Raw genomic sequence first — 63,548 nt, 5'->3', positions numbered from 1 at the left:
CCATTTGCTAAATGAAGAGCAGCTAAACGTTTTGTTTGACAGAGTGAAGCAAAGCTGAGTAGAAAAACAGCAGATAACAGAGCCAACGCTCAGCAGAGAATATGGAAGAATAGCGTTACCTTTATAATAATAGCTGGCATTTAAAACCCTAAATCCTTACCTTAGTTTGCAAGGCTCTAAGCATCTGGCCCCTAACCACTTCTGCCACTTCATTCCTTGCTACTGTATCCCTGGCTCCTTTCATCCCTGCCCTACTGGCCTTTATTCTCTTCCTATGCAGGCAAGTTCCCCTCCCAGAGCCTTTGCATTTGTTTCCTCTGCCTGGAATGCTGTGCCCCGTTGATATTCTCCTGGCTTGCTCTTCCTCTAAGTGCTCAAATACCATCTCTTTAGAGAAACTTATCCTGATTGATCCATTTCAAACCCACACAGCCACTGTTTCCTTATCCTAATTTTCCTTTCCTTCAGAGAATTTATCACTAATTGACATTTGATATCTGTTTGTTTGTTGTCTGTCCCCACATACACACACACTAGAATAGAGTTTCCATGAGGGCAGAGACTTTGCCTGTTCTGTTCCCTAGTGCTTAAAATCTTCCCAGCATGTAGTAAGCCCTCAATGAATGTTTGATAAATAAACAATTGAATACGTGCATGCTCCCTGTTACCGGCTCTGTGCATTACAGCTTCAAAATTAGCAATTCCATATGTGAATTTCATCACCATCCTTGTTTTGTGACAGATCTCAAGCTGGTTCCATCTAGCCCCATCTTGGTCAAGTTTGAGGATTTTGCCATCATACCCCCAACCACCTTTTGGGTAGGGTGATAAATTTATCTGGGTTTGCCCAGGATTGTCCTGATTTTAAAACTGAAGTCTCAGGAATCTCTTCAATTCCAAGCAAATTAGGAAGGTTGGTCACCCTGCTTTGAGGTATCTAGGCTCCATCTTCCTCGTCTTGTTTTATTGTTGTGAGTGTGTGGAATGAGGGGGTGGGGGGTGGGGGGTGGCGGTGACTTAAGAGTGTTCTGGGCCATCTGGAGAGGAAATTGGCTATATGTAGTGGGTAGAATGGGAGGGCTGGATGGCCAGTAGTGAGGCTGTGGTCAGCTGATGGGCCTTACCAAACAGCAACAAAAAAGAGGTGAAAGAACAACATAGAAGATGCTGTTCTGGCTTCCAGAGCCCTCTGGCACAGGCAATGGTTGGTACATTCTCTAGAGAAAGTTCCTGGCTTCTAAGTCTCAGGCTCTGCTGTTGACATGGCCTCACCCACTCCATGTCACTTTCAAAAAGTAGCCTATCATGCATTTATTAACTCAGTTGTCACAAGAACCCCATGAGTTAGGTATTGTTATTATCCCCATTTTACAGATGAAGAAACTGAGGCTCAGAAAAGTAGAATAAGTTGTGCAAATTCAAATAGTTTAAATAGTGAAGTCAGGATTTGAACCTCAGTATTCTGACTCTCAAAGTCCACTCTTAGTCACTACATTATCATGCAGCTCTTAACAATGTAAATATGCATTTGGGCTATGCCTAGCCAAGGGCATAAAATCTTTTTTTTTTTTTTTAGGCTATGTTGTTTCATACCCCAACAGTTGAAATTAAAAGTAATTGATCACGCGTTTCTTAGTTCTAATGAGGCTTTAAGCACTGAAGAAACCAAAATAACGAACAAAAAAAATACAACTACTAGACAAAAAAGGGCAAATGACATGGACCCTAAGTCTCACAGGCATCAGTCAAGATTATGAGGCCAGATAAGAAAGTCTCCAGTTTACTGGACAGACCTATCTGGTAGAATTTCTTCTCTGAACACAATGTTCCCAGGCCATGCACACACTCTCTCCATGATATTTTCAGAGAAGGATGCCTCGTTTGCGTGTAATTCTGAGAAGCATGTATAATTCTGAGAGCGTTAGTGTCTTAACAGGATCTTGCAAAGCCAGAAACAGCTGTCTTGTAGTGAAAACACAAACTGGACTTGGATTCAAACCAGACTTGTTCTAGCTCCCATTCTGCCACTTACTAGCTGTATGACTAGTCACTTAATCTTGCCAAGCCTCAGTTTTCCAACCTGTAAAACTGATAAATCTATGTCCTCACTGATTGAAGGAAAATCAGTTTAAATATTTCTCTGGATAATCCCCCATCAACTTTTTGCTTTGCAAAATTGTAGTGTAGAAATGCCAGCAGTATGGAAGTTTATGTATTGCACTTGAAAGAGTTCTGAACTAGCGCTCTTGGATCTGAGAGTAGAATGGGAAGGGGGTCTGTCTAATTAATTAGCATTAATTAGGTAACCTGTCCAGAACCTCAGTTTCTGATTCTGTAACATCAGGGTTAGATTAGGTAATATTCAAGGTTCCCCTCTAGTTCTGGATCTAATATTCTCACTCAATATTTTTAATTAGGCGATTCAATATAAATTTGTATCATTCACTAATATACCTGTCCTGTGACTTTTGCCCAGAAATTTCTCTTTCTGGCTGGGGAACTTCTTGCTGCTTTTGGAAATTTCATCTATTACATAGCTCTTAGATAGTCGTAACGGGTAAGGGATGATCCTCCTATCAGCACAATTAACTGCCCTTTCTTCTCAAGTAGCCCTCTGCGGAATGAACTTGATTACATTTGTTTCCTGGGCCTCTCTATTTGGCCCTGCTGCTGCTTTCTCCATCCAAATCTGCATTTCCTCTGAATGCGCCTTATATAGTGATTGGTGGAGAGATTTGCTCCCAGGGAAATCAGGAAAACTTTTTCCTCCTCCTTAACACCTGCTCACTCCTTAATCCTTGCCTTCAAAGCTTCCACCCCCACCATCCTGCTGACATTAATGTCAGGATCACCTCTCTGACTGACCCAATGCCCTTTTCATGGTCCTCCTTTTCTCCATCTTCCCTGTAGAGCTTTTTACTATATCCTCTCTCTTGAAAATACCACCCTCTCGAAAATACCACCTCCCTTGACTTCTTCTGACACTAATAATGAAGTTCCCATCACTTTGGAGTTGACAAAATGATTTTGTAACAAGACTGGAGAAAACCCTCATCGACAGAACTCCTCTCAGGGTTGGGAGAGATGGAATGATGGTGTGGGGTGTGAGCTGGGGACTACAGGGCATAGTGGTGGGATAAAGATGAAGCTCCCAAGGGGAATATGTGAGTAAAAATAGGTGATCACCAAACTTGCTAAGGATAAAAGTGGTGTTCTTTACTTGAGGACTTTTATTTTGTTGAGTAACCAGATGAGTAGGCATGCAGGTCAATGGCAGAACTAAAGGGCCCCATGTAACAGAGGAAAAACTGAGTACCCGTAGGGGTCAGGCAGACACCTCAGGGGAAGAAAGGAAATCAACCACCTGCATCAGTGTGATGGAAAATGGACTTCGTGGAAGTCATTGCTGATGGAAACTGAATCCTTTAGGGGATGTAATATAATCCTCTTCTAGTCTGCTCTACAAAATCTTCAGTAAAGCCTGCATTGCTCACTTATGTTTTTTGTGCTAGTGGATTATTTGCCACGGTCTGTGTCAAGGTTGATACAGATTGAAGCATAGTGTTTGGCACTGGCTGGAAAGAGACTGCCTGCGGAGACAGCCACATCTTGACAGTATCTCATTTGATCCCCACGCTATACCCATGACTTGGGCAGAAATAGAATTATGTTTCTGATTTTGCAGCGGAAGGAGAAAACATCACAGCTGCGAAGAGAGGTGATGGGACTTGCCATTTCTGGCAGTAAATGACAGAAGTAAAATATGGATCCACTTGGCTCTTTTGACTCCAGCAAGATCTCACTCAGGTATTTGTTTACCTGAAGAATAACCTTTTTTTTTTCCACTCTTTTTGTCTTCATTTCCGCCTCTCACCTCCTCAACATGCAGCCTTTCTCTGAGAACCCAGCTTCCTTAATAAGTTCAACTATCAACTGCATACAGGTGACACCCTCATACTCACAGGCCTACATCTTCAGTATTAATGTCTCCTGTATGTAAACTTTGAATCCTTATCTCTACCTACTTAGCTGGATATCACCATCATCTCAATCTCAATCTGTCCAAAATCTAAATTGCTATTTCCCCCCCTTCACTCTTCCTCCTGGGCAGGTATCATGCCCCTAGATTTCTAGGCTGCAATGAGGGCTGGATGAAAGGTAGGATCCTCTGATTCCTTTTTCCTCCTCAAACACGGCATCATTAAAGTCTTGTGGATCCTGCCTTCAGGGTATCCCTTGGGTTTTCTCTTTCCTTTTACATCTCATTTCTGTACTGCTTAATCAAGGCCCTCTTCATTTTACACCATGATTATTTTTATATTCAATGCAAATAGATATTACTTGCATGTTTAATATTATGTTGAGAGGATTGTAATATATTAATGTGGGATAGGGCCTCGAAAAATACGTCTAGAGGACTTCCCAGTGGTCCAGTGGGTAAGACTCCGTGCTTCCAATGCAGGGGGCCCGGGTTCGATCCCTGGTCGGGGAGCTAGATCCCACGTGCATGCCACAAAGAGGATCTCACATGCCGCAACTAAGACCTGGAGCAGCCTAAATAAATAAATAAATGTTAAAAATAATAATAATAAGTCTAGAGCTCAGAGAGGTCTTAAATGAGAGAAACATATTCCTTTCACCTCCTGGGGTTCTCTTTTTGCCAGGCCTAAATGGGACAGTGAGGCAGACAACTTCAAGCCCACACAATACTCTTCTTGAACCTACGGGATGGACCCGGAGATACCAGAGGACAATCACTGGGAAAGCCAGCCCTCTGGTGCTATGGAGAATTTTAACACACATCTGAATTTATAGGGTCATCCAGGGGTTAATTCTAACTGCCCACCTACTCCCATAAATCATATCAGAGCCTGTATAATCATCTTGGCAAGTTGTACACCAAGATTTTCTAAATAGTTGCTAAGTGGTTCTAGGACCTCAGGTTCTCCCTCTCCATTATATCCTACCATCAATTCTATACTAATCTTCAGATATATGTGTGTGTCTACACACACACACACACACACACGTTCACTTTTCTGCTTAAAACCTTGAAAGGTTCCCCAGTGATCTCAGAATAATGTCCTGACTCCTTCCATGGGCATTGGGAGCCTATCACAGACAAGCCCAGCCCACTTCTCCAGCCTCATCTCCGTGTTACCCCCAACCCTTCCACCCAGGCTTGCCCATTCCACCTTCCTGAAACACACCCTGGGAAGTCTTGTTTCTAACCACAATCCCTACCTTCCCTAAGCCTGGAACCTCCTCCCTGTACTCTTAAAATCTGCCTCCTTTAAGAGAGAGTAGAGGATAGAGGAAAAGGCGAGGCTTTGGAATCAGCAACCTGGGATTCCAATTCTGGCTCCATTGCCTACTAGCTGTGGGGCCTTTTGGTCAATCCCTTAACTCCCTTAGGCCTCAGTTCCCCATATGGACAATGGGAATAATAAGAATATAAACAGTATAACCCCCTAAGGCTTGCAGAGAAAAATAAACATAATAAAATATACAAACGTGCTATGTAAACTGGAAAGAACTACAAAAAGCATTATTATTATTTATTATTATTATTATTATTATCTCCACAGTCACCATCCCCTTCAGATCTCTCCTCCAAAGCAGTATCATAATCATTAATAACAATTCGAGAATATTTTACATACACAACATACCTTACGGGTTTTAAATACCTTGTCCATACATCTAGTCCACTGTGCATCTCACTCATCTTGGCACTTAACCTTGCAAAACTAATTTATCTTTTCGTGTCTATGTACTCTCTTCCCATGTCCATTATCACCTCCTTTGGAGCAATGTCCCTATTTCATATCTCCTTTCCCCATTGCCAGCACTCAAAAGTGATGAGCTTGCAAAAGTGAAAGTTTATAGGCATTGGCTCTAGAGCCAGAGAGGATTTGAATCCCATTTCTGCCACTTACTAGTTGTGTGGCCTTAGGCAGTTTATTTAAACTCTCAGTGGCCCAAATTTCTTCAGCCATAAAATGGGAATGATGTTAGCACCTACCCCACAAAATTATTATGATGCTTAAGTGAGCCGATATGGATAAAGCCTGGCACGTAGTGAGTTCTTAATAAATATAAACTATTACTATTAAGTGAGACTGAGTCTGATTCCATTCCTTTCTGCCTTATCACTTCAGCCCTCTTTCAACACAGATTCCCCATGAATCGTCCTTATTCATTTATACACAGGAACAAAATCTACTGAGCATCTGTTACATACAAAAGACTGTCCCTTGGATAAAAGCAGCTGTGTTTATGCCTGATCACTCTCTGTTGCTTTCTCCTGGGCCAAATGGTACTAAGAATGAGACGAGTTCTCTGTGGATTGCAGCCTTCAGCCTTCTCCTCTTGTTTTCTCAAGCAGGGAGTAAGATGGTGTTCCAACATCAGATCACCAGGTACAAAAAAGTTCTTCATATTTTTTTACTGAAAGGCTTCTCAGGCCCCTTAACATGCTAGTATTTATGGTGAATCTCCAGCAACAGGGAATAGAGTTGGCCACATTTCCTGAACTCATTTAGCCACGGGACCTTTTATTTCACAGTTTCTCTCAGAATCAGCATTCTGTCAAATCTACTTTGGAAAATGCTACGTGGAAGTCCTATTCCTATCTGTTTCTCCTTTGTCCACAATTTCATTTTGACTAATGCAAACTGTCCTTGGAAATGCCTCACCTATATGAGACTACCCACTGGAAGACTAGAGAATCTTTTCTTCTTTTTAATTGAAGTATAGTTGATTTACAATATTGTGTTAGTTTCAGGTGTACGGAAAAGTGACTCAGTTTTATTGTTTTCAGATTATATTCCATTATAGGTTATTACAAAATATTGAGTATAATTCAGTACACATTGATCATATACAACATAAACAAGTCAGGCTGTATTGCTGTAAATGGCTCCAACTTCTAAAATGTATGGTAATTCCTACATAGTCAAACATTACTTATGTTTCAGCCAAAAAACAACCCCGAGCAACCATAAGAGTTGTCACAAAGACCATGTATTTCCATTAGGACTTCTACAACTTCCCATGGAACTTATGACTCCTTTTTTTTGTTTGTTTTTTCCTTTAGCTTGCTCATCTGTTTCCCATTCTATAGCAGATTAGAAAAAGGAAGATTGGGCTCACAGAGGCAAACACACTAACCACAGACAGAATACAGCTGAGTACCTTGCCGTGAAGGTGTAGATATAAAAACTAGAAAGGTGACACAAAAATTCATTGCAACCTAGGAACAATTAGTGCAGGGTAAAATCCGCGAAGAAACTATAATATCCCTGACGACTTTATTACATCACCTCCCAGGCCCCTGAGTGATCAAGGAAAAGTTGAAGTCTATTCAAGATACTAGATTAAATAAATCAAGATAATATATAATACATTTTAGAAAGTTTTCCATCTACAATGGATTTTTTAACAAAATAAATTATTGGCTAAGAGTAGATGGGTTAGATGGACCTAGAGATTATCACACTAAGTGAAGTAAGCCAGACAAAGACAAATATACGATATTGCTTATATGTGGAATCTAAAAAAAAAAAAAATGATAGAAATGAACTTATTTACAAAACAGAAGTAGACCTACACATATAGAAAACAAATTTATGGTTACCTAATGGGAAAGGGAGGTGGGGGATAAATTAGGAGTTTGGGATTAACACATACACACTACTATATATAAAATAGAAAAACAACAAGGACCTACTGTATAGCACAGGGAACTATACTCAGTATTTTGTAATAAGCTATAAGGGAAATGAATCTGAAAAAGAATATATAGATATATATGTGTGTGTGTGTGTGCGGGTGTGTGTGTGTGTGTGTGTGTATATATATATATATATATATATATATATATATACATACATACACATACAAGAATCTCTTTGCTGTACACCTGAAACTAACACAACATTGTAAATCAAATATACTTCAATTAAAAAATAATGTTTAAAAAAATAGAATGGTTGTGTTAAATGGCCAATCTTATGTTTTCCGGAGATTTCTGAGAAGAGGCGCACACCACCTCATGTTTACGATGCTGGGTAAAGGAGACGTACTTAGTATCCATGCTATTGATCATCCATCACTTGACAATTCACCCTGTGGCTCTGCCCTTCACTGACCTTCTTGGCACACTCTGCCCCAGTTCTGCTCGGCCTCTAGGACTCTCTAAGTCTCAAAGATCTGTGTCCAACGTCAAAATCCCTACGCAGCTGACTTGGCATTATACAGCCTCCGCTGGTCATTTATCCAAGGAACTTAAAAAGAGTGAAAGATCAGGGCTACGATGCATTTACATCTAAGGAGTAAATGGTGATCCCCCAATACAGCCACGTTAGAGTGCTGGGCTTGCGCATTTGGGAGTATAAAGGGAGCTGGGGGGCCACACTTTCGAAACTGCTTCGACCACAGCATCGCAAGGTAAGTGCTCACAAGTGCCCGCTTTTTTGCTCCATGTAGCTGTGATTATACCTGATCAGGTTACCTGGAGAGGAGAGAAGGCAACACAGCAGCCTTTGCTGAGGGCCTACTAAGCGTAAGGAACTGTGTTAAGGGCAATATGGTAGACAAGATGGCGAGGCCTTTCAAGAAGCTTCTACAAAGAGTAAAAAGACAAGAATATAAGCAATTATGACACCAAAAAAAAAAAAAAACTAACCTGCAGGATATAAAGCTGAATATAATACGTACTTACCCCTCTAATTGTTTAGGTCAGTATTATAAATGCAGTTAGCAAATAAACATGCTAATTTGTGATATCTCTTCTGTGATTGCCTTGAAGTATTATTTCAAATTTTTGTGGTTGGTTATGTAAATTTTTTTCTTATGTCAGGATTTCTGGGAGATGATTGCGGGAAGAAATTCTCCCATGCATTTGATCCATCTCAGAATGCATCCTAGTTTGCTTATTAATGACCAGTGTCCAGACTGCTCATTCATGGCATGCCTGGTGGACTTCGGGCTGGGCCGTGTCTGACTCTGCAGGAGCGTCCCTCAGAGGGATTCTGTAGCTCTAGGAGCTTGCGATGCTTCGATTTCTGGCCACCATCTTCACCAGAATACCTTCTGTCAGACATTCACAGGGTTAAGAGAAACCTTGGGGATTTTCTGGTCCATCTGTCTCATTTACAGAAGGAAACCAAAGCTCAAGGAAATTACAACAGCTACTTTACAAAGCTGGCATTAGAAAACCGAGGTTCTGCCTCCAAGTGTGATTTCGTTTGAACCAAGGATTCAGAATATGATACTTAATCATTTAATCTTTTCCTGAGAAAGTTGTGAGAATTTTAGGATATAGCTGGAGATTATTAGAGACTCATAAAAGGTAGAGACCAAGAGTACGCGACCAAAGTAGGAAAGCAAGCGTTGAAATGTCTCTTCCTGCCTAAATGGTATTTCACGACATGTTCCCCAGGTTCCATAAAAGTACTGTGTGGTAAATGGGAAGTTTAAGTTAAATTTGATATTGAAAATTATTCAGACTCTTATGGTATCCTGAGATCTTCATGTAGGTTATCAACTTCTGGACTGAGATTCCTTAGTCCCAAATAAGTTATCAGCTACCCTACCTTCATCTTCTCCAAGAGAATATAGGATATTTAAGAGAGTGCCCTTCCTAGACCTCTTAAAGAAGTCTTGCCCATAATTCACAACTTTTCTCTCATTGACAAAGAATTCAACTTCTGGTCTAAAAGCATCCAAGTTACAATCCGGATCATTCCCCTCCCTCCCTCCTTTCTTTTTTGACCCCTCACGGCCCCCTGCCCTCAGCCGGAAGCATCATCTCTCTAAGTCCCCATAACACTTCATTTAGTGCTTACAGAATTTGTATTATTCTTCCTTGTTCAAAGATTTATTTGAGCATTTCTCTTAACTGTTCCTAAATTTTGCATTCCTTTAGGGTAGAGACTGTCTTTATCCTTTTTTATACCCCCTTAAGGAGCTGACATGGTACTTTGCACACACAGAAGATACTCAAAAAAAATGTTAATCAGTGCTGTAATTACCCAATTATTTAAAGAACGATGACTTAACCGAAGGGAAAAATGGAAAATGTATTTCCATCCCACACCATCCACTGTGTACTATTTAAATGTAGCTAAACTTAGAAAAGTACAATTTCTAGATTTATTTAAACTCTTCATAGTTCATTTGTTCTTTGTTTTGTTTAGTTTTGATTTCTGGAATCACTCTCTCAGAAGCCACTTCATTCCTGAAGGACACTAACCATTGCTTTGGAAACCAAGAAGGTAAGAGTCACTGTCATCTTGATTGGGAATACAATAATTGAAATTAGCAAACAGTGTTTTACACATTCTCATTCTTGCCACACTCATAGGAATCTGAAACTGATGACATTAAAATCCATTACTTAAGTATTTCTAAAGGCAGATTACAAAATATGCAGCTAAGGAAGCAGGGCTTCCCAAATTTGCTCATCACACTAACGGGAATAAAACACACTGCAGAACTTTGACACACAAGCTCCAGGTCAATATACTTAGGTTGGCCCCAAACATGATGTTCGTAGGCTCAAGATTCAGTCTTCACACAAGTCTAACTTTGCTGTTTTTTGAGCAGAGGCTGCACCCATGAATCCCCTCAGCTGTGTCTTTACTCACAAATGATGCTGAGAGAATAAGGAGAAATGGATTCAAACCTATGTCCACTGTAGTAATAAAAAAAAAATTACTCCCCCACCTCAAGATTTGTGTTTATTGGAAGTAATTCTAGATGAATTAGGACCAAGGAAACCAAAGTATAATTAAGTCATGACCACACCATTGCTGACAAGATGCAGTAGCTGAGAAGTTCCCAGGAGAGGGCTGAAAGTTGAGAGCAGTGTCATAGCGCACTGACAGCAGTAAGAGGGGTTGGGGAGCACTCAGAAGGTGGTGCTGGAGGTCAGGGAGACTGGGATGGCCATCCCCATTGGAAGACCCCTAAAGACAGGAACAGTGGGGGATGGTTGGTGGGACACAGCTGTGTAGGGCTGGAAGCAGGTCAAGCTCTCAAAACCAAGAAGCAGATAATTAGGGGACTTTCTGGGGGTAGAGTTTCCAGGGACACCATGAGTCATGCCAAGAGAGTTGGATGAGACCTAACAAGGGAAAGTTTTATCAGCCAAGAATACATGGTTTTAGCCCTGGGTCCCAGAGTACAGTTGTATAAATATGGGGACAAGATCTGACTTAGCAACCGGACGCACACAGCGTGCGTTGAGGGGCTTTGCTTGACAGTGAGTGGTGAGCCATCGGTGTGAGGAGGCTGCCAGAGGGCAGTTACCACCTCGGGCATGACACCTAGGTCAGGAGAGGTGAGGGCACATGCTGATGGAGGACAACATGTGGTCTGGATGTCACACTTAAGAGATTAACAGGAGTGAGCTCACTGTGATGGTAAAGGAGATGCAGAAGCACATCACGGAAGAAACAGATGAAGACAGCACTGGGGCCACTTAGCCTGGAAAAGAAAAAGTTAAGGAGGGACTTCCCTGGAGGTCCAGTGGTTAAGACTTCGCCTTCCAGGCTCAATCCCTGGTCGGGGAGCTAAGATCCTACATGCCTTGCAGCCAAAAAACCAAAACATAAAACAGAAGCAATACTGTAACAAATTCAATAAAGACTTGAAAAATGGTCCACATTAAAAAAAAAAAAAAAAAAAAAGCTCAGGAGAACCCAGAGCAGCCATCAAACGGGTGAAGAGTTGTCTTGTGGGGAGAAGGTTTGAACTCTTTCTGTTGTTACCAAGAGCCAAAAGGAGGATCAGACATCCTGAAGTCACAGAGAGCCAGATTTCAGTTTAAAGCAAGAAGTATCTTTGGCCTGCAGAAACTACCCCAAATGATTTTCCAAAATTTTCAAAAGGGAAAAAAGTCATCTTGAAGGCATTTGAGTAGGCTGGACAACACATTTGCAAGAATATCGCTGAGACAACTCATGCATCATCTAGGCAGTAAAAGTAGGAGATACTGGATTCTGAGTCATGGTTAGAGCTGTGGGTGGAAGAAGAAAAATCTTCCCCTCAACACACGCAGTGACTTGAATCCCAGACGGAAAGTCTTGTTTTTCTAAGAGACCTAAAGGTATAGTTTGACCATGAGTCATTGTAGTCTTTCCCCAACTTCAGACTTCATTCTTATACTACTATCACAAATTTTGCAATACCCATTTAAGACCAGTACTGCTAATTCACTTAATATTTTGATTTACCTTGATTCCTTTTTCTTCTTAGATGTGTTTTTCAAAGTTACCCTATATGCTTGCTATGAAAGTCTGGACCGTCTATCTCAGCATCAGCTGAGACATTTAGATATTCAAAATCTCAAACTCTACTCCAGATCTGCTGAATCAGAATATCTATTTCAACAAGATTCCCAGTTGGATTCCTATGCCCACCAAAGTTTGAGAAACACTGCTTTATATCACTACTATAAACAGATATTTCACTGTCTCTAAGTCGTTAGCACATATTATTCTATTTTATTCTAACTTTCTTCACATTTTCACAAAATATTATCTCTAAACTTGGGATGCATCTTATAATCAATGAAAGGAGTACTGTAATTAGCAGGGTGTTTTCCTTTATTAGTGGGACACAAAATAGGTTATCTTACAATCGATGGCATCTTACATTTTGCTAAAATAAGGTAATAGACTTTAATATAACTATTAAAATTAAGAAATAGTTGCCTAAAATCATTTTGTATTGGACCATTGGGACTATGCCATGGTTTTGGAAAGAGTGGCTTTATAAAAGCAAAATAATGCTCCCAAACATCACTGTGTTTGAGGCCCTTGAGAACAATTCAGTTTCCTCAGTCCCAACCACAGAGATTCTGTTGCAGATGATTTTGATGTGGATCAACTTTCAACACTTTGGGTAGCAGGCTGAACACTAAGTCAAGCTAAATGACATCAGATCATACACTTGCAGCCTGATGAGATTCCCTCACACTATAGTGCAACCATTCTCAAACTGTGTCCCATGGATCCTTGGAGATTCCTAAGAACTTTTCAAGAGGTACATGAGGTCAAAACAATTTTCATAATACCCAGATGCCATGTGCTTTCTTCACTGTGTTGACTTAATGATGCAAAAGCAAGGATGGGTCGACGATCTGACACTTTATTACAAATCAACACATGGCACCAAGCTGTACTAATAGTCATAGTATTCTTCACAGCCATACACTGACAGTGAAAAAGAATTTTTTTTAATTTAAAAAGCCACATTCAAGACTTCCCTGGTGGCACAGTGGCTAAGAATCCGCCTGCCAATGCAGGGGACACGGGTTCGAGCCCTGGTCTGGGAAGATCCCACATGCTGCGGAGCAACTAAGCCCGTGAGCCACAACCACTGAGCCCGTGTGCCACAACTACCGAAGCCCACACGCCTAGAGCCCGTGCTCCGCAACAAGAGAAGCCACCGCAATTAGAAGCCCGCACACCGCAACGAAGAGTAGCGCTCGCCGCAACTAGAGAAAGCCTGCACGCAGAAGAAAAGACCCAACGCAGCCAAAAATAAATATAAATAAATAAATAATTTTTTAAAAAAGCCAGCTTCATTGAAAAATAACCTAAAATTTGCAGCAGTGGAGAGTATTAATTTGATTACATCTCAATTTTATCCACATCTTTATAATATTCTACATGATCAAACAGGAAGTCCATGAAAAGCACTCCTTTTGCACACTGGACTTTGACATTTGTCTCAAGGAAAAACACATGTGCAGTTGTCTGAGTTGCAAGATGAACCAGCCACTTGATTCATGAAGCACCATTTTTACTTGAAAGAATGACTAGAGGACAAACTATTGTTTCTCAGACTTGTATATCTGGCACACAGTTTCTCAGAAAACAGTGAAGTGTGTTTATTCTTTCAAGGAAAACTACTGACAGTAATTTTTACTAATGATATAGTTGAGTTTTCAAGCAAAAATTAAAACTTTGGAAGACTTGTATCTACTATCATTAGCTTGACAACGTCCTAATATTTGAATTTTCTAAGGAGATCAGTACTGATATTAATGATTGTGATTTTTTATACTGTATAATGAAACGTGCCAATATTTGGAAGTTCTGTATAATTCAGTGAACAATATTTTCCAAATGATCAATGTATGATGTTTACACATGGGTAAAAGTTTCATTCAAAGTTCAACACAGACCAACAGATCATAATGTTTGTTGATATGGTTTCAGATTCCACATTGCAACTAGCCTTTGAGGAACTACCACAGAAACTACCACGTGTCAAGTTTTGGTATAGTATCTAAAAAGAATATCCGCAATTATTTGAAAGGGTAATTAAAATACTCTTTCCTTTTCCAAATTATATATCTGTGAAAGATTTTCTATATCTACTTTAACCAATAAACAAACAAACAAACAAAAAAACAAAAAACCATACAGCAACAGACAGAATACAGAAGCAGGCATGAAAATCCATCCATATTCTACTCAGCAGACATTAAAGTGAGTTGCAAAAATGAAAAACAATGGTACTCTTGCCACTAATTTTTTTTGTTTTGGAAAATATAGTCATTTTCATAAAAATATGTCATTAATGTTAACATGCAATGAATTTGATAGGAACTTTAAATGAATTAGATTTTCTCAATTTTGACTTCTAATACCATAAATATTGGTAGATATGACCTGCATAAACCAAACTCACTGGGTTCTCAATGGTTTTTAAGAGTGTGAAGGGGTTCTGAGAAAACAAAGCTTGAGAACTGCTGCTGTTGTAAAACTCACTTAAGCCACAAAAGTAGGGACTATCTTCACAGATGAGGAAACAATATGGATGAATTCTTCCTCTCCACCAGGCAGTAACTGAGAACATTTAAACCGCATGAAGCCTGCAAGCCAGAGGTCCTCTTTGTGGTGCTATATTGAGTTCCAATCTCTTAACTATGAAAACTTAACCACGAGCACACAGATGGTTCAGCAGAGCCGCTGGCCAAAGTAAAATCGAAATGCAACTTATCCTGAATAAGATCCAGAGGGAAGCAGTTGCTCCTCTTTCTGTAGGACTAGATCCCCCCAGAATCTCAAGGAGGGATATTGAAACAACAGTCAGTTACCAATGAAGAGTAATTTCATAAAGTGTAAGATTGAGGGCAGGGGAAGTTCCAAGAGAGAACCATAAAATGTTCAATTTTCCCACTTTTAATAGGAAACATAAAAGGCTTTATTCAAAACATATGACCTATTTCTTAAGAGAGATATGGGGATACATGTGTGTAATTGAACTCCATTTTATGGTCACTTACAGAAGAATGTATGGAAAAGAAAAAGCAGAGAAAGAAAGGGAGAAGGGGAAGAGTTGTGGGGAAAAGAATAGAGGGTCAGGAAGGATACGGAAAGAGGTCCAGAGGGAACAGGAAAAGCAAATGCAGATGAGGAAAAGGAACCAGAAAAGTCACACAACCTGCAGGGGCCTTAGAAATGAGCTAGGCTTGCTTCTTCATTTTAAGTGAAATTAGTGGCCCAAAGAAGTTAAGTGGTTTGACCAAGTTCAGTGCCGGGACTTTAAGACAAATTTTCTAGCTTCTAAGCAAGGAAAACACATAAAGAGAATGTCTGTGAAAGGGGATGGTTTGGAAAGAAGTGACGGGGGGGGGATGAGCGGGAGGGTGGACAGAGAGAGAGAGGCAGAAAGATACATAAACACACCATACACGCACATGCACACACACACACACGCTAAGCAGTCAGTTCTAAAGCATTTATTTAATTAAACACTGTTTGTCACACCCCGACACTGCTACACATAACTAAAGTTTGGAGACCCCTGCCTTAAGCCCAGTACTTCTCAACTCTACTATGCCTAGAAATCACCTGGAGATCTTGTTAAAGTGCAGATTCTGGTTTTGTGATGCGGGGTGGTTCTGAGATTCTGAATGTCTAACAACTCCTCGGTGATGCTGATGCAATGTGTTCAAGGACCACTCTTGGAGTCAGAAGGCCCTACACCAGCAGTTCTCAGAGTGTGGTCCCTGGACCACAATGATGAATTCACCATCAGCTGATGAATGCACCACGAGCATTGCCTAAGAACTTTCTAGAAATGCATATTCTCAGGCCCCATCCCATACCTACTGAATCAGAAGCTCTGGGGGTGAGGCCCAGAAATCTGTGTTTTAACAAGCTCTCCAGGTAATTCTGCTGCATATTAAAGTTTGGAACCATTGCACTAGGCCATAATGTCTCCTATCACCTTGTTGCCTGTAATTGACTAAACAAGTGTGGCAGTACTTTATGTTCAAGTCATTACTTTTCACTGGGCTATCTGAACTTTCTACTAGGAATTATCAACACTCACCAAGAGGAACATCTCAATCTTGCCAACTATTCAGTTGGATTTCATGTCTGATGTCTAAAGGAAAAGATTCTCCTTGGATACAGAGAGTCTAAATTTTACTCCCAGTTAAATGCCACCCATATCCCACCCCACTCCGTTCCCACAATGATAAAAATCAGTGTTCCCAAATCTGAGTAGTTTAGAGGAATTTTAAGAATCAGGATACGGAAATGAACAAACCAAAAAACCTCAGCTCTCCTATGTCAAAAGAAAACCAAACTTTCACTTCAGGGTTTGGAGGAAGCGGTTTAGAAAGGCCACCACTGACAAAACGGTGCACTGTTAGTGGAGATGTAAATTTGTGCAGCCACTACAGAAAACAGTATAGAGATTCCTTTAAAAATTAAAAATAGAACTACCATATGATCCAGCAATTCCACTTCTGGGTATATACCCAAAGGAAATGAAATTACTATCCCAAAGAGATACTCCCACGTTCATTGTGGCATTATTTAGAATAGCCAAGACATGGAAACGATCTAAGTGTCCACTGATGGATAACTGGATAAAGAAAAGGTCATATATAATGGAATATTATTCAGCCATAGAAAAGAATGAAATCTTGCCTTTGGCAACAGTGGACCTTGAGGGCGTTATGCTATGTGAAATAAGTCAGACACAGAAAGACAAATCCTGTATAATCTTACGTATATGTGGAATCTTAAAAAAACCAAACTCATAGCAACAGAGATCAGATCTGTGGTTGCCAGAGGTGGCGGGTGAGAGGTGGAAGAACTGGGTGAAAGGGGTTAAAAGGTACAAACTTCCAATTATGACATAAATAAGTTCCGTGGTTGTTAAGTACAGCATGGTAACTGTAGTTAATTACACTGTGTTGTATATTTGAAAGTTGCTAAGAGAGTAGAGCTTAAAAGCTCTCATCACAAGGGCTTCCCTGGTGGAGCAGTGGTTGAGAGTCTGCCTGCCAATGCAGGGGACACGGGTTCGAGCCCTGGTCTGGGAGGATCCCACATGCCGCGGAGCAACTGGGCCCGTGAGCCACAACTCCTGAGCCTGCGCGTCTGGAGCCTGTGCTCCACAACAAGAGAGGCCGCGATAATGAGAGGCCCGCGTGCCGCGATGAAGAGTGGCCCCCACTTGCCGCAACTAGAGAAAGCCCTCGCACAGAAACGAAGACCCAACACAGCCATAAAAAAAAAAAATCTCATCACAAGAAAAAGAAACTGTAAGTGAAGGGATAGATGTTAAGTAGACCTAATACTGTGATCATTTTGCAATATATACATATATCAAATCATTATGTTGTACACCTTAAACATATACAGTGTTATATGTCAGTTACATCTCAATAAAACTGGTGGGGCAGGTGGGTAGGAAAGGCCACCACTGTGTCCTCAGGACTCACTGGACACATCCTCTTGTGTCTGTCTCCAGGCGACGCCGGGGTGAGCAAGAAGGGCGGGAAGAAGAAGGGCTCCTCTTTCCAGACCGTGTCCACTGTGTTCAGGGTTTGTTTTTTGGCAGTTTCCACATTCGGTTGTATTTCTGCCCAGTGCAACGGCATTTGCTAGGGTTAATGTGCTTCTTCTGGTTTGTGTCTCAGGAAAATTTAAACAAATTGATGGCCAATTTAAGGAGCACTCATCCTCACTTTGTGCGATGTCTGATTCCCAATGAGACCAAGACTCCTGGTGAGTAAGAATCCATCAGAACAGGACTCCCTGAAACGTATGCAAAATTCTGTGGGTGTGGGTGTGGGTGCACACGTGAGTATGTACATGTGTCTGTGTGCACGTGCATGTGTGTTTCCCTGAGGACAGGCTCATGAGAGCCTTTATCACTTCTCAGTCTATGAAATAGGGCTGCCAGATTTGGCAAATTAAAACCATGAGACGCCCCATTAAATTCGAATTTCAGATGAGACAATGAAAAATTTCTTAGTATAAATATGACCCATGCAATATTTGGGATATACTTATACTAAAAAAAAAAAAAGGATTTACTGTTTCTCTGAAATTCAAATTCAACTGGGCATCCTGGGCATATTTTATCTGGCATCCCTACTATGAAATTATATCCAAATTATTATGTACATATATAGGTACATTAAATCCATACCTTTCATAAAATTCTTAAAAACCTTTCCCCCCAAAGTGAAGAGCCACTATATTTGGCAAATAATCAGCTTAGGTGTTCCATAATAAAAACAGCATCAATAACAACTGTTTTCTGAGCCTAATGCAGTCCCATTATTATGTTATCTCTACTGTTTACAACACTTCACTGCAAGATAAGCATAATCATCTCCATTTTATAAATGAGAAAACTGAGAGTCAGAGACCAGGTATATAGACATAGAACACCATGTGGTACAGTAGATGTTTAACCATCACCAATCCTGGATTCACAAATATGGCTGAGTTTCAGGGCCATTTGTCACAAAGGAAAGAACAAACCATCACACAGACTGTGGCTATGAGGCAGCTCTCTCACCAGCCAAGCTGTTGAATCCCAAAGGCTGGACTTCTGGCATCAAGGTCCTGCTTCAGCAATGTTACAGGAGAGCAGAGGAATTAGATGATCAAGGAAAAGATCCCAGCTCCACCTATTACTGCCCAAGGGACCGCAGCTGAGTCCTTTAGCTTTCTGGTCTATAAAAGGAGGATTAAAATGGCATTTTCTTTATGCATTCACTTAGTTATTAATTCATTTATTTATTGAGTGAGCGCTTATAAAGTGTTGACTCATTTTGTAAATATTAACTCATTTAACCCGCCTTAGAGGGCTGTTGTGAGAATTAAATAAGCCAGTACACGTAAAGCATTTGAAACAGGTCCCATCACAAGAACAAAACAATTGTAACTATGTATGTTGACGGAGGTTAACCAGACTTATTCTGGTGATCATCTCAAAATATATACAAATATCGAATCAATATGTTGTACACCTGAAACTAGTAAAATGTTATATGCCAATTACACCTCAGTTTTTTTTTCACACACACACACTGTATTTTATTTTTACAAGAGATAAATACACTGACACCAAGCATCGTACATGAATGACCACAACAAAAGCAACAATGATTGCAATTACCAAACATGAAACACACTCATACTATGTCGTAATATTGACATTCAGTCCAGTAATCCTCCACTGTAACAGCTCCTTTACTTTGCAGTGAAAATTGATTTGTATATTCTTTGCCTCTGAGTCCTTGTGGGATTTTTTTTAATTTCAGACAGAAAGTCACAAAAATTATACTCATCCTCATCTGTTCACTCAGCCCCATGTAATTAATTTTTTTGTTCATCTTGATCTTTTGTTAGCACTTTTATGAGTTCATCAGTTTTTCATTAGAGTTCTGAAAATGCTTATTCATTCAGTTCAGCTGTACAGTCAGTTACCAGAAACCTGTACTTGTCAGAGTCTTTTCCATGAATATCTTGAAGATGAAACCCTTTTATAGGAACATATTTGCAAAAGCATCAGAGTACACCCAGAACTGTCTGTAAATGACAAAAGACTTAAAAATGACCACAGTTAAAGATCTGATGAAAGTTCATAATAATGCAGTTGACAAGAAAATTAGTTATTTCTGAGATATACATTTTAAAGTAATAACTAGGATTATGACTTATAACATTATACCAGAACATATAAGATTTTTAGAAATTTCATGTGATGTCTGAAACATTTATATTAACATATTGCCATACAAATAACCCAATGAAAGTTTAGTATTAGTTGTTTTGTTTGTTTGTTTGTTTATACCGCAGGTTCTTATTAGGCATCAATTTTATACACATCAGTGTATACATGTCAATCCCAATCGCCCAATTCAGCACACCACCATCCCCACCCCACCGCAGTTTTCCCTCCTTGGTGTCCATATGTCCGTTCTCTACATCTGTGTCTCAAATTCTGCCCTGCAAACCGGCTCATCTGTACCATTTTTCTAGGTTCCACATACATGCGTTAATATACGATATTTGTTTTTCTCTTTCTGACTTACTTCACTCTGTACGACAGTCTCTAGATCCATCCACGTCTCAACAAATGACTCAATTTCGGTCCTTTTTATGGCTGAGTAATATTCCATTGTATATATGTACCACACTTCTTTATCCATTCGTCTGTTGATGGGCATTTAGGTTGCTTCCATGACCTGGCTATTGTAAATAGTGCTGCAGTGAACATTCGGGTGCATGTGTCTTTTTGAATTACGGTTTTCTCTGGGTATATGCCCAGTAGTGGGATTGCTGGGTCATATGGTAATTCTAATTTTAGTTTTTTAAGGAACCTCCATATTGTTCTCCATAGTGGCTGTATCAATTTACATTCCCACCAACAGTGCAAGAGGGTTCCCTTTTCTCCACACCCTCTCCAGCATTTGTTGTTTGTAGATTTTCTGATGATGCCCATTCTAACTGGTGTGAGGTGATACCTCATTGTAGTTTTGATTTGCATTTCTCTAATAATTAGTGATGTTGAGCATCTTTTCATGTGCTTCGTGGCCGTCTGTATGACTTCTTTGGAGAAATGTCTATTTAGGTCTTCTGCCCATTTTTGGATTGGGGTGTTTGTTTCTTTAATATTGAGCTGAATGAGCTGTTTATATATTTTGGAGATTAATCCTTTGTCCGTTGATTCGTTTGCAAATATTTTCTCCCATTCTGGGGGTTGTCTTTTCATCTTGTTTATGGTTTCCTTTGCTGTGCAAAAGCTTTGAAGTTTCATTAGGTCCCCTTTGTTTATTTTTGTTTTTATTTCCATTACTCTAGGAGGTGGATCAAAAAAGATCTTGCTGTGATTTATGTCAAAGAGTGTTCTTCCTATGTTTTCCTCTAAAAGTTTTATAGTGTCCATTCTCACATTTAGGTCTCTAATCCATTTTGAGTTTACTTTTGTGTATGGTGTTAGAGAGTATTCTAATTTCATTCTTTTACATGTAGCTTTCCAGTTTTCCCAGCACCACTTATTGAAGAGACTGTCTTTTCTCCATTGTATATCATTGCCTCCTTTTTCATAGATTACTTGACCATAGGTGCGTGGGTTTATCTCTGGGCTTTCTATCTTATTCCATTGATCTATGTTTCTGTTTTTGTACCAGTACCATATTGTCTTGCTTACTGTAGCTTTGTAGTATAGTCTGAAGTCAGGGAGTCTGATTCCTCCAGCTCCGTTTTTTCCCCTCAAGACTGCTTTGGCTATTACAGGTATGTGACATTCCCCATCACTCCCCCCATCACAGGTGAGTGAGAGCCCCCAGCTCTCTCCCAATCACAGGTATGGGACAGCCCCCAGCTGTCTTCGCATCACAGGTGCCCGACAGCCCCCAACTCTCTCCCCATCACAGGTATGAGACAGCCCCCGGCTGTCTCCGCATCACAGGTATGTGACAGCCAGCAGCTGTCTGCGCAGCACAGGAATGTGACAGCCACCAGTACTTTCCGCATCAAAGGTATGTGACAGACCAGCTCTCTCCCCATCACAGGTGTTTGACGGTCCCCATTTGGCTCCCCATCAGAGGTGTGTGACAGCCGCCAGCTCTCTCCCCATGACAGGTGAGTGAGAGCCCACAGCTCTCTACACATCACAGGTGTCTGAAGCCCCCAGCTCTCTCCCTATCACAGGTGAGTGATAGCCCCCAGCTCTCTCCCCATCTGAGGTATGTGACAGCCCCCAGCTGTCTCTGCATCACAGGTGAATGAAAGCCCCCAACACTCTCCACATCACAGGTATGTGACAGCCTCCAGCTGTCTCCACATTACAGGTATGTGAAAGTCCCCATCTCTACCCCCATCACATGTGTGTGAGAGCCCCCAGATCTCTTCCCATCACAGGGGAGTGACAGGCCACATCTCTCTCCCCATCTCAGTTATGTGACAGCCTACAGCTCACTCCCCATCACAGGTGCCCGACGGCCCCCAACTCTCTCCACATCACACGTATGTGACAGCCTCCAGCTGTCTCCACATCACAGGTATGTGACAGCCAGCAGCTGTCTCCTCATCACAGGTGCCTAATAGCCCCCAACTCTCTCTCCATCACAGGTAAGTGACAGCCCCCAGGTCTCCACCCATCACAGGGGTTTGACAGTCCCCATCTCTTTCCCATTTACAGTTGTGGGACACCCCCAGCTCTCTCCCCATTACTGGTGAGTGACAGCCCCCTCTCTCTCCCCATCACAGGTTTGTTACAGTCCCCAGCTCTCTCCCTATCACAGGGGAGTGACAGCCCCCAGCACTCTCACCATCACAGGTATGTGACAACCCCAAGCTCTCTCCCCATCACAGGTGTGTGACAGCTCCCAGCTTTCTCTACATCACAGGTATGTAACAGCCACTAGCTGTCTCCGCATCACAGGTATGTCACAGCCCCTAGCTCACCCCCCATAACAGGTGTGTGACAGACTCCAGGTCTCTCCCCATCACTGGTTCGTGACAGCCCCCGATTCTCCCCCCATCACAAGTATGTGACAGCCCCCAGCTGTCTCAACAACACAGGTATGTGAGAGACCCCTGCTCTCTCCCCATTGCAAGTATATGATAGCCCCAAGCTTTCTCCACATCACAGGTATGTGACAACGCCAAGCTCTCTCCCCATAAGAGGTGTGTGACTGTCACCATCTGTCTTCATATCACAGGCGTCTGACAGCCCCCAGCTCTCACCCCTTCACAGGTGGTGACAAACCCCAGGTCTCTCCCCATCATAGGTGATTGACAGCCCCCATCTCTTTCCCCATCACAAGTGAGTGGCAGCCCCCAGCTCTCTCCCCATCACTGGCATGTGACAGCACACAGCTATCTCACATCACAGGTATGTGACAGTTCCCATCTCTCTGCCCATTACATGTTTGTGACAACCCCCAGCTGTCTCCGCATCATAGTTGCCTGACAGCCCCCAACTCTCTCCCCATCACAGGTGTGTGACACCCCCAGCTCTCTCCACATCACAGGTGCCTGAGAGCCCCCAATCTGTCCCCATCATGGCTATGTCACAGCCCCCAGCTGTCTGCACATAACACGTATGTGACAGACACGCGCTGTCTCCGCATCACAGGTATGTGACAGCCCCCAGCTCTCTCCCCGTCACAGGTGTTTGACAGTCCACATCTCTCTCCCCATCACAGGTTTGTGACAGCCCCCAGCTCTCTCCCCATCGCAGGTGAGTGACAGGCCCAAGTTCTCTCCACATCACTTTTGTGTGACAGCCCCCAGCTCTCTCCCCATCACAAGTGTGTGAATGTACCCAGCTCTCTCCCCATCACAGGTATGTAACAGCCCCCATCTCTCGCCCCATCACAGGTGAGTCACCGCCCCCAGCTCTCTACCCGTCACAGGTGAGTGACAGCCCCTAGCTCTCTCCCCATCACTGGTATGTGACAGCCTCTAGCTGTGTCCGCATCACAGGTGCGTGACAGCCCCGAGCTCTCTCCCCATCACTGGTATGTGACAGCCCCCTGCTGTCTCAACATCACAGGAATGTGACAGCCCCCAGCTCTCTCCACATCACAGGTATGTGACAACCCCATGCTCTCTCCCCATCACACGTGTGTGAATGTCCCCAGCTGTCTCCATATCACAGGTGCGTGAAAGGGCCCAGCTCTCTCCCCTTCACAGGTGGGTGACAGCCCCCAGCTCTCTCCCCATCACAGGTGAGGGACAGCCCCCATCTCTCTCACCATGACAGTTGAGTGACAGCCCCCAGCTCTCTCCCCATCACAGGTGAGTGACAGCCCCCAACTCTCTCCCCATCACAGGTGATTGACAGCCCCCAGCTCTTTCCCCATCACAGGTGAGTGACAGCCCCCAGTTGTCTCCGCATCACAGTTGCCCGACAGCCCCCAACTCTCTCCCTATCACAGGAATGTGACAGCCCCCAGCTTTCTCCGCATCACAGATGCGTGATAGCCCCCAACTCTCTCCCCATTAAAGGGAAGTAACAGCCACTGGCTGTCTCCGCATCACAGGTATGTGACAATCCCCAGCTCTCACCCCATCACAGGTGTGTTACAGCCCCCGGCTTTCTCCCCATCACAGGTATGTGACAGCCCCGAGCTATCTCCCCATCACACGTGTGTGACCGCCCCAGCTGCCTCCATATCACAGGTGCGTGACAGCACCCAGGTCTCTTCCCTTCACAGTTGGGTGACAGCCCCCTGCTCTTTCCCCATCACAGGTGTGTGACAGCCCACAGCCCTCCCCCCATTACAGGTGAGTGAGAGCCCCCAACACTCTCCCCATCACAGGTATGTGACAGCCACCAGCTGTCTGCGGATCACAGGTGCCTGACAACCCCCAACTCTCTCCACATCACAGGTATGTGACAGCCCACAGCTCTCCCCCTATCACAGGTGAGTGACAGCCCCCAGCACTCTCCCAATCACAGGTGACAGCCCCCAGCTGTCTCCACATCACAGGTATGTGAAAGACCCCAGCTCTCTCCCCATCGCAGGTATGTGACAGCCCACAGCTCTCTCCCCATTACAGGTATATCATAGCCCCCAGCTTTCTCCACATCACAGGTATGTGACAACCCCAATCTCTCTCCCCATCACAGGTGTGTGACCGTCCCCGGCTGTCTTCATATCATAGGTGCGTGAAAGCCCCCAGCTCTCTCCACATCACTTTTGTGTGACCGCCCCCAGCACTCTCGCCATAACAGGTATGTGACAGCACCCAGCTCTATCCCTATAACAGGTATGTGAGAGCCCCCAGCTGTCTCCACATTATAGGTGGCTGACAGCCCCCAACTCTCTCCCCATCCCCGGTGAGTGACAGCCCCCAGCTCTCTCCCAATCACAGCAGTGTGACAGCCCCCAGCTCTCTTAGAATTACAAGTAAGTGACAATCCCCATCTCTCTCCCCATCACAGGTGTGTGACAACCCCAAGCTCTCTCCCCATCACAGGTGTGTGACATCCCCCATCTCTCTCCCCATCACCAGTGAGTTACATCCCCCAGCTCTCTCCCCATCACTGGTATGTGACAGCCCCCAGCTGTCCCTGCATCAGAGGTGCCTGACAAACCCCAAGTCTCTCCCCATCAAGGTATGTGAGAACCCCCAGCTGTCGCCACATCATAGGTATGTGACAACGCCAAGCTCTCTCATCACAGGTGTGTGACCATCCCCAGCTGTCTCCATATCACAGGTGCGTGAAAGCCCCCAGCTCTTTCCCCTTCACAGGTGGGTGACAGCCCCCATCTCTCTCCCCATCACAAGTGAGTGACAGCCACCAGCTCTCTCCCCATCACAGTTGTGTGACTGTCCCCAGCTGTCTCTATATCACAGGTGCGTGACAGCCTCCTACTCTCTCCACATCACAGGTATGTCACAGCCCCCAGCTGTCTCCCCATTATAGGTATGTGATAGACCACAGCTGTCTCTATATCACAGGTCTGTGACAAACCCAAGCTCTCTCCCCATCATAAGTGTTTGACCGTCCCCAGCTCTCTCCATAAAACAGGTGAGTGACAACGCCCAGCTCCCTCCCCTTCACAGGTGGGTGACAGCCCCCAGCTCTCTCCCCATGACAGGTGAGTGCCGGCCCCCAGCTCTACCCGTCACAGTTATGTGACAGCCCCCAGCTGTCTCAGCGTCACAGGTATGTGACAGTCCCCATCTCTCTCCCCATCAAAGCTGTGTGATAGCCCCCAGCTCTCTCCACATCATAGGTGAGTGACAGACCCCAGCTTTCTCCCAATCACAGGTATGTGACAACTCACAGCTGTCTCCACATCACAGATGCCTGACAGCACCCAACTTTCTCCCCATCACAGGTATGTGTTAGCCCTTAGCTGTCTCCACATCACAGGTATGTGAAAGACACCAGCTGTCTCTGCATCACAGGTATGTGACAGCCCCCAGCTCTCTCCCCATCACAGGTACGTGACAGCCCCCAGCTGTCTCAGCATAACAGGTATGTGACAGTCCCCATCTCTCTCCCCATCACCGGTGAGTGACAGCCCCCAGCTCTACCCCCATCACCGGTGTGTGACAGCCCCCAGCTGTCTGAGCATTACAAGTATGTGACAATCCCCAACTCTCTCCCCATCACAGGTGTGTGACAGCCACCAACTCTCTCCCCATCACAGGTATGTGACAGCCACCAGCAGTCTCCGCATCACAGGTGAGTGACAGCCCCCAGCTCTCTCCCCATCATAGGTGTTTGACAGTCCGCAGGTCTCTCCCCATCACAGGTATGTGACAGCCCCCAGCTGTCTCCACATCACAGGTGCCTGACAGGCCCCAACTCTCTCCCCATCAGAGCTATTTGACAACCCCCAGCTGTTTCCGCCTCACAGGTATGTGACAGCCCACAGCTCTCTCCCAATCACAGGTATTTGACAACCACCAGCTGTCTCCACATCACAGGTATGTGACAGCCACCAGCTCTCTCTGCATCACAAGTATGTGACAGCCCCCAACTCTCTCCTCATCACAAGTATTTGACAGGCCCCAGCTGTCTCCACATCACAGGTATGTGACTGCCCCCAGCTGTCTCCCCATTTATGTATGTGACAGCCCCCAGCTGTCTCCACATCACAGGTATGGGGCAACCCCAAGCTCTCTCCCCATCAGAGGTGTTTGAGAGTCCCCAGCTGTCTCAGCATTACAAGTATGTGACAATCCCCAACTCTCTACCCATCACAGGTGTGTGACAGCCCCCAGCTCTTTCCCCATCACAGGTGAGTGATAGCCCCCAGCACTCTCCCCATCACAGGTATGTGTGAGAGCCCCCAGCTGTCTCCACATCACAGGTGTGTGACAGCCCCCAGCTCTCTCCGCATCACAGGTGCCTGACAAGACCCAACTCTCTCCCCATCACAGGTGTGTGACAGCCCCCAGCACTCTCTCCATCACAGGTGAGTGACGGCCCCTGGCTGTCTCCCCATCACAAGTATGTGAGAGCTCCCAGCTGTCTCCGCATCAAAGGTGCCTGACAGCTCCCAACTCTCTCCCCATCACAGGTATGTTACAGCCGCAAGCTGTCTCCACATCACAGGTATGGGCCAGCCACCAGCTCTATCTGCACCACAGGTATGAGACAGCCCCCAGTTCTCTCCCCATCCCTGGTGAGTGACAGCCCCCAGCTCTCTCCCAATCACAGCAGTGTGACAGCCCCCAGCTCTCTTAGAATTACAAGTAAGTGACAATCCCCATCTCTCGCCCCATCACAGGTGTGCGACAGACCCCAGCTCTCTCCCCATCACAGGTGAGTGATAGACCCCAGCTTTCTCTCCATCACAGGTATGTGACTGCGCCCAGCTGATTCCACATCACAGGAGCCTGACAGCCCCCAACTTTCTCCCCTTCACAGGTATGTGTCAATCCCCAGCTGTCTCCACATCACAGGTATGTGAAACACACCAGCTGTCTCCGCATCACAGGTATCTTACAGCCCCCAGGTCTCTCCCCATCACAGGTGTTTGACAGTCCCCATCTCTTTCCCCATCACAGGTGTGTGACAGACTCCAGCTCTCTCCCCATTTCAGGTGAACAAGAGATCCCAGCTCTCTCCGCATCACAGGTATATGAGAGACCCCATCTTTCTCCACATCACAGGACCCTAACAGCCCCCAACTCTCTCCCCATCACAGGTATGTCACAACCCCCATTGTCTCCACATCACAGGGATGTGACAACCACTAGCTGTCTCTGCATCATAGGTATGTGTGAGCACCCAGCTCTCTCCCCATCCCCGGTGAGTGACAGGCCCCAGCTCTCCCCCAATCACAGCAGTGAGACAGCCCCCATCTGTCTTAGCATTACAAGTAAGTGACAATCCCCATCTCTCTCCCCATCACATGTGTGTGACAACCCCAAGCTCTCTCCCCATCACAGGTGTGTGACATCCCACAGCTCTCTCCCCATCACCGGTGAGTTACAGCCCCCAGCTCTCTCCCCATCACAGGTATGTGACAGCCCCCAGCTGTCTCCGCATCACAGGTGCATGACAAACCCCAAGTCTCGCCCCATCACAGGTATGTGACAGCTCCCAGCTGTCTCCACATCACAGGTATGTGACAACGCCAAGCTCTCTCCTCGTCACAGGTGTGTGACCATCCCCAGGTGTCTCCATATCACAGGTGCGAGAAAGCCCCAGCTCTTTCCCCTTCACAGGTGGATGACAGCCCCCAGCTCTCGCCCCATTACAGTTGATTGACAGCCCCCATCTCTCTCTCTACCCATCACAAGTGAGTGACAGCCACCAGCTCTCTCCCCATCACAGTTGTGTGACCGTCCCCAGCTGTCTCTATATCACAGGTGCGTGACAGCCTCCTACTCTCTCCACATCACAGGTATGTCACAGCCCCCAGCTGTCTCCCCATTATAGGTATGTGATAGACCACAGCTGTCTCTATATCACAGGTATGTGACAAACCCAAACTCTCTCCCCATCATAGGTGTTTGACCGTCCCCAGCTCTCTCCATATCACAGGTGAGTGACAAGGCTCAGCTCTCTCCCCTTCACAGGTGGATGACAGCCCCCAGCTCTCTCCCCATCACAGGTGAGAGACAGCCCCCATCTCTATCCTGATTACAGGTGAGCGACAGCCCCCAGCTCTCTCCCCATCACAGGTGTTTGACAGTCCGCAGCTCTCTCCCCATCACAGGTATGTGACAGCCCAGAGCTGTCTCCACATCACAGGTGCCTGACAGTCCCCAACTCTCTTCCCATCAGAGCTATTTGACAACCCCCAGCTGTTTCCGCCTCACAGGTATGTGACAGCCCACAGCTCTCTCCCAATCACAGGCGAGTGACAGACCCCAGCTCTCTCCCCATCACAGGTATGTGACAACGACCAGTTTTCTCCACATCACAGGTATGTGACTGCCCCCAGCTGTCTCCCCATTTATGTATGTGACAGCCCCCAGCTGTCTCCACATTTATGTATGTGACAGCCCCCATCTGTCTCCACATCACAGGTATGGGGCAACCCCAAGCTCTCTCCCCATCAGAGGTGTTTGAGAGTCCCCAGCTGTCTCAGCATTACAAGTATGTGACAATCCCCAACTCTCTACCCATCACAGGTGTGTGACAGCCCCCAGCTCTTTCCCCATCACAGGTGAGTCATAGCCCCCAGCACTCTCCCCATCACAGGTATGTGAGAGCCCCCAGCTGTATCCACATCACAGGTGAGTGATAGCCCCCAGCACTCTCCCCATCACAGGTATGTGACAGCCCCCAGCTGTCTCCGCATCACAGGTGCCTGACAGGACCCAACTCTCTCCCCATCACAGGTGTGTGACAGCCCCCAGCACTCTCCCCATCACAGGTGAGTGACGGCCCCCAGTTCTCTCCCCATCATAGGTGCTTGACAGTGCCCAGCTCTCTCCGCATCACAGGTGTGTGACAGACCCCAGCTCTCTCCCCATCACAGGTATGTGACAGCCCCCAGCTGTCTCCACATCACAAGTATGTGACAACAACTACCTTACTCCGCATCACAGGTATGTGACTGGCCCCAGCACTCTCCCCATCAGAAGTGTTTGACAGTCCCCATCTCGTTCCCCTTCACAAGTGAGTGAGAGGCCCAAGCTCCCTTCCCATCACAGGTGTGTGACATCCCCCAGCTCTCTCCCCATCCCCGTTGAGTGACAGCGCCCATCTCTCTCCCCATCACAGGTGTGTGACCGTCCCCAGGTGTCTCCAAATCACAGGTGAGTGACAATGCCCAGCTCTCTCAGATTCACAGGTGTGTGACAGCCCCCAGCTCTCTCCCCATCACAGGTGAGTGACAGCCCCCAGCTCTCTCCCCATCACAGGTATCTGAGAGCCCCCAGCTGTCTCCGCATCACAGGAGCCTAACAGCCCCCAACTCTCTCACCATCACAGGTATGTCACAACGCCCATTGTCTCCACATCACAGGTATGTGACAACCACCTAGGTGTCTACGCATCACAGGTATGGGTGAGCCCCAGCTCTCTCCCAATCACAGGTGTGCGACAGACACCAGCTCTCTCCCCATCACAGGTGAGTGATAGACCCCAGCTTTTTCCCCATCACAGGTATGTGACAGCGCCCAGCTGATTCCGCATCACAGGAGCCTGACAGCCCCCAACTTTTTCCCCGTCACAGGTATGTGTCAGCCCCCAGCTGTCTCCACATCACAGGTATGTGAAACACACCAGCTGTCTCCGCATCACAGGTATCTGACAGCCCCCAGGTCTCTCCCCATCACAGGTATTTGACAGTCCCCATCTCTTTCCCCATCACAGGTGTGTGAAAGACCCCAGCTCTCTCCCCATTTCAGGTGAGCAAGAGATCCCAGCTCTCTCCCCATCACAGGTATATGAGAGCCCCCAATTTTCTCCGCATCACAGGACCATAACAGCCCCCAACTCTCTCCCCATCACATGTATATCACAACCCCCATTGTCTCCACATCACAGGGATATGACAACCACTAGCTGTCTCTGCATCATAGGTATGTGTGAGCCCCCGGCTCTCTCCCCATCCCTGGGGAGTGACAGCCCCCAGCTGTCTCCCAATCACAGCAGTGTGACAGCCTACAGCTGTCTTAGCATTACAAGTAAGGGACAATCCCCATCTCTCTCCCCATAACAGTGTGTGACAACCCCAAGCTCTCTCCCCATCACAGGTGTGTGACATTCCACAGCTCTCTCCCCATCACTGGTTAGTTACAGCCCCCAGCTCTCTCCCCATCACAGGTATGTGACAGCCCCCAGCTGTCTCCGCATCACAGGTGCCTGACAAACCCCAAGTCTCTCCTCATCACAGGTATGTGACAGCCCCCAGCTCTCTCCCCATCACAGGTGAGAGACAGCCCCCATCTCTCTCCTCATTACAGGTGAGTGACAGCCCCCAGCTCTCTCCCCATGACAGGTGAGTGGCGGTCCTTGCTCTACCCGTCACAGTTACGTGACAGCCCCCAGCTGTCTCAGCGTCACAGGTATGTGACAGTCCCCATCTCTCTCCCCATCAAAGCTGTGTGATAGCCCCCAGCTCTCTCCTCATCATAGGTGAGTGACAGACCGCAGCTTTCTCCCAATCACAGGTATGTGACAACTCCCATCTGTCTCCACATCACAGATGTCTGAGAGCACCCAACTTTCTCCCCATCACAGGTATGTGTTAGCCCTTAGCTGTCTCCACATCACAGGTATGTGAAAGACACCAGCTGTCTCCGCATCACAGGTATGTGACAGCCCCCAGGTCTCTCCCCATCACAGGTGTTTGACAGTCCACATGTATTTCCCCATCACAGGTATGTGACAGCCCCCAGCTGTCTCCACATCACAGGTATGTGACAACGCCAAGCTCTCTCCTCGTCACAGGTGTGTGACCATACCCAGCTGTCTCTATATCACAGGTGCGAGAAAGCCCCAGCTCTCTCCCCATCACAGGTATGTGACGGCCCCCAGCTGTCTCCCCATCACAGGTGCCTGGCAGCCCCCAACTATCTCCCCATCACAGGTGTGAGAAAGCCACCATCTATCTCCACATCAAAGGTATGTGACAGCCACCAGCTCTCTCCCCATCACAGGTGTGTGACCTTCCCCATCTCTCGCCTCATCACAGGTGATTGACAGCCACCATCTCTCTTGCCATCACAGGTGAGTAACAGCCCCCAGCTCTCTCCCCGTCACAAGTGGGTGACAGCCCCCAGCTCTCTCTCTTTCACAGGTGAGTGACAGCCCCCAGCTCTCTCCCCATCACAGGTATGTGACAGGCCCCATCTCTCTCCCCATCACAGCTGTGTTACAGCCCACAGCTCTCACCCCATCACTGGTGAGTGACAGCCCCCAGCTCTCTCCCCATCACAGGTATGTGACAGCCCCCACCTGTCTCAGCATTACAAGTATGTGACAGTCCCCATCTCTCTCCATATCACAGGTGTGTGACAGCCCACAGCTCTTTCCCCATTACAGGTGAGTGACAGTCTCCAGCTCTCTCCCCATCACAGGTATGTGACAGCCCCCAGCTGTCTCCGCATCACAGGTGCCTGACAGGCCCCAACTCTCTCCCCATCACAGGTGTGTGACAACCCCCAGCTGTCTCTGCCTCACAGGTATGTGACAGGCCCCAGCTTTCTCCCCATTACAGGTATGTGACAACCCCCAGCTGTCTCCGCATCACAGGTGCCTGAGATCCCCCAACTCTCTCCCCATCACAGGTATTTGACAGCCCCCAGCTGTCTCCACATCACACGTATGTGACAGCCCCCAGCTCTCTCCCCATCACAGGTGAGGGACAGACACCAGCTATCGCTGCATCACAGGTGCCTGACAGACCCCAACTCTCTCCCCATTCCAGGTATGTGACAACCCCCAGCTTTGTCCACATCACAGGTGAGTGACAGCTCCCATCTCTCTCCCCATTACAGATGAGTGACAGCCCCCAGCTCTCTTCACATTACAGGTATGTGACAGCGCCCAGCTGTCTCCACATCTCAGGTATGTGACAGTCCCCATCTCACTCCCCATCACAAGTGTGTGACAGACGCCAGCTCTCTCCCCATCACAGGTGAGTGACAGCCCCAAAATCTCTCCCCATCACAGGTGTCTCACAGGCTCCAGCTCTCTCCCCATCACAGGTATTTGACAGCCTCCAGCTGTCTCCGCATCACAGGTGCCTGAGAGGCCCCAACTCTCTCCCCATCACAGGTTTGTGACAACCCCCAGCTGTCTCCGCCTCACAGGTATGTGACAGCCCACAGCTCTCTCCCCATCACAGGTGAGTGACAGCCCCCAGCTGTCTCCCCATCACAGGTATGTGACATCCCCCAGCTGTCTCCGCATCACAGGTGCCTGAGAGACCCCAACTCTCTACCCATCACAAGTATTTGACAGCCCCCTGCTGTCTGCACATCACAAGTATGTGACAGCCCCAGCTCTCTCCGCATCACAGGTATGTGACAGCCCCCAACTCTCTCTCCATCATAGGGGCTTGACAGACCCCATCTGTCTCCTCATCACAGGTGTGTGACAGCCCCCAGCTCTCTCCCCATCACAGGTGAGAGACAGCCCACAGCTCTCTCCCCATGATAGGTATGTGACAACCTACAGCTGTCTCCACATCACAGGTGCCTGACAGGACCCATCTGTCTCCCCATCACAGGTGTGTGAAAACCCCCAGCTGTCTCTGCCTCACAGGTATGTGACAGCCCCCAGCTCTCTCCCCATCACAGCTGCGTGACAGGCCCCAACTCTCTCCCCATCACAGGTATGTCACAGCCCCCAGCTGTCTCCCCATTATATGTATGGGATAGACCACAGCTGTCTCCATATCATACGTATGTGACAACCACAAGCTCTCTCCCCATCACAGGTGTGTGACCGACCCCAGCTTTCTACATATCACAGGTGCGTGATAACTCCCAGCCCTCTCCCCTTCACAGGTGTGTGACAGCCCCCAGCTCTCTCCCCATCACAGCTGAGAGACAGCCCCCATCTCTCTCCTCATTACAATTGAGTGACAGCCCTAGCTCTCTGCCCATCACAGGTGAGTGGCAGCTCCCAGCTCTCTCCCCATCACAGGTGTGTGACAGCCCCCAGCTGTCTCCACATCACAGGTGCCTGACAGCACCCAACTTTCTCCCCATCACAGGTATGTGTTAGCCGTTAACTGTCTCCACATCACCAATATGTGATAGACCACAGCTGTCTCCATATCACATTTATGTGACAACCCCAAACTCTCTCCCCATCACAGGGGTGTGACCGTCCCCAGCTGTCTCCATATCACAGGTGCGTGACAAACCCCAGCTCTCTCCCCTTCACAGGTGGATGACAGCCCCTAGCTCTCTCCCCATCACAGTTGCGTGACGGCCCCCAGCGGTGTCCCCATCATAGGTGTGTGACAGCCCCCAGGTCTCACCCAATCACAGGTGAGTGAAGACCTCTGGCTCTCTCCCCATCACATGTATGTGACATCCCCCAGCTCTCTCCGCATGAAAGGTACCTGACAGCCCCCAACTCTTGCCCCATCACAGGTATGTTACATGCGCCAGCTGTCTCCACATTACAGATATGTGAAAGGCACCAGCTGTCTCCACATCACAGGTATGTGACAGCCCCCATCTCTCTCCCAATCACAGGTGAGTGACAGCCCCAAGATCTCTCCCCATCACAGGTGAGTGACATCCCCCAGCTCTCTCCCCATCAGAGGTATTTGACAGCCCCCAGTTGACACCGCATCACAGTTGCCTGACAACCGCCAACTCTCTCCCCATCAGAGGTGTGTGACCGACCCCATCTATCTCCATATCACAGGTGCGTGACAGCCCTAGCTCTCTCCCCATCACAGGTATGTGACAGTACCCAGCTGTATCAGCATCACAGGTATGTGACAGTCCCCATCTCTCTCCCCATCACAGGTATGTGACAGCCCCCAGCTGTCTACCCATCACAGGTGAGTGACGGCCCCAGCTCTCTCCAAATTACAGGTATGTCATAGCCCTCAGCAGTCTCTACATCACAGGTATGTGACAACGCCAAGCTCTCTCCCCATCACAGGTGTATGATCGTCCCCAGCTGTCTCCATATCACAGGTGCGTGAATGACCCCAGCTCTCTCCCCTTCACAGGTGGGTGACATCCCCAAGTCCTCTCCCGATCACAGGTGAGTGACAGCCCCCAGCTCTCTCCCCATCACAGGTATGTGACGGCCCCCAGCTCTCTCCTCATTACAGGTGCCTGACAGCCCCCAACTCTCTCCTCATCACAGGTATGTGACAGGCCCCACCTATCTCCACATCACAGGTATGTGACAGCCACCAGCTCTCTCCCCATCACAGGTGTGTGACATTCCCCATCACTCTCCCCATCACAGGTGATTGACAGCCCCCATCTATCTTCCCATTACAGGTGTGTAACAGCCCCCAGCTCTCTCCCCATCACAAGTGCGTGTCAGCCCACAGCTCTCTCCCCATCACCGGTGAGTGGGAGCCCCCAGCTCTCTCTCCATCACAGGTATGTGACAGCCCCCAGCTGTCTCAGCATTACAAGTATGTGACAGTCCCCATCTCTCTCCCCATCACAGGTGTGAGACAGCCCCCAAACCTCTCCCCATCACAGGTGAAAACCCCCAGCTCTCTGCCCATCACAGGTATGTGCCAGCCCCCATCTCTCTCCCCATCAAAGGTGTGTGACAGCCCACAGCTCTGTCCCCATAACCAGTGTGTGACAGCACACCGCTGTCTCAGCATTACAAGTATGTGACAATCCCCAACTCTCTCCCCATCACAGGTGTGTGACAACCCCCAGCTCTTTCCCCATCACAGGTATGTGACAGCCCCCAGCTGTCTCCGCATCACAGGTACCTGACAGACCCCAACTCTCTCCCCATCACAGGTGTGTGACAACCCCCAGTTTTCTCCGCCACACAGGTATGTGACAGCCCACAGCTCTCTCCCCATCACAGGTGAGTGACAGCCCCCAGCTCTCTCCCCATCACAGGTATGTGAAAACCCCCAGCTCTCTCCGGGTCACAGGTGCCTGAGAGCCCCCAAATCTCTCCTAATCACAGGTATGTGACAGCCCCCAGCTGTCTCCACATCACTGGTATGTGACAGCCCTCACCTATCTCCGCATCACAGGTGCCTGACAGGCCCCAACTCTCTCCACATTACAGATATGTGAAAGACACCAGCTGTCTCCCCATCACAGGTATGTCACAGCCTCCAGTTGTGTCCCCATTATAGGTATGTGATAGACCCCAGCTGTCTCCATATCACAGGTATGTGTCAACCCCAGCTCTCTCCCCATCATAGGTGTTTGACAGTCCTCAGCACTCTCCCCATCACAGGTGTGTGAGAGCCCCCAGCTCTCACCATGATAGGTATGTGACAACCCACATCTCTCTCCGCCTCACAGGTGCCTGGAAGCCCCCAACTCTCTCCCCATCACAGGTATTGGACAGGCCCCAGCTGTCTCCACATCACATGTATGGGGCAACCCAAAGTTCTCTCCCCATCAGAGGTGTTTGATAGTCCCCCTATCTCTCCCAATCCCAATTGTATGAGAGCACACAGCACTCTCCCCATCACAGGTGAGTGACAGACCCCAGCTGTCTCCCCATCACAGGTGAGTGACAGTCTACATCACTCTCCCTATCAAAGGTGTGCGACAGCCCCCAACTCTCTCCACATCACAGGTGAGTGACAGTCCCCATCTCTCTCCCTATCACAGGTGTGTGACAGGACAAAGCAATCACCCCATCACAGGTGTGTAACAGCCCCAACTCTCTCCCCATCACAGGTGTGTGACAACCCCCTGCTGTCTCCAACTCACAGGTATGTGAGAGTCCCCAGCTCTCTCTCCATCTCAGGTGCGTGACAGCCCCCAACTCTCTCCCCATCACACGTATGTCACAGCCCAAAGCTGTCTCCCCATTACTGGTATGTGATAGACCACAGCTGTCTCCATATCACATTTATGTGACAACCCCAAGCTCTCTCCCCATCACAGGGGTGTGACCGTCCCCAGCTGTCTCCATATCACAGGTGCTTGACAACGCCCAGGTTTCTCCCCTTCACAGGTGGATGACAGCCCCCAGCTCTCTGCCCATCACAGGTGAGTGACGGACCCCAGCTGTCTCCCCATCATAGGTGTGTGACAACCCCCAGCTCTCACCCCATCACAGGTGAGTGACGGCCTCCGGCTGTCTCCCCCTCACATGTATGTGACATCCCCCAGCTCTCTCCGCATGAAAGGTACCTGACAGCCCCCAACTCTCTCCCCATCACAGGTATGTTACATGCGCCAGCTGTCTCCACATCACAGATATGTGAAAGACACCAGCTGTCTCCACATCACAGGTATGTGACAGCCCCCATCTCTCTCCCCATCACAGGTGAGTGACAGCCCCAAGATCTCTCCCCATCACAGGTGAGTGACTTCCTCCAGCTCTCTCCCCATCAGAGGTATTTGACAGCCCCCAGCTGACACCGCATCACAGTTGCCTGACAACCCCCAACTCTCTCCCCATCACAGGTGTGTGACCGACCCCATCTATCTCCATATCACAGGTGCATGACAGCCCCAGCTCTCTCCCAATTACAGGTATGTGATAGCCCTCAGCAGTCTCTACATCACAGGTATGTGACAACGCCAAGCTCTCTCCCCATCACAGGTGTGTGACCGTCCCCAGCTGTCTCCATATCACAGGTGCGTGACAGCCCCAGCTCTCTCCCCATCACAGGTGATTGACAGACCCCATCTCTCTTCCCATTACAGGTGAGTAACAGCACCCAGCTCTCTCCCCAGCACAAGTGGGTGACAGCCCACAGCTCTCTCCCCATCAACGGTGAGTGACAGCCCCCAGCTCTCTCTCCATCACAGGTATGTGACAGCCCCCAGCTGTCTCAGCATTACATGTATGTGACAGTCTCCATCTCTCTCCCCATCACAGGTGTGTGACAGCCCACAGCTCTCTCCCCATCACCAGTGTGTGAGAGCACACCGCTGTCTCTGCATTACAATTATGTGACAATCCACAACTCTCTCCCCATCACAGGTGTGTGACAGACCCCAGCTCTTTCCCCATCACAGGTGAGTGGCAGCCCCCAGCTCTCTCCCCATCACAGGTATGTGACAGCCACCAGCAGTCTCCACATGACAGGTGAGTGACAGCCCCCAGCTCTCTCCTAATGAAAGGTGAGTGACAGCCCCCAGCTCTCTCCCCATCACAGGTATGTGACAGACCCCAGCTGTCTCAGCATTACAGGTATGTGACAGTCCCCATCTCTCTCCACATCACAGGTGTGTGACAGCCCCCAGCTCTTTCCCCATCACTGGTGAGTGACATCCCCCAGCTCTCTCCCCATCACAGGTATGTGACAGCCCCCAGCTGTCTCCGCATCACAGGTACCTGACAGGCCCCAACTCTCTAACCGTCACAGGTGTGTGACAACCCCCAGATGTCTCCGCCTCACAGGTATGTGACAGTCCACAGCTCTCTCCCCATCATAGGTGAGTGACAGCCCCCAGCTCTCTCCCCATCACAGGTATGTGAAAACCCCCAGCTCTCTCCGGGTCACAGGTGCCTGAGAGCCCCCAAATCTCTCCTAATAACAGGTATGTGACAGCCCCTAGCTGTCTCCACATCACTGGTATGTGACAGCCCTCAGCTATCTGTGAATCACAGGTGCCTGGCAGGCCCCATCTCTCTCCCCGTTCCAGGTATGTGACGGCCACCATCTCTCTCCACATCACAGGTGAGTGACAGCTCCCATCTCTCTCCCCATTACAGTTCAGTGACAACCCCCAGCTCTCTCCCCATCACAGGTGAGTAACAGTCCCCATTTCTCTCCCTATCACAGGTGTGTAACAGCCCCAACTCTCTCCCCATCACAGGTGTGTGACAACCCCCAGCTGTCTCCAACTCACAGATATGTGACAGTCCCCAGCTCTCTCCCCATCTCAGGTGCATGACAGCCCCCTATTCTCTCCCCATCACAGGTATGTCACAGCCCCCAGCTGTCTCTCCATTATTGGTATGTGATAGACCACAGCTTTCTCCATATCACATTTATGTGACAACCCCAAACTCTCTCCCCATCACAGGGGTGTGACCGTCCCCAGATGTCTCCATATCACAGGTGCTTGACAACGCCCAGCTCTCTCCCCTTCACAGGTGGATGACAGCCCCCAGCTCTCTCCCCATCACAGGTGAGTGACGGCCTCCGGCTGTCTCCCCATCACATGTATGTGACATCCCCCAGCTCTCTCTGCATGAAAGGTACCTGACAGCCCCCAACTCTCTCCCCATCACAGGTTTGTTGCATGCGCCAGCTGTCTCCACATCACAGATATGTGAAAGACACCAGCTGTCTCCACATCACAGGTATGGGACAGCCCCCATCTCTCTCCCCATCACAGTTGAGTGACAGCCCCAAGATCTCTCCCCATCACAGGTGAGTGACACTCCCCAACTCTCTCCCCATCACAAGTGTGTGACCGACCCCATCTATCTCCATATCACAAGAGCGTGACAGCCCCAGCTCTCTCCCCATCACAGGTATGTGACAGTCCCCAGCTGTATCAGCATCACAGGTATGTGACAGTCCCCATCTCTCTCCCCATCACAGGTGTGTGACAGCACCCAGCTGTCTCCCCATCACAGGTGAGTGACGGCCCCAGCTCTCTCCCAATTACAGGTATGTGATAGCCCCCACCTATCTCCACATCACAGATATGTGACAGCCACCAGCTCTCTCCCCATCACAGGTGTGTGACCGTCCCCAGCTGTCTCCATATCACAGGTGCGAGAAAGCTCCCAGCTCTCTCCCCTTCACAGGTGGGTGACAGCCCCATGTCCTCTCCCGATCACAGGTGAGTGACAGCCCCCAGCTCTCTCCCCATCACAGGTATGTGATGGCCCCAGCTGTCTCCCCATTACAGGTGCCTGACAACCCCCAACTCTCTCCCCATCACAAGTATGTGACAGCCCCCACCTATCTCCACATCACAGGTATGTGACAGCCACCAGATCTCTCCCCATCACAGGTGTGTGACATTCCCCATCACTCTCCCCATCACAGGTGTGTGATAGACCCCAGCTCTCTCCCCATCACAGGTGATTGACAGCCCCCATCTCTCTACCCATCACAGGTGGGTAACAGCCCCCAGCTCTCTCCCCATCACAAGTGGGTGACAGCCCCAAGCTCTCTCCCCATCACAGGTATGTGACAGGCCCCATCTCTCTCCCCATCACAGGTATGTGACAGCCCCCAGTTATCTCCCAGTCACAGGTGTTTGACAGTCCCCTTCTCTCTCCCCATCACAGGTATGTGAAAACCCACAGCTCTCTCGCCATCAAAGGTCAGTGACAGGCCGCAGCTCTCTCTGCATCACAGGTATGTGACAGCCCCCAGCTCTCTCCCCATCACATGTGTTTGACAGTCCCTATCTCTTTCCCCATCACAGGTGTGTGACAGCCCCCAGCTCTCTCCCCATCACAGGTGCCTGACAGCCCCCAGCACTCACCCCTTCAGATGTATGTGACAGTACCCAGCTCTCTCCCCATCACAGGTGTTTGACAGTCCCCTACTCTCTCCCCATCACACGTATGTGACAGCCCCCAGCTCTCCCTCCATTACAGGCGAGTTACAGCCCCATGCTCTCTCCCCATCACAGGTGTGTGAGAGCCCTCAGCTGTCTCCAAATCACAGGTGAGTGACAGCCACCCGCTTTCTCCCCATCAAAGGTATTTGACAGCCCCATGCTGTCACCGCATAACAGTTGCCTGACAGCCCCCAACACTCTCTGCATCACAGGTGTGGGACCGTCCCCAGCTGTCTCCATATCACAGGTGCGTGACAGTCCCAGCTCTCTCCCCATCACATGTATGTGACAGCCCCCAGGTGTCTCAGCATCACAGGTATGTGACAGCCCCCAGCTGTCTCAGCATTATAGGTATGTGACAGGCCCCAGTTCTCTCCCAATCAGAAGGGTTTGACAGTCCCCATATATTTCCTCATCACAGTGAGTGACAGCCCCCAGCTCTCTCTACATTACAGATATGTGACAGTCCCCATCTCTCTCCCCATCACACGTGAGTGACAGCCCCCGGCTCTCTCCCCATCACAGGTATGTGACAACTGCCAGCTGTCTACGCATCACAGGTGCCTGACAGCAACCAACTCTCTCCCCATCACAGGGATGTGAGAGCCCCCAGCTGTCTCCACATCACAGGTATGTGACAGCAACTAGCTGTCTCCGCATCACAGGTATGTGACAGCCCCCAGCTCTCCCCATGATAGTCATGTGACAACCCACATCTCTCTCCCCCTCACAGGTGCCTGGAAGCCCCCAACTCTCTCCCCATTACAGGTATTTGACAGTCTCCAGCTCTCTCCCCATCACAGGTGAGTGACAGTCCCCAGCTCTCTCCACAAAACAGGGGAATGACAGCCCCCTGCACTCTCCCCATCACTGGTATGTGACAGCCACCATTGTCTCCACGTCACAGTTATTTGACAACAACTAGCAGTCTACGCATCATAGGGACGTCTGAGCCCCTGCCCTCTCCCCATCCCAGGTGTTAGACAGTCAACATCTCTCTCCCCATCACAGGTGTGTGACAGGACCCAGCTCTCTCCCCATCACAGGTGATGGACGGCCCCAGGCTGTCTCCCCATCACATGTATGTGACAGCGCCAAGCTGTCTCCGCATCACAGGTGCCCGACAGCCCTCAACTCTCTCCCCGTCAAAGGTATGTGACAGCCCCCACCTGTCTCCACATTACAGGTATGTGTCAGACCCCAGCTCTGTCCCCATCACAGGTATTTGACAGATCCCATCACTCTCCCCATCACTGGTGTGTGACAGCCCCCAGCTATCTCCCCATCACAGGTGTTTGACAGTCCCCTTCTCTCTCCCCATCATAGGTGTGTGAAAGCCCACAGCTCTCTCGCCATCAAAGGTCAGTGACAGGCCCCAGCTCTCTCTGCATCACTGGTATGTGAAAGCCCCCAGCTCTCTCCCCATCACAGTTGTTTGACAGTCCCCATCTCTTTCCCCATCACAGGTGCGTGACAGCCCCCAGCTCTCTCCCCATCACAGGTGCGTGACAGCCCCCAGCTCTCTCCCCATCACAGGTGTTTGACAGTCCCCTACTCTCTCCCCATCACATATATGTGACAGACCCCAGCTCTCTCCACATTACAAGTGAGTTACAGCCCCATGCTCTCTGCCCATCTCAGGTGTGTTGGAGCCTTCAGCTGTCTCCCCATCACAGGTGAGTGACAGCCTACAGCTTTCTCCCCATCAGAGGTATTTGACAGGCCCCAGCTGTCACTGCCTAACAGTTGCCTGACAGCCCCCAACACTCTCCCCATCACAGGTGTGGGACCGTCCCCAGCCTTCTGCATATCACAGTTGCATGACAGTCCCAGCTCTCTCCCCATCACAGGTATGTGACAGCCCCCATCTCTCTGCACATCACAGGTATGTGACAGCCCCCAGCTGTCTCAGCATCATAGGTAGGAGACAGGCCCCCGCTCTCTCCCAATCAGAAGAGTTTGACAGTCCCCATCTCTTTCCCCATCACAGTAAGTGACAGCCCCAAGCTCTCTCCCCATCACAGGTGTCTGCAGCCCCCAACTCTCTCCCCATCACAGGTGTGTGTTAGCCCCCAGCTCTCTCCCCATCACAGGTGAGTGACAGCCCCCAGCTCTCTCCCCATCACAGGTATGTGACAACGCCAAGCTCTCTCCTCGTCACAGGTGTGTGACCATCCCCAGCTGTCTCCATATCACAGGTGAGTGATAGCCCCAAGCTCTCTCCACATCACTTTTGTGTGACAGCCCCCAGCTCTCTCCCCATGATAGATATGTGACAACCCACAGCTGTCTCCGCCTCACAGGTGAGTGACAGCCCCCAACTCTCTCCCCATCACAGGTATGTGACAGCACCCAGCTCTCTCCATATCATAGGTGTTTGACAGTCCCCATCTCTCTCCCCATCACAGGTGAGTGACAGCCCCCAGCTCTCTCCCCATGATAGATATGTGACAACCCACAGCTGTCTCCGCCTCACAGGTGAGTGACAGCCCCCAACTCTCTCCCCATCACAAGTATGTGACAGCCCCCAACTGTCTCCCCATTATAGGTATGTGATAGACCCCAGCTGTCTCCACATCACATGTATATGACAAGCTCATGGTCTCTCCCCATCACAGGTGTGTGCCGTCCCCAGCTGTCTCCATATCACAGGTGCGTGACAACGCCCAACTCTTTCCCCTTCACAGGTGAGAGACAGCCCCCATCTCTCTCCCCATTACAGGTGAGTGACAGCCCCCAGCTCTCTACCCATCACAGGTATCTGACAGCCCCCAGCTGTCTAAGCATCACAGGAGCCTGACCGCCCCCAACTCTCTCCCCATCACAGGTATGTGACAACCCCTAGCTTTCTCCCCATAACAGGTATGTGACAGCCCCCACCTGTCTCCACATCACAGGTATGTGACAGCCCCCATTTCTCTCCCCATCACAGGTGTTTGACAATCCCCATTGCCTTCCCCATCACAGGTGTGTGACAGCCCCCAGCCCTCTCCCCATTACAGGTGAGTAACAGCCCACAGGTCTCTCCCCATCACAGGTGATTTTAAGCCCCCAGCTCTCTCCCCATCACAGGTATGTGACAGCCCCCAGGTGTCTCCACATCATAGATGCCCGACAGCCCCAACCTTCTCCCCATCACAGGTATGTGACAGCCCCCAGCTGTCTCCGCATCACAGGTGCCTGACAGCCCCCAACTCTCTCCCCATCACAGGTATGTGACAGACCCCAGTATCTCCACATCACAGGAATGTGACAGCCACGACTTGTCACCGCATCACAAATATGTGTGAGCCCCAGCTCACTCTCCATCACAGGTGTTTGACAGTCCCCATCCATCTCCCCTTCACAGCTGTGTGACAGCCCCCAGCTCTCTCCCCATCACAGGTATGTGACAGCCCCCAGCTTTTTCCACAACACAGGTGCCTGACAGCCCTCAACTCTCTCCCCTTCACGGGTATGTGACACCCCCCACCTGTCTCCACATCACAGGTATGTGACAGCCCCCAGCTCTCTCCACATCACAGGTGAGTGACAGCCCCCAGCTCCCTTCTCAATCACATGTATGTGACAGCCCCCAGCTCTCTCCCCATCACAGATGATTGACAGCCCCCATCTCTCTCCCCATCACAAGTAAGTGACAGCCCCAATATCTCTCCACATCACTTTTGTGTGACCACACCCAGCACTCTCCCCATCACAGGTGAGTGAAAGCCCCCAAGCTCTCTCCCCATCAGAAGTATTTGACAGCCCCCAGCTGTCACCACATCACAGTTGACTGACAGGCCCCAACTCTCTCCCCATCACAGGTGTGTGACCGTCCCCAGCTCTCTCCCCATCACAGGTATGTGACAGCCCCCATCTCTCTCCCCATCACAGGTGAGTGACAGCCCCCAGCTCTCTCCCCATCACAGGTGATTGACAGCCCCCATCTCTCTTCCCATTACAGGTGAGTAAGAACCCCCAGCGCTCTCCCCATCACAGGTTTGTGACAGCCCCCAGCTGTCTCCGCCTCACAGGTGCGTGACAGCCCCCAACTCTCCCCCCATCACAGGTATATGACAGGCCCCAGCTGTCTCCACATCACAGGTATATGACAGCCCCCAGCTGTCTCCCCATTATAGGTGACAGCCCCCAGCTCTCTCCACATAACTGTTATGTGACAACCCCAAGCTCTCTCCCCATCACAGGTGTGTGACCTTCCCCAGTTGTCTCCATATCACAGGTGCGTGACAACGCCCAGCTCTCTTCCATTCACAGGTGGGTGACAGCACCCAGCTCTCTCCCCATCCCTGGTGAGTGAGAGCCCCCCTCTCTCTCCCCATTACAGGTGAGTGACAGCCCCCAGCTCCCTCCCCATCACAGGTGAGTGGCAGCCTCCAGCTCTCTCCCCATCACAGGTATGTGACAACCCCCAACTGTCTCAGGGACTCAGGTATGTGACAGTCCCCATCTCTCTCCCCATCACAGGTGTGTGACAGCCCCCTGCTCTCTCCACATCACAGGTGAGTGACAACAACCAGGTCTCTCCCCATCACAGGTATCTGACAGCCCCCAGCTGTCTCCGCATCACAGGAGCCTAACAGCCCCCAACTCTCTCCCCATCACAGGTATGTGACAGCCCCCATTGTCTCCACATCACAGGTATGTGGCAACCACTAGCTCTCTTCCCATCACAGGTGTTTGACAGTCCCCACCTCTCTCACCATCAGAGGTGTGTGACAGCCCCCTGCTCTCTCCCCAGCACAGGTGAGTGACAGCCCCCAGCTCTCTCCCATCACAGGTGTGCGACTGCCCCCAGGTCTCTCCCTATCACAAGTGAGTGACAGCCCCCTGCTTTCTCCCCATCACAGGTATGTGACAGCCCCCAGCTCTCTCCTCGTCACAGGTGCCTGAGAGCCCCCAACTTTCTCCCCATCACAGGTATGTGTCAGCCCCCAACTGTCTCCACTTCACAGGTATCTGAAAGACACCAGCTGTCTCCGCATCACAGGTATGTGACAGCCCCCAGGTCTCTCCCTATCACAGGTGTTTGACAGTCCCCATCTCTTTCCCCATCACAGCTGTGTGACAGCCCCCAGGTCTCTCCCCATTACAGGTGAGTGACAGCCCCCTGCTCTCTCCCCATCACAGGTGTGTGATATCCTCCAGGTCTCTCCCCATGACAGGGGAGTGACAGCCCCCAGCACTCTCCCCATCATAGGTATGTGACAGCCGCCAGCTGTCTCCGCATCACAGGTGCCTGACAGCCCCCAACTCTCTCCCCATCACAGGTATGTTACAGCCCCAGCTGTCTCCACATCACAGGTATGAAACAGCCACCAGCTCTCTCCGCATCACAGGTATGTGACAGCCCCCAGCTCTCTCCCCATCATAGGTGTTTGACAGTCCCCAGGTCTCTACCCATCACAGCTGTGTGACAGCCCCCAGCTCTCTCCCCATCACAGGTGAGTGACAGCCCCCAGCTGTCTCCGCATCACAGGTATGTGACAGCCCCCAGCTCTCTCCGTATCACAGGTGCCTGACAGCCCCCAACTCTCTCCCCATCATAGGTATGTGACAGCCCCCAGCTGTCTCCCCATCAAAGGTATGTGACAGGCCCCATCTGTCTCTGCGTCACAGGTCCCTGACAGCCCCCAACTTTCTCCCCATCACAGCTATGTGACAGCCCCCAGCTGTCTCCACATCACAGGTGTGTGACCGTCCCCAGCTGTCTCCATATCACAGGTGTGTGACAGCCCCCAGCCCTCTCCCCTTCTCATTTGGGTGACAGCCCTCAGCTCTCTACCCATCACTGGTATGTGACAACCCCAAGCTGTCTCCACATCACAGGTGCGTGACAGCCCTCAGCTCTCTCCCCATCACAGGTAGGTGGCAGTCCCCATCTCTCTCCCCATCACAGGTGAGTCAGAGCCCCCACGTCTCTCCCCATCACAGGTGAGTCACAGCCCCCACCTCTCTCCCCATCACCGGTGAGTCACAGCCCCCAGCTGTCTCCCAATCACAGGTATGTGACAGCCCCCAGCTGTCTCTGCACCACAGGTGCCTGACAGCCCCCAACTCTCTCCCTATCACAGGTATGTGACAGCCCCCAGTCGTCTCTACGTCACAGGTATGTGACTGCCCCCAACTGTCTCCCCATCACAGGTATGTCACAGCCCCCAGCTGTCTTCCCGTCACAGGGGTGTGACAGCCCCCAGCTCTCTCCCTATCACAGGTGTGTGACAGCCCCCCTTCTCTTCTGGCCACCACTCCCCCATTTGGCCACAACCTCCTCCTTCCCGATTCCCCACAAAATCCTCACATCTATTCTCTTTACCCTGGGACCCAAACTTCCCCCATGTAAGGCATAGTCACAGCCAAGCCTTGTTCTCGAGAACAGAGGCTTCGCTGGGCTGCTAAGCTCCGTGCTCTTCTACAGAATATATCTTCCATGGATTCTGTCTCTACATGGCTTTGTGTCCTTGATCCTGTCACTAGATCCCTTAGGATCTCAGACCGCTGTCCTACAAAACTAGACCAGACCCAATGCCCTCTAAAGCCCCTTCTATTTCTGAGACCATGATTCTATGTGTTTTCTCCACAGTAGTCTCCCCCGGTCCTCTCTGTGACCCTTTTGTGTACCGTGTGAAGGTTCAGGGTCATACAGGTGTTCTGTTGTTCCTCCCTCTGCATCTTCAGGTGAGGCCACACACCTGTGTCTTGTCGACACCTCCCCCGAAAGGTTTCCCTGTCTTTGTCCTCTCCTATATGAAGGTCATGAATGAATCACCAATCCCCAAATTCCCTGGCAAATGCCGGTGCTATCAGACAGAGCCTGTGAAAACAGCCTAAATCAAGCCTGTGCTTTGCAGAAGAGATTTCCGACTTAACCATGCAGATTGCAGAAATGAGCAAGAATCTTCAGGAATTGGAGAAGACCAGGAAGCGAGTGCAGCAAGAAAAGTCAGACCTCCAGGCTGCCCTGGAAGAGGTGGAGGCACGTGTCTGAGATGTGAAGGAGGGCGGGGCGCTGAGGAAGGGGACTAGACCACCCCCAGGGGCCCTTCCTGCAGGAGGCACTGGGGCTCCAATGGGAAGAATCCAGCCCCACCCCCACCCTGGGGGGGACCAGCTGCTCTCTGCTGCCTCGCCTCATGAGTGTTCTCTAGTCCATCGTATTTCTCCTATTGAATAAATAAACTTGTTCATTATGTCCTCAACGTCTTCCTCTCAGAAAGCAAGAACTCAATCACCAAACATCCTGAGAGCCAGCTCAGAATCCCTTAGTTTTAACAGAGAGTTATACAAGGTCATCTTTGGCTGCTGGGAATTCTGTGTGGTCCAAAGAGTGCAGGATCCTGATGCAATCACCAGCTGTGGCCAGTGAGGGGCGGATGCTTAAGAGGGTCTAGGGAAATTTGCACTATGCAGGATAACAGGAGAGCAATTCCTCTGTCTTTCTCTGTCTTTTTTGAGCAGAGGTTGGCTCCTGACTTATGGTCACTATTTAAAAAGACACAGTAATCAAAATTTTTATTAATTGAAAACGATGCTCTGTCCTTCTCAAGACATAAAATTGTTAACAACAAAGCTTCAATTCTAGTTTCATTACTAGTAACAATTTGGGAGCAAACTGTTTGACCTTTTTGAGTACTGTTCTATTTATTTGTAAAATGAGCCTAATAATACCCTTTTTATCCTAATGGGGATGAAAAACCTCATTCAAGAAGGTGGCTGCCCTCGGCAATCCCAATCACTCCTTTACTTTTATCAGGGTTCCTTGAAGCATGAAGAGGGCAAGATTTTGCGTGTCCAGCTAGAGTTGAACCAGCTGAAATCTGAGCTTGACCGCAAGATCACTGAGAAGGAAGAAGAAATCGAGCAGCTGAAAAGAAACAGCCAGCGGGCAGCAAAGGCCATGCAAAGCGTGCTGGATGCTGAGATCTGGAGCCGGAATGTTGCTCTGAGGCTGAAGAAGAAGATGGAGAGAGACCTCAGTGAGATGGAGATTCAGCTGGGCCACTCCAACCGCCAGGTGGCAGAGACCCAGAAACACCTGTGCTCAGTCCAGAGCCAGCTCAAGGTGAGTGCACGGCCCCTGGAGGACCTGGCGGGACCTCAGCCTGCCCTGGGCTCCGGTCTCACCACTGGTTTCTCGTGAACGACTCCCAGCTGCATCTGGATGACACCCTGAGGAGCAGCGAGTACCACAAGGAGCAGCTGGCCCTCGTGGAGCGCAGGAATGGCCTCTTGCTGGAGGAGCCGGAGGAGAGGAAGGTGGCCCTGGCACGGACGGAGCGCACCCGCAAGCTGGCGGAGCACGAGCTGCTGGAGGCCAGCGACCGCGTGCAGCTCCTTCACTCCCACGTGTGTCCGTCCTCACTCCACTCTGGGTCCACCCTGGAGGCAGGCAGGACCCAGGCTTGATGGAGAGGAGTTCCCACCGCTCCTTCCAGGCTAGCGGTCAAGACAAACTTTCATTAGGCCTAGTTCTTGGAATAACTTGGTCTCTAGATGGACAGATTGCTGAGCTTTCTTTTATCTGAAGATAAAAGATCATGGGGAAATCAGAGCAAGGCATGACAAATTATTGCATAAAAGGGCTGGAAAAGGCTTCACAGAGGCAGTAACATTTAAGCTGCAAGCTTAGAAAATTAGGATTGTCTTTTGAAATAATTACTTTCAGGAAAGTTCAAGAATTCCTTGTTTCATTTCTTATTTTTTTGGACCACACCACATGGCATACGGGATCTTAGTTCCCCAACCAGAGATTGAACCCGCGCCCCGCGCGGTGGAAACACAAAGCCCTAATCACTGGACTGCCAGGGAATTCCCCCAAAATTCCTTGCTTTAAAAACTATTTTTTGAATTAGCCAAAAAACTAGAAGAATACCAACCATATTGTTAGCATTTTGGGATCTCCTATTCTAGGCTCTTGTGTCTATACATAAATATGATATTTTTTGTAAACGTGATCAATCCTTTTGCAACTTTTTTTCATTTAACAACGTCTTGTGAACATATTTCTATATTTTAAAATAGTTTTCTATGATACAGTTTTTTAATGGCAGAAAAGCAGTCCATTTTAGTTGTGTATTATGGCACATTTATTTAATCAGTCTTCTACGGTTGGATATTTTTAGACTGTTCCCAATAAAAATTTTTATGATTAGAAGATTGTATGACTAACTTCTTCATAACTAAATTTTCACATATATCCATGATTACTATTTCCTTAATATTCCTAAAAATAAGTAAATTCCTGGAAGTATATATTCATGGTCAAAACAGCAAAGACATTTATGATATGTTGTAAATTGGTCTTTAACAAACTTGTCCCAATTTTTACTCCCATGGGGAAAATAAGTGAGAGTGCTTAGCTATTATTTTTTTTTTAATCTTCACCGATTTTATGGTTGAAAATGCCTCATTTTAAAAATTCTTATTTCTTTGATTACTAATGAGGTGGAACATTTTGTCGTATTTGTTGGCTATTTGTATTTCTTCTGGTGTGTCTTAGCTATTTGTACTTTTGCCCTTTTTTCTTAATGATTTGTCTTTTTTACATATTAAGGAAGGAACTATTTTTTCAGTAATGCACATTGCAAATGTTTCCTCGTTTGTCATCATCCTAACAACTCTGTACAATGTTTTGATCATGAGAATTATTTTTCATTTCACATAGTTATGTCAACCATTTCCTTGTTCCAGCACCTTTAACTAAATAATTTATCCTTCCTCAAATATTTGAATGTCCACATTTATCATTTACTCAATTCTTTTATGTACAATTCTTGGGCCTGTTTTGGGATATCTGTCTATCAAAAATGAAAGTCTCTTTAATTTTTTTTCACCTGTGTGAAAAATAAGAAATGGAACGTTCTCGAGCTTGACTTCTTTCCCCACCCAACCCTCTCCCTTCCAATCGTTGTAAGTGTCCAAATGTAGCCCGAACCTCTTATCTAATTTTTCTTGTAGAACACGTGCCTGATAAATACCAAGAAAAAACTGGAAGCTGACATAGCCCAATGCCAGGCAGAGGTGGAGAAGTCTATCCAGGAGTCCAAAAATGCAGAGGAGAAGGCCAAGAAGGATGTCAAGGATGTGCGCTCCATTCTTTCTTATCAGAGATGCTGTCTGGAGATAAGAAAGGGGCTTCTACGCCGCCCCTTTGGGACCTGCAAGTAGGTTTCCTCTCCTCACCCCTGCATTCAGTCAGTGGTGGCTTCCCGGAGAGACGGAAGGAGACGGAGCCTCAGCAGAGGCAAAGTGGGAGGGGAACCATGAAGCATCAGCGGTGGCTGCGGCAAGGAGGAAAGCATCAGCGTGCCTAGTACCAGCCTCACAGCACCCTCCGTGTGCCCGCATAGGAGGGGTGGGTGGCCCACTGATGCCTCTTGTGAACTTAACCAGGCGGCCATGATGGCCGAGGAGCTGACAGAGAAGGAGCAGGACACCAGCGCCCACCTGGAGCGGATGAAGAAGAACCTGGAGCAGACGGTGAAGGACCTGAAGCACCGCCTGGACGAGGCTGAGCAGCTGGCCCTGAAGGGTGGCAAGAAGCACATCCAGAAGCTGGAGGCCAGGGTGGGTCTCTCAATCTCTCTGAATCCGGAAAGTGAAAACGGCACTCCCCGATCCTTCTCTCTTCTTGTATATTGACTCCCATCCTTATCCTGTGGCTGGGGACAGCCACCCAATATCGTCAGTAGGTCCTGAGGTAATTAACATCCCCCAAGACTGACTATATAAGTATCTTTCTTGATTGTAGGTACGTGAGCTTGAAGGAGAGGTAGGTTGAAAGTGAGCAGAAACGTAATGCTGAGGCTGTTAAAGGTTTGCGGAAACACGAGAGAAGAGTAAAGGAACTCACCTACCAGGTAAGGGGAAGAGCTTTCTAGAATATCCAGACTTCCTGCACAAAGGGAAATTGAAAACCTGGTGACTATGTGGTACTCACAAACAGCTACATGTTAACTCGATATACATAAGGGGCAAATGACACAATCACCTATCACAGACCCTTTCCTAAGCTAGGAAAATCAGGAAGGCCTTTAGAAAATCGTGCAAGTGAGGAAAGAATACAGGTTTCAAAGACAGATAAACTGGTATTAGTCCTAGTTTGGCCTCTTACTTTTTAAACTCGGATAGGTTACCTAACACTCTCAACCTTAATTCATCACCTGTAAAATAGAATAAAAACATCTACTCACCAGAGTAGGCAGGTAAGGATTAGAGACGTGTATAACTCTCCAATATAGTGCCTGCACACAGTGGACATTTAACAAGAGTGGCTACTGTTAATACTATGAAGGAAGCCTCAGAGTTGACCACATTTACCCCAGGCCCACCTGCCATCATATCAAAGTGATTTACTTCACCACCTGTAGTGGGTTGATTTTGTTGGATTCAATGCGGACCATTTTTTTCAAACTTCCAGACTGAGGAAGACCGCAAGAATGTTCTCAGGCTGCAAGACCTGGTAGATAAATTACAGGCAAAGGTGAAATCATACAAGAGACAAGCTGAGGAGGCTGTAAGTATCTTTAAGCCCTTGAGGGAAGAAGAAAACTTCGTTGGGGGTAGAAAGTATATTAAGAGAATGTGTTAATGAGAAAGAAAGAGACCAAGTAAGAATATGTCATTCTTATTTTAAGAGAGAGGATATAAATATGAATTTACCCCCAAATCCTAATTATAGAATAAGACCTCAAGACGAGATATTTTTATTATTAAGCAATTTGTAGGGGTTGGGGGAAAAAAAGAAAATTCCAAATAACCCACCTTACTTGATAGCTGCAAAGAATATCCAGCAGAAAATCTAACACCATGATAAATATTCCTCTCCCTCTAGAAAGGCACAAAATCAATTGTTCCCAAAAGCCAAACAGAAATCTTTTACCCCAGCTGACTCCTTCCCTCACTACCACTGTCATCAGCAGGGACTTATCCCTGCACATTCGCTGTAGCAAATTAGGATGTGTTGGGAGATTCTCCAGCTTCACTTTTCCTAGTTGTTCCCCACTCTTCCAGACACAATGTAGTGGGTAAGAGGTAAGAAAAGGGAACACGAAAGGGAGAGGCACGAATGGTAGTAAGTGCAACCAACAAAGGGCATACTTTCTTCCTATCCCCATCCCCCCACCCGCAGCATCTCTGTATACCAGAGTCAACATATATGGCAAAAACACTTCAACTGGGATTTTCCCAAAGTTAGAATTTGACCTTACATTTACTGTCTAACCTCTGTGAGCTAGCGCACATGGGTCTCTTCCTCCTTTCCACTCAGTCCATACATCGTAAATAGACTGCACGTATACATGGGTTTGACATAATGAGCTCGTCTCTTCCATTTCAAAACTATTTCTTCTTTCATTCTTTAGAGTAAAAAATGTAACTGAAGTTACAAGTTCTGTCTGGATTTGAAATCAGATATGACAAACAAACCGTAAGAAGGAAATATCTGAGTTGAGGAAATAATCCTGTTTGTGACAAGTGCAATGAGAACCACAAAGTCTAACTCTCACAACTTTATTCTTAGGAGGAACAATCCAATGCTAATCTTGCCAAATTCCGCAAGCTCCAGCAGGAGCTGGAGGAGGCCGAGGAACGGGCTGACATTGCCGAGTCCCAGGTCAACAAGCTGCGGGTGAAGAGCCGGGAGATTCACACACAAGTCAGTGCAGAGTGAACACATCTGCCTGATGCTGCCAAGGGGCTGAAGAAATGCACAAAATGTGCCATTTTGGGTCACTTGCTTTGTGATGTTTTTCTCCTCATGTTGAATAAATAAAAACTACAGTGAACTGATAAACTGAACCAGACTCATTTACTTCCAAAATTACTTATTCTCAAACACAGTTCTCACCTAGCTATTATTATTCTAACATTATATATGGCTTTGTGGAACATTCAATATCTGTACCTCCCTCACCACCCCGCATCCCCTTTCCCATCTCCAGCTCCACCACACACACACACACACACTATTATCTTTTACTGGACGTAATTTTATTAAGTCTCTCTAGACTGTTACAAATGACTAAGGAAACCACTCACTGAGGTTACGCCTTCAGACAGGACACACTCATGCACCCACTCCGCAGGTGGTTACTGAGCATCTACTATGCGCCGGGCCCTGCTCTCAGTACTATGGGAATAGCAGTGAACAAAGCATAGTTCCCTCCCTCTGGGAACTTATATTCTGCAAGGAAAGAAAGGCAGTCAACAAATAAGAAGCTGTGTCTACTATATTTAAAATAGATAATCAACAAGAACCTAGTGTATAGCACAGGGAACTCGGCTCAGTATTCTGTAATAACCTAAACGGGAAAAGAATTTGAAAAAGAATGGATACTTGTATGGGTATAAGTGAATCACTCTGCTGTACACCTGTAACTAACACATCATTGTTAATCAACTACACTCCAACATAAAATTTTTGTAAAAAGATCTACAAAAAAAATAAGAAGCTGCGTAACGTGTCAGGTAAGTGCTCATGAGAAATAAAAAAAGTAAGAGGGAGGCAGTTAGTACTATGTAGAGAGGAGTCAAGCAAGGCCTCTCTAAGAAAAACACATTTGAGCTGAGACCTGAAGGAAGCAAGAGTATTCCAGGCAGAGGGAACAAAAGAAAATGCAAAGGCCCTGAGGCAGGGGCAGTTTGGCATGTCCCAGGGACAGGAAGGAGGCCAGCAGGGCTAGAGGAGAATGAGCAAGATAGTCACGGCATAAGAGAGGAACCTGGGACCCCAGGGATCATGTAGGGCTTCAGGGCCACCTGAGGACTTTTTTCTTCACTCAGAGTGAGATGGGAAATCTTTGGAGTGTTTTGAGCAGAGGAGTGATATTAACACACATTTTAAAAGAATCACTCTGGGGACTTCCCTGGTGGCGCAGTGGTTGAGAATCTGCCTGCCAATGCAGGGGACACGGGTTCGAGCCCTGGTCCTGGAAGATCCCACATGCCGCGGAGCAACTAAGCCCATGCACCACAACTACTAAGCCTGTGCTCTAGAGCCTGCAAGCCACAACTACTGAGCCCGCATGCTGCAACTACTGAAGCCCTCATACCTAGAGCCCGTGCTCTGCAACAAGAGAAGCCACAGCAATGAGAAGCCTCTGCACCGCAAGGGAGAGTAGCCCCCTCTCGCCGCAACTAGAGAAAGCCCGTGCGCAGCAAAGAAGACCCAACACAGCCAAAATGAATAAATAAATAAGTCTTAAAAAAAAAAAAAAAGAATCACTCTGCTGCATTGAGAATACACTGAAGGGGGCAGAGGTCGAAACTGTGAGACCAGTTAGGAGCCTACTGCAAAATAAAAGATAAAAAGTGACAGTGGCTTAGACCAGAGAGATAGGCACTGGGAGATGACGAGAAGCAGATGGATTCTAGATGTACTGTGAAGGTAGCGCACATAGGGTTTTCTGACAGATTGGATGGATGAGTGGGTGAGAGAGAGAGAGAGAGAGAGAGAGAGAGAGAGAAAGGACTTATGAAAAGAGGAAGAATAAAACAAGATAGATTTAGTGCAGTATAAACATGAGGAGTTCGGTATCTAGAAAGAGAGGAAGCAGTAGAACAAAAATACAATCTAGACAAAAATTGTACTTTATGCACTCCTGTCCCTCTTCCACCTTCTACCATCCACACTCCCTTGCCTCCCAACCCCTATCAGCCTCACTCCTTTACAGTATAAACTGCACAGGCCTCAATCGCAAAAATGTCTAAAATTAATAACAGTTTAAAACAAAAAAATTCAAAATACTCTCCTAAATTAAATTTTGGATCAAAGAGGAAACCAAAAGTAGAATCACAAAAACTTCTAGAAGTAAACATAAGAGTAAATCTTTGTGACCTTGGTTTACACAAAGATTTCTTAGATGCCAACACCAAAAGCACAAGCCATGAGAGAAAAAATTGATAAACTGGATTTCATCAAAATTCAGTTTCTGCACTTTGAAAAACACTGTTAAACAGAATGAAAGGACAAGCCACCGACTGAGAAAAAGTATTTGCAAATTATACCCCTGATAAAGGACTTGTGTCTAGAATACATACAGAAATCTATATCTTCACTAAAAAGAAAACAAATCACCCAATTTTTAAAGAACCAAAAGATTTAAACAAACATTTCACCAAAGAAGATATACACAGAGCACATGAAAAATGCTCATCATGAATCATTAGGGGACTAATAATTAAAACATAATGAGATATCACAACACACCTATTACAATGACTAAAAGTCCAAGTGTTGGCCAAGAGGTGGAGGTACTGGACCTCTCACACCAGCTAGTGGTCATGTAAAACAGCATAACCATTTTGGAAAATAGTTTGGCAGTCTCTTAAAAAGTTAAGAAATTACCCATTTGTTCCAGTCGTTCCACTTCTAGGTATTTACTCAAGAGAAATGAAAACGTATGTCCACACAAATATTCACAGCATATTTATCTGTAATAGCCCCAAACTGAAAACCACCCAAATGGCCATTAACAGGTGAATGGATAAACACATTATGGTAAATCCATATAATGTAATACTACAAAATGATAAAAAATAAACTATTGGGCTTCCCTGGTGGCGCAGTGGTTAAGAATCCGCCTGCCAATGTAGGGGACACGGGTTCGAGCCCTGGTCCAGGAAGATCCCACATGACGTGGAGCAACTAAGTCCATGCACCACAACTACTGAGCCTGCGCTCTAGAGCCCGAGAGCCACAACTACTGAAGCCCACGCACCTAGAGCCCGTGCTCCACAACAAGAGAAGCCACCGCAATAAGAAGCCCGCACACCGCAACGAAGAGTAGCCTCAGCTCGCCGCAACCAGAGAAAAGCCCGCCCGCGGCAACGAAGACCAAATGCAGCCAGAAACAATAAATAAATAAAATAATAAAATAAATAATTTTTTTAAAAAAAAATGATAAAAATAAACTATTAACACACACAAAAACATGGATGGATCTCAAAATAATAATGCTGATGGAAAGTAGCCAGACCAAAAAAGTGTAGACTCTATTATTCCATTTATATAAAATTCTAGGGGAAAAAAATGAATCTATAGTGACTGAAAGCTGACTAGTGGTTGCCTAGGGATAGAGAGGCAGGATTTATGGGAGGCACAGAAGGACAGTAGGATGTATTACAAAGGACCAGGAGGAAACTTTGCGGGTGATGGACATGTTCATTATCTTGATTCAGATGATGGTGTCACAGTGTCTACATATGTCGAGACTCTTTAAATATGTACAGTTCGTTATACATCAATTATATCCCCATAAAGCTGTTAAAATTTTTCATTGGGGGAAATACTACAATTATAGTGCTTTGGGAAAATAATAATTAGGATACTGTATGTCCAACTTTAAAGCCAGAGTTATAATTTTTGATAGGAATTACATTAAATCTATTTACCAGTTTGGGGAAAATTAGCTTACTATATTGATTCTTCCAATTCGTGAATAAAGTATGTTTTTCCATTTATTCAGATCGTCTTCAATTTCTGTCTTCCTTGTTTTACAGTTTCCAGCATACAAGTCCTGTACATGTTTTGTTAGATTTACACCTAAATTCTTTTTCTTTCTTTTTGTTTTTAAGTAATTGTAAATTGTATTGTACTTCTTGTTTTTTTTTTTTTTTTTTTTTTTGGCTGCATTGGGCCTTTGTTGCTGCACGCAGGCTTTCTCTAGTTGCAGCGAGCGGGGGCTGCTCTTCATTGCGATGCGCAGGCTTCTCACTGCGGTGGCTTCTCTTGTTGTGGAGCACGGGCTCTAGGCACACGGGCTTCAGTAGTTGTGGCTCTCGGGCTCTACAGCATAGGCTCAGTTGTTGTGGTGAACGACCTGAGTTGCTCCATGGCGTGTGGGATCTTCCCGGACCAGGGATCAAACCTGTGTCCCCTGCATTGGCCAGCAGATTTTTAACCACTGCGCCACCAGGGAAGTCCCTGTATTTCTAATTTTGGTGTCCACATGTTCACTGCTAGCATACAGCCTAAAGAAATACAACTGATTTTTGTATGTTTATGTTATACCCTGAAACCCTACTGAACTCACTTCATAGTTCTGAGTTTGGGGGGAAATTCTTTGGGATTTTCTACATCAACAATCATGTACCTCAGAAAACAACCACTTAAGGTGAATCTAAATTAATTAAAATGAAGTCCAAAATTACACAGTAAATTGTGGGGAAAAAGTCTGATTGGGATTTTATCATAAAAATCAAGCCAGAACCACTGAAATAAATTTATTTTCTCTTATACTTCACAAGATTTACGTTACAACTGCATCTCTGTTAATTCTTAGAACAAAGAATGAATCAATGTTGGAGTTGGGAGGAAAGGAACATCCTTCTCACAATCTTGTATGATGTGGCACCCTTTATGTTTAACTTTTGCAATGCAATCATAAAGAATGCCCTTTTTTGCAAAAACTGTATGATGTCTTCATTGATATTTTAAGGGTCTTCCTAATCCTTTGATCCTAAACTCACTCCCTTGAAGCACTTATTGGATCATCATTGTCCATGTTCAGAATTTTATAATTATTAACTAGTTCAGTGCTGCTGCATCACCCTGGCCAGTGGCTTTGCAAAATTTAAGCAGGTTTCTAATACCACTTTCATCAACTTCATTAAATTCTGAAAATTTTGCAGTATTTGTCATTTTATTTTGCAGTCATGTTGCACTGACTATTGCATATTTACAACACCTGATAATCAGTATGCTCATGTACTAGGGAATAACAAAACTGACTCCATATCAGATCTGTTTCTTTTACTTTAACCTTTGTACTTTGTTTTTGCTACAACTTAATGTTGCCTATAGCCTGAAATATACAGGATAGCCAATTCTCAAGGCTCTGGCCTTTACAGGTGTAACACTTTTCCATTCATAGAGAGATAAAAAGTTGCAGAACAGAGAATAACGTTTGTCTTGTTGGGAGGTTTACAGGAACAGCATGACCTGACCTAAGTGGACAGCTACAAGAACAAAGGATTCCGACACCAAGTTTGCAACAGCTAACAACACTCCCTCCCCTTTTAGTATAAAAAAAGCCTGAATTCTACCTCGGGGAAGATGGTTCTAGCCCATCTTACCTGAGGACCCTAGCCCACCATCTTCTCGGTCTGCTGGCTTTCCGAATAAAGTCACTATTCCTTGCCCCAACCACTCGTCTCTCGATTTGTTGACCTGTTGTGCGGCAAGCAATATGAGCTTGGGCTCCATAACGATCATTAGAGAATACTTATTGTTTTCTTATGCCACATCACTACTGTGGAGACTCTAATAACAGGCATTGTACTACTGCAAACCTTAAAACAGTCATACCCTTTGCCCAGAAAGTCTATTCTATAAATATCGTAAAGATATGCATAAACATATGCACACATATGTTTACAGGAATATTTAAAAGAAAAAAAAATTAGCGCACCCTAAGTGCCCCAAAATAGAAAACTGAGTACAGTCATAGGATGGAACGATACGTAACTAGTAAAAATCATGATGTAGAAGAAGAGTTAATATCATGGTAAAATTTCCCATAATCTGTTAAGTTGCAAAGGCAGAATACAAAACCATGCTTACGCTTACAGGCTGATACCCTAATTGTGTATTTGTTTAAAGCACGTGTTTAAAAAAAAAAAAAACAAAACTGTGTGTGTATTTACAAACATAAAAAAAAGTGTAAAAGGACTTAATCCAAACTCCGGTAGAGATTACTTCTATGCTAAAATCTTAGGAGTGATTTAAATTTTTCCTTCAGTATGTTTGATTATGTTTTTCAATCTTTCTACAATGTGTACCTCACTTTGGGAATTTTTTTAAAGGCTCGTATTTTTTAAATACTATAAATAAAAGGAACGTGCTTCTTAAGAGGACTTCATACCCAATTCTCATCAAAGACATGGGTATAACTGACAAGAGAAAGGTGAAGAGGAGAGGGTCATTTGATGGACGAGACCATTAGCACAACTACTAAAAGCTGTTGCCTTTCAGCCAAGTTTTCCATAAGCATTACCATTCCAGGGCTAACACAGTAGCTGTCGGTGAGCAAACTTAAATTCTGCCTCCTGGCTGTGACAGAGGTTTGGGCACATGTTACATTGACACCAGTGTCCCCAGGCACCTTCACTGCGGACTTAGTCGGTCCCATTTTCCTAAGTGGGAGGCTGAAGAATCAGCTGTGGGCAGATGCAAAGAACCTTACTTCCTTAAGGATGGAATTTACCAGCCTGATTCCTCCCTCCTGGCTCCAAGCGCCACCAAGATGCTGCTTCCGGAGCCCACGAGAGAAAAAGAAAGCCTCTTCGCTGATGAAGGAGAAAAACATTCCCCTTGGGGAACACACCCAAAACAGGGCTTTTCTTATATTATAGTAGCCTGACCTTCCCAAGAGGGCGGGCTATTTTCTCAGCTCCTCACAGAAACAACGGCTTATGGCTCTCTCTCGGGGAAACTGAGGTACAACACAGGGGGAGCCCTCAAATTATGAAAAATGTTGTTAAGAGGATGGATGGGAAAGGTGGTATCTTTGGAGCAACAGAATCGTATTTTTTTCCGGTATATTCTGAAAAATAATTCTATTGATATCCACAGTTTTTAGTACCCAAAAATGGATTTAGCCCTATATATTACATAAGTACATGTATATGCAATGTAATAAAATGCCTTTAAACGTACTGAAAAACTTCAAATGGAATTTGTCGATTTGAGAATTTTCAGAAATTTCCTTGCGGCCCAGTCACGTCAAGAGCCGGGGGTTCGAATTCCCTCGCCACTTCCCGCTTCACACCCTCCCACCACACGCACAGTTAAGCTCTGGAATCGCGGAGCTGACGAGAAACGCCTGCCTCTCTCACAAACTCCAAACGTACACTCACCGGCCAGGGCCCCTCACCATCTCCAGGCTCGTCCCAACACAGGCGGAATCACTTCCAGCCTTTCCTTCCCCAGTGGCGCACTCCTCCCATGATGCCCCGGGGCGCACCGGAAGCAACTCCTCACCTCTCTGGGAAATTGAAACCGCCTTTCTTCTCGGTAGTTACCGGCTGTTTCCTTGGAAGTCCACGGCTGCTGATTTTTTCACGTGTTTTCAATACTGTGATCCACCCACCCTCCCCGAACTAGATGGTAAGCTGTTTGAGAGAACCAACTTCTAATCCCCAATGCCTGGAACGGTGTCTTTATAAGCCTTTTGCTAAATGAAGAGCAGCTAAACGTTTTGTTTGACAGAGTGAAGCAAAGCTGAGTAGAAAAACAGCAGATAACAGAGCCAACGCTCAGCAGAGAATATGGAAGAATAGCGTTACCTTTATAATAACAGCTGGCATTTAAAACCCTAAATCCTTACCTTAGTTTGCAAGGCTCTAAGCATCTGGCCCCTAGCCGCTTCTGCCACTTCATTCCTTGCTACTGTATCCCTGGCTCCTTTCATCCCTGCCCTACTGGCCTTTATTCTCTTCCTATGCAGGCAAGTTCCCCTCCCAGAGGCTTTGCATTTGTTTCCTCTGCCTGGAATACTGTGCCCCGTTGATATTCTCCTGGCTTGCTCTTCCTCAAAGTGCTCAAATATCATCTCTTTAGAGAAACTTATCCTGATTGATCCATTTCAAACCCACACAGCCACTGTTTCCTTATCCTAATTTTCCTTTCCTTCAGAGAATTTATCACTAATTGACATTTGATATCTGTTTGTTTGTTGTCTGTCCCCACATACACACACACTAGAATAGAGTTTCCATGAGGGCAGAGACTTTGCCTGTTCTGTTCCCTAGTGCTTAAAATCTTCCCAGCATGTAGTAAGCCCTCAATGAATGTTTGATGAATAAACAATTGAATACGTGCATGCTCCCTGTTACCGGCTCTGTGCATTACAGCTTCAAAATTAGCAATTCCATATGTGAATTTCATCACCATCCTGGTTTTGTGAGAGATCTCAAGCTGGTTCCATCTAGCCCCATCTTGGTCAAGTTTGAGGACTTTGCCATCATACCCCCAACCACCTTTTGGGTAGGGTGATAAATTTATCTGGGTTTGCCCAGGATTGTCCTGATTTTAAAACTGAAGTCTCAGGAATCTCTTCAATTCCAAGCAAATTAGGAAGGTTGGTAACCCTGCTTTGAGGTATCTAGGCTCCATTTTCCTCGTCTTGTTTTATTGTTGTGAGTGTGTGGAATGAGGGGGTGGGGGGTGGGGGGTGGCGGTGACTTAAGAGTGTTCTGGGCCACCTGGAGAGGAAATTGGCTATATGTAGTGGGTAGAATGGGAGGGCTGGATGGCCAGTAGTGAGGCTGTGGTCAGCTGATGGGCCTTACCAAACAGCAACAAAAAAGAGATGAAAGAACAACATAGAAGATGCTGTCCTGGCTTCCAGAGCCCTCTGGCACAGGCAATGGTTGGTACATTCTCTAGAGAAAGTTCCTGGCTTCTAAGTCTCAGGCTCTGCTGTTGACATGGCCTCACCCACTCCATGTCACTTTCAAAAAGTAGCCTGTCATGCATTTATTAACTCAGTTGTCACAAGAACCCCATGAGTTAGGTATTGTTATTATCCCCATTTTACAGATGAAGAAACTGAGGCTCAGAAAAGTAGAATAAGTTGTGCAAATTCAAATAGTTTAAATAGTGAAGTCAGGATTTGAACCTCAGTATTCTGACTCTCAAAGTCCACTCTTAGTCACTACATTATCATGCAGCTCTTAACAATGTAAATATGCATTTGGGCTATGCCTAGCCAAGGGCATAAAATCTTTTTTTTTTTTTAAGGCTATGTTGTTTCATACCCCAACAGTTGAAATTAAAAGTAATTGATCACGCGTTTCTTAGTTCTAATGAGGCTTTAAGCACTGAAGAAACCAAAAAAACCAACAAAAAAAAATACAACTACTAGACAAAAAAGGGCAAATGACATGGACCCTAAGTCTCACAGGCATCAGTCAAGATTATGAGGCCAGATAAGAAAGTCTCCAGTTTACTGGACAGACCTAACTGGTAGAATTTCTTCTCTGAACACAATGTTCCCAGGCCATGCACACACTCTCTCCATGACATTTTCAGAGAAGGATGCCTCGTTTGCGTGTAATTCTGAGAAGCATGTATAATTCTGAGAGCGTTAGTGTCTTAACAGGATCTTGCAAAGCCAGAAACAGCTGTCTTGTAGTGAAAACACAAACTGGACTTGGATTCAAACCAGACTTGTTCTAGCTCCCATTCTGCCACTTACTAGCTGTATGACTAGTCACTTAATCTTGCCAAGCCTCAGTTTTCCAACCTGTAAAACTGATAAATCTATGTCCTCACTGATTGAAGGAAAATCAGTTTAAATATTTCTCTGGATAATCCCCCATCAACTTTTTGCTTTGCAAAATTGTAGTGTAGAAATGCCAGCAGTATGGAAGTTTATGTATTGCACTTGAAAGAGTTCTGAACTAGCGCTCTTGGATCTGAGAGTAGAATGGGAAGGGGGTCTGTCTAATTAATTAGCATTAATTAGGTAACCTGTCCAGAACCTCAGTTTCTGATTCTGTAACATCAGGGTTAGATTAGGTAATATTCAAGGTTCCCCTCTAGTTCTGGATCTAATATTCTCACTCAATATTTTTAATTAGGCGATTCAATATAAATTTGTATCATTCACTAATATACCTGTCCTGTGACTTTTGCCCAGAAATTTCTCTTTCTGGCTGGGGAACTTCTTGCTGCTTTTGGAAATTTCATCTATTACATAGCTCTTAGATAGTCGTAACGGGTAAGGGATGATCCTCCTATCAGCACAATTAACTGCCCTTTCTTCTCAAGTAGCCCTCTGCGGAATGAACTTGATTACACTTGTTTCCTGGGCCTCTCTATTTGGCCCTGCTGCTGCTTTCTCCATCCAAATCTGCATTTCCTCTGAATGTGCCTTATATAGTGATTGGTGGAGAGATTTGCTCCCAGGGAAATCAGGAAAACGTTTTCCTCCTCCTTAACACCTGCTCACTCCTTAATCCTTGGCTTCAAAGCTTCCACCCCCACCATCCTGCTGACATTAATGTCAGGATCACCTCTCTGACTGACCCAATGCCCTTTTCATGGTCCTCCTTTTCTCCATCTTCTCTGTAGAGCTTTTTACTATATCCTCTCTCTTGAAAATACCACCCTCTCGAAAATACCACCTCCCTTGACTTCTTCTGACA

General features: G+C 47.1%; 1 protein-coding gene across 1 annotated transcript; it reads left to right on the top strand.

Moving 5' to 3' along the window:
• The first annotated feature begins 8,340 nt into the window (after positions 1–8,340).
• LOC132358920 (myosin-8-like) lies at positions 8,341–53,190 on the top strand. The gene is given in 12 exon segments (XM_059912169.1): positions 8,341–8,451; positions 34,919–34,953; positions 46,472–46,506; positions 47,249–47,373; positions 48,151–48,459; positions 48,540–48,743; positions 50,355–50,480; positions 50,790–50,963; positions 51,148–51,171; positions 51,173–51,256; positions 51,817–51,912; positions 52,918–53,190. Coding segments are annotated over 12 exon segments (1,473 nt in total). The 3' UTR covers positions 53,068–53,190.
• The last annotated feature ends 10,358 nt before the right edge of the window (positions 53,191–63,548 follow it).

The sequence above is a fragment of the Balaenoptera ricei genome, unplaced genomic scaffold (assembly GCF_028023285.1).
Source record: "Balaenoptera ricei isolate mBalRic1 unplaced genomic scaffold, mBalRic1.hap2 scaffold_672, whole genome shotgun sequence".
NCBI lineage: Eukaryota > Metazoa > Chordata > Mammalia > Artiodactyla > Balaenopteridae > Balaenoptera > Balaenoptera ricei.
Note: the sequence above shows the minus strand (reverse complement) of the source record. Positions and strands in the feature narration are given on the sequence as shown.